The following is a 72,089-nucleotide window of genomic DNA, read 5'->3' on the forward strand; positions in this document are numbered from 1 at the left end:
ATGTAAATCTCTGGCAAAAATTCTAAAGCTACTTGTTGGCCCATTTTTCATCTTTGATAGGTGGAAATATATTTTCCAATGTGAGAAGTAACTCAATCTCGTTGGTTTGAGGATTGGATCCAAATCCAGAAGATACTTTAGTTTTTTATATTGTTTACATTTAGCAAAGCACAATATTCAATTTCTACCAAAAAAAAAATATGGACTTAGAACACTCTCTCAGCAAAGAAACATATAAATACTTGAAAGATTTGTGTAATCGAAAAAGAAAGAAAAATGCCCTATAAAACTCATTTTGCTACATGAAGTCCATACAACTTTAAAATTCGGAGGCTTGGTTTCCCTTAATCATATGCCTAGACTTAAAGATCACAGAGAAAAAATATATTGGAAAAATAAATTTGAGATTTTATTTCAACCATATTATTTACAAAATAATTCATGAAGATTTATGGCTTCAAAACATAGAGTAATGCCATCCTTTTCTAATTCGTGTAAAACAAATGGCCATGTTTTAAGCATGTCTGTCTTTCATAATATTATGCATGTTTTCCTTTCCTATAAAACTCCACCTCATGTATGACAGTGTTTTTAGCTAATGCAATTGCAGTCCTCTACACAAACTGAGACAACTACAAAGTAAAAACTATAAACTCTAACTGAATGGAGAAATTCTTTTCACTTAACATTATTTCACTAGGCTCGAACTGTTGTAGCCTGTGTTTATAAAGAAGGAGAATTCAAATGAAGAAATTCTTTCTTCTTGTTCAAAGATTTACAGTTGGAAAGTAGCTAAGGAATGATCAGTCATCTGGGGCCACTTTGAAAATTATCAATCTTTTTAGTGAAAAGTGGTGCCTTTCAGTATATACCTCTTTTTTTGTTTGTTTGCAAAATACCAACATACCACTTTTATGGCTAATAAAATAGAATTTATAACAACAATACCAGGTCTAATGTGAGCCACAGCAGGAGTATCCAAAGCAATAACCCTTCTTCTTTCTTATACACTTATTTTGTTCAATCCCATCTCAATAAATAAGCCTCATTGAAATTTCACCTTCTTTTAAATATTGCTTCCTACAGTTCATTTCCAGAGAGTTATACAGCTATTTTTCTATTGATTAGAAAAAGTGGGTGTACCTTCTCTACTGCTAACTTTTTATTTGCTTTGTAAGATTGCTCTTATAACCCAATAGGCCAAAGTAGCGTTTAATGCTGATCTGCTAAAAATCTAAATACACTTAAAGCTTGAGTGATATTTAAAATGATTGGGGCGCCTGGGTGGCGCAGTCGGTTAAGCGTCCGACTTCAATCAGGTCACGATCTCGCGGTCCGTGAGTTCGAGCCCCGCGTCAGGCTCTGGGCTGATGGCTCAGAGCCTGGAGCCTGTTTCCGATTCTGTGTCTCCCTCTCTCTCTGCCCCTCCCCCGTGCATGCTCTGTCTCTCTCTATCCCAAAAATAAATAAACGTTGAAAAAAAAATTTTTTTTAAATGAATAATTTGTGAATTCTTTAGCTAGTGGGAAAAATGAGGTGAAGGATAGCATTTCAAATTTATATCAAACTGCCAATGAAAACCAAAAGGCCCTCTCAAAACTTTCCCTTCTTCTGCATGATTAAGGTAAAATAGTTGACCTGTTAGTTCAGTTCTGTTTTTACTTTTAGCATTGTCTTAATTGGTAAATTGCAAAACAATGTTATCATGCAAGACTTCCAGGAGTACATCTGTTTCTAATGTACGGTACATAATTTAATGACGAGACACTTCAATGGTCTACCCACTGCAAATCTCAGTTAAATATGTCTGGAGCAAGACGTCTTTAAATAGTAGGCACTTTGGGGCGCCTGGGTGGCGCAGTCGGTTAAGCGTCCGACTTCAGCCAGGTCACGATCTCGCGGTCCGTGAGTTCGAGCCCCGCGTCAGGCTCTGGGCTGATGGCTCAGAGCCTGGAGCCTGTTTCCGATTCTGTGTCTCCCTCTCTCTCTGCCCCTCCCCCGTTCATGCTCTGTCTCTCTCTGTCCCAAAAATAAATAAACGTTGAAAAAAAAAATTAAAAAAAAAAAAAAAAAAAAAAATAGTAGGCACTTTTTTGGTACATTAATTTTCTCACACTCAGAAGCATAAAATGTAATTCTAACTGTCACTTTGTGTAAAGCTCTGTTTACTTTAAAATGCTATTTACAGCCTAACTGTCTTGTTCAAACTGATTAACTATAGTGGGATTTAAAACTTTTCTAAAACCTATTTATTATGGTTAATGTTTTCAGAATTTTTTTTCTTTCCCTTCAGACCATGGTTGAGGAAATCTATCTAATTGACAATAAAATGCAGGGCTCTCAAGGCAAATCTTGAGAAAGATAAACTAACAGTATTCCAGAAGACATTGAAATTTAAAATGTAAGCCACAAGTTGGTGTCGAGCTGGAACTATAATCATAGAATGTAAACACTCCTTCTCCAAGAGATCAGGAATGGAGAGCCAAAGCCAGAACAACCATCCCCAGACCACAATGTCCCAGTGGTTACCAAGCAGAATCTTCATTTATGATTCAACTTCGCTAACCACATGCTTGCTAAGTAGCTTGGTTTCCAACAAAGCTTTTACAGTGCGTAAGATCTAATTAGCTATGGTTAAATGTGGTTATCCTATTTAGAATTTGTCTGACCAGTATTTCAAAGAGATAACAATGTTAATGATAATCCCATGTTTTACCAGGAGGGTAAGAGGAAAATACCCCACTAAAGAAACACAAGTAGAAGAACTTTTATTAAAATTGTCAAAGTATTATTATCAGCCTCCATTTTTCAGTTATGGAGTGATGGGACCTCGAAACAATCAGCCTTTAATTTAGAATATCAAATAACTCCTTTTAGTTTAGTACTATCTTATTTGAAGTAAAATATGTATATATATTTTCCAGTGAGATCTTATTCTTTTTGCAATAGGTGATCACGGCATAGATGGGCCTTTCCAGCACAATATGGTGTGAAGAGTTTGAAAAGAACTTTAAAATTCAATTAATGACTCTTTACAATTGTGACCTAATTTTACAAGAAAAGTTTTAGAATTTCTAATCCTTGAGTCCTTGAGGATTATTGCAATCAGAGGTTTCTTGAGAAAAATTAAGGAGATGGCAGATGAAATGACTTTAAAAATTCATTTTGTCTTGGGCCCCTGGATGGCCTAGTTGGTTAAGGGTCCAACTTTGGTTCAGGTCATGATCTCACTGTTTGTGAATTGGAGCCCCGCATCAGGCTCTGGGCCGACAGCTCAGAGCCTGGAACACACTTCAGATTCTGTTTCTCCCTCTCGTTCTGTGCCCCTCCCTTGCTCATACTCTGTCTGTCTCTCTCTCTCTCTCTCTCTCTCTCTGTCAAAAATAAATAAACATTAAAAAAATTCATTTTGTCTTTGTTTCTCTAATTCTCTAATAATGGTCTCTAACCATTATTTTGAAGGGCATCATAAAGATATTTGCCATATATTGTTGCTTCCCAAATACTTGCAACAAATAATTTTCCCCAGTCAGATCTTCCCCAACAGCTTAATATTTTCCTATCTCCTCCCCCGACTCCCAACTACTGTGTATGCAGAAAATACAAATTTTTAATACAAAACTGTATTCCTATCTTAGAAACTTAATTTTGCTAAGAAAAGGCATAAGAAAGTTTTCAATGCAATATAGATTTTTCAAATTATCTTCTTATTTGGATAACTGCTATAAAAATGACTATATGATGATGAACACAACTATTGAATTTGGGTTGGCTATTTTTACTTTAAAACTCAATCCAACAGATGGTTGTTGCTTATTTACTATATGAGGGGCACTTTCATAGGTTTTAGGGTAAATAAGCAAATATAAAGTGGGGAGACAGAAAACAAATAATAAGCATAAAAAGAAACTACAGAATAGGCAAGAAAATGATAAGTTCCTTGCACCAAAAAGAAGGAGGAGGAGGAGGAAGAGGAGAAAGAAGTAGGGGATGGGGAAGAAGGAAGGAAGGAAGGAAGCAAGGAAGGAAGGAAGGAAGGAGAGAAGAGGAAAAAAGAAAGAAAAGAGAACAGAGAATGGAAGTCAAGAGTGTAGGTCTGGAAAAGCAGGATGCAGGTTGCAGTATAAAACAGGGAGCAAGCCAGAGGCGCCTGGGTGGTTCGACTGGTTAAGCATTGGACTCTTGATTTTGGCTTAGGTCATGATCTCATTGTTCATGCTCATGGTTTGAGCTCACAGTTCGTGAGATCAAGCCCTGTGTCCAGCTCTGTGCTGACAGCACAGAGCCTGCGTGGGATGCTCTCTCTCAATCTCTCTCTCTCTCCCTCTGCCCCTCCCCCACTCTCTCTCTGAAATAAACATTTAAAAAAAACAGGGAGCAAGCCAGACTTTACTGAGAAAAAGAAATTTTTGAAAAGATTTGAAAGAAATGCTAGTGTTATCCAAACGAATGTATTTAGGGAAAGACCTTTTCAGGTGGAGGGAAAACACAGTAATATACAAAAGAGGGGAGAAGAAAATAGCAATGACAAGGAGGTCAGGGCATTCTGGGGATTGCTGTATAAGTGAAAGACAAGCAGGACAGGAGGACAGGGTGGTTATTATGGGGTTTGCAGGCGTATCCCTGGGGTCATTAAACATATTTAAGATCTCTGACTTTTTCGCTGAGTAAAATGGGGAGCCATTGCTGGTTGTATAGCAGAGGACTGGTATGATATGACTCACATTTTCCAAAGAGCCCTTGGGCTGTTGTGTAGAGAAGAGACTGTTGGCAACCAAGTATGAAGGCAGGGAGCCTAGTGGAGGCAGGGTGTTGCAGTAATTCAGATGAGAAATAATAGTGGCTCAAATAAGAATGGCCATGGAAGTGGTGGGAAGTGGTCATATCCAGGATATACATTAAAGGCAGACCCATCAGAATTTCCTAATGGATTAGATGTGGGCTAAGATGCCATGCAAGGGTTTCAAGCTGAACGACTAGAACGTGGTTGGCATCAATTGAGTTGGAGAAGGCTGTGGGTCATGCAGTCTGGAAGGCATAGGTAATGAGAGCTCATGCTTGAGCGTATTAAATCTGAGATAATCTGTTTGACATTCTAAAACGAAGTTGAGGGAAACAGATAAAGTTTTCTGGAGTTTTGTACAGAGATTGGGCTGAAGGTATATTTGGGTGCTGTCAGCGTGCAGATGGTTATTTAGATCATGTATTTGGATGAGATTTTAAGGGAGAGAGTGTAAGGAAAGTAGACCATCAAGGATTAAGCCCGAGGGCACAGAAATGAGACTCTAAGAGATGACAAGCCAGCAGAGACTGGAAAAGAGTAACTAGTGGAGTGGAAGGAAAAAGCAGACCAGACGGTGTGCTTTTGACTTAGAAGCCAAATGACTTAGAAGCCAACCCAACAAGGAAGATGGAGCGATCCACACTGGCAAATGGTACTGTGAGGCCATACTGTAATACGAGAGGCAAAAACTAACCATTAGTCAAGCAGTGTGAAGGTTATGGGTAATCTCAACATATCACTTTTTGCAGCGGAGCATGGGGACAAAAGCCCAACTTGACTAGATTTAAGATCTAGTTCCGTTTTTCACAAAATGGAAATTGGAGACAGTGTATAGAAACCTATCTTTGGGGCGCCTGGGTGGTGCAGTCGGTTAAGCGTCCGACTTCAACCAGGTCACCATCTCACGGTCCGTGAGTTCGAGCCCCGCGTCGGGCTCTGGGCTGATGGCTCAGAGCCTGGAGCCTGTTTCCGATTCTGTGTCTCCCTCTCTCTCTGCCCCTCGCCCGTTCATGCTCTGTCTCTCTCTGTCCCAAAAATAAATAAACGTTGAAAAAAAAAAAAAAAGAAACCTATCTTCTGAAGAGTTGTACTGTAGAATTTCAGCTGGCAGGAAGTATGGTTAAGAGAAATTCTGCTTAAGATCAGAGGAATAATAGCACACAAAAAAGTTGAGAAGAGAAGGAACGTATTAAAGTAGGAGAGAAGGGGCACCTGGGTGGCTCAGTCAGTTAATCTTCCAACTTAGTTTTGGCTCAGGTCATGATATCATAATTCATGGGTTTGAGCCCCAGAAACACGGGGCATCGGGTTCTGCATGGGATTCTCTCTCCCTCTCTCTGCCCCTCCCTGGCTCTCTGCTTCTCTCTCTCTCAAAATAAATAAATAAACCTAAACAAATAGGAGAAAAAAAAGAGAATTGATGGAGAAGTGTCTCTGAGTAGACATAGGTGGTTGATATGAAGTTCAGAAGTTGAAGGACTGTGTCTAGATAGAAACGCGGGAGGAAGATTGCGCAGATATAGGCTCTGTAGGTGGGGAATATAGTGGCAGATACCAACAGAAATTCTCTTCAGTTTGCTTTCAATATTATAAAGCGGAAAGTGAGCATAGGCAAGGAGGTTTTGAGGCAAAAGGATAAGATATTAAACAGTTTTTGAAGAACTCGAAGAATGAATGAAGTAGGGATGTGTCTTCTGACTGCCTAACCACCTGGTTTGAACATAATTGAAAAAGTGATCACTAGTTTCAGAAAACCTGTCTTCAAGATCAGACAGCCGTAAGAAGCCTACCACTGCTATAGCATTAGAGTCCACATCCTGCTTATTTCTGCTTTATTATAGAACATTTCAAATATACAAGGTAGAGGAAATAGTATAATAAATGCTTATGCACCCATCATCCAGTTCTGATAGTTATCAACCCTTATTTAACTATACTTTCTTCTTTCCTTGAGTATTTTTAAAACCACACACACACACACACACACATATATATGCATATATTAACTATTACACGCTCTTTATAATTTTATTTAATATGTAAACATTTCAGAATGTATCTCCAGATGTCAGGCACTTGTTTTTATAAACATGCCATTATCATACCTTAAATATAATAGCATGATTTTTTATCATTGGATATTCACTCATTGTTCACATTTCTCCAATTTGTTTGCTTGAATTGGGATCCAGTTAAGATTATAACCTTGCAATCAGATGATTTCTTTTTCAAATATCTTCAATTTTGTAGTTTTCCATCCATCTAATTATATCTTTGCAATATTTTTGTTTGTTTATTATTGTTTAAGAACCTGGATTATTCAGCCCATAACGCTTGCCATACTCTGGATTCTCCTAATTGCATAACCATGGTGGATTTAATATGTTCTTCTGTGCCTTTTATTTTTTATGAATTGATAGTTAGACCTAGTGGTGTGATCATATTCAAGTTTGATTGTTTGGGTAATTTATTTTTATAGACCGTATTATATAATCAAACCAGGGGTTACATCGTATCAATTGTCTCTCTCTTGGTTATGTTTTCAGCTATTTAAGATAATTGCTTAGATCCATTAATTTAATAGGAGTTACAAAATCTTGACATTCTACCATTTCTTCATTTATTAGCTGAAATAATCCCATTGAGTAAAATGTCACCTTACAAACTAATTTCTCACTCTTAAGTATAGTTCATATAGAAAAGATTCCCAAAAAAATCTTGATTATTTTCCATTATATGGAAGTTTTCTTTTTTTTTTAAATTTTTTTTTTTCAACGTTTATTTATTTTTGGGACAGAGAGAGACAGAGCATGAACGGGGGAGGGGCAGAGAGAGAGGGAGACACAGAATCGGAAACAGGCTCCAGGCTCTGAGCCATCAGCCCAGAGCCAGACGCGGGGCTCGAACTCACGGACCGTGAGATCGTGACCTGGCTGAAGTCGGACGCTTAACCGACTGAGCCACCCAGGTGCCCCTGGAAGTTTTCAAAATAACCAGATCATCTGCCAATGTTTATTTTAATACTGTTATAAACTCATGGAAGTAAACAAATCTGATGCATTTTACTTCATTGCATTACTTCTAATGATTCTCAAATTTCCCCCTTCTTTGTCTAGAGTCAATTTCACTTTGCTTCAGTCTTTTACACCTATGTCTTTGCTGAATTCTTTCAAGTAATGAAAGAAAAATTTCACAAAATTTTATGCAATTCACTATGTAATGGCCACAAATATGTACACTTTCAAGTTCAGTCTGCACAATTAACATTTGTCTCTTACTCTCTCTGGTCTAGAACAAACTATGGCCAGTGGGCTGATTGCCTGGTTTTATAAATACAGTTTTATTGGGGCACAGCCATGCTAGCTCATTTATGTATTATCTGTGCCTGCAAAGCAGTTTGCAACAAAAACCAACTGTATGGTCAACAAGCAAGCCTTAAATTTTTATTGCCTGACCTTTCACGGAAAAGTTTGTCAATCCATGATCTAGACAATCCACATAATAAATCATGCCCTTATTTTAGTGTCTGCTAATTTCTGTGACGTATATGCCCCCCACCGTGCAAATTCCAGGCCACCAAGAAGGCACTGAAGGCAGAGTGGAGAAGAAATTGCATATTAACACACCATTGTGCATGGTGTGTTATTATACGTATATGTTGTTCCAACTGTTTATATATATACATATTGTGTGTGTGTGTGTATGTGTGTATATATACATATATATAATGTATGTATTCCAATAAATTTTGGAATAAATAACCTGAAAAACATATAGAAGAGCAAAATGTAGTGAAATAGGAATTGATAAATTCCGAGTATATATACCTTTTACTTTTAGGACTATTCAGTTAGTTGTATGTTTATATAATTTAATTTTTAACAACAGCTTTGTTTAACAAACTGCTCACAAGAGCACTGAGAATTTAACAATCAGCTCTAACAAACTGGTATAAGCCAGCTCCAATTCACCACCTCTTATATCCCATGAACGATCTCTATAGGTAAAGCATATGAATTTTTATTTTTGAGCCCCAGGTAGAGACACATCCACCACCCTATTGGGAGTATATTATATTGACTGGCAAGTTAGCTACAAATTCATAGCCTCAAACATTAAACCTTACATAGAAAGATTTAAAAACTCCAATACTTTAGTATGATTACATTTTAAAACTCTAAATATAATCATAAAGGTGCATACCAGAGAATAAAAACAACTTGACTACATCTAAAGGGTCTTTGGGACTTAAGAAGACTTGCTTGAAAGGAGCTCTTGATGAATTTAAGAAAAGCCAATATGTATTTAAACTCTGGAAGACTGTTTTTACCAGCTGGCTACCACATGCACTTCATAGGTTTAATCACAAAGTGGAGGTCACAGGGCCGAAGTGTGATATTCCCACCTTCTACCCAAATGACAAACATTAATGATTTATCAAACAGCTTACACCTTCAGAGGTTGGTCACAGCCTCTCTATCCTTCTCGACATGGAGCTCCAGGCAAATCATTAGTATTTGATTATAACTGAATCTGAGATTAAGCCCTCAGGCCATCTCTCGTGTAATATCTCACAAACTTCTACTTATACATTTTTTTCTCGTTTTCAATATGCTTCAGGGTTTCTAAAGAATAACTCCCGGAATAACTTCGGAAAAATCTTTAGCTTCTCTTGATAGAAATAGAATAATGCTCAGAGTTCACGAATTTCAATATCAGGCAGGAATAGACTGTGAGAACAAGGAGGCAGTGCACTAATATTATGGAAATGCTGAGTATAATTGGAGTTTGCGAGGGGAGATGTCATTCAAGCTTATCATAGGCTTGACTTGTGGTAGGCAACTTTGAGTCTACCCAAATATTCTTCCACTTGTGAAATCTATTAAACCAATGATTTGGGCTGAACGAGAGAATTAGGGAGTTCATATCCTGGCTATATTGTGAGTCATATTCCTCAGACAAAATGGGAGCAACCTTTCCACATTATGGCCTGTGATCCAGGAAAATCAAGGGACAGCACCTTCATCCTGAAGACCTGACAAAGTGGTTTTCTTTGATCAAAAAATGAACCAGACACTAAAATACAGTCATGGAAGAACTTAAGGCAGGGAGATGCTCAAATCCTCCCAGACTCTGGCATTTGGTTCAGCACCTGAAAAGAAATTATTCAAATACAAAGGAATTACCATGTGAATGGTGTTTCTGCACAGTTTCTGCATATGCTGCCTTGCATTTTTATCAAGACGACAAACATACACCAGCGTGAGAAAGCAGGTGCCTGTTCCCCCGTATCTTTTGAACATCAGTATTTCCCAGCAGTTAACTGCATGCGATAATGGCCAGAGCACAGAAACGTTTTGATTTGGATCCAAACTCTTCACCCAGAAGCAGCTTTTTGTTGTATATTTTAAGCTTGGAGCTTTTGATCCAGATTTCATTATATGGCAGATCATTTAAATAAGAAGGCAAGGAGGCTGATTGAGGCGGGGGGAGCTTCGTAAGCTGTTGAAGTCTCAAAGAATATTTCAGCTCAGAGGGATTTCTATTTTGGAGCCAAATTCAGATCCCACCTACTGAGTTAAAGCAATTAATTATTAACCACAGACATATTAAAATTACAAGATAGTGGGTTAACAGCACATTGCAACGAGCCTTCAAATTGTGATTTCCCAGCTTAATGACGATGATAAGATAGGACTGAATGGCAAATTGCTATTGCTTTCAGCTGAAAATGTGAAAGTGCTGTGGCCTGATCACTTGTTACGGAGAACCGCTATTCATTCAGCAGCACTCCTTGCGGAAATAAACCCAGGGTCTGGTGTGGTGGCAGCTGAGATGTTAATTCACAAGACAGCAAGCGGAGAGGAGCTGCTAAGTGGCACAGTGGGTTAATGATGCACTACAGTGCTTCACCATGGGAGACATATGGGTTGCATTCTGGCATTGTTCACAAGTGGAAATTGGTTTACCAATCTTAGCTTGGTCCCTAGTGGACAGTTGTCCGTGTCCTAGACCTCCTCAGATGTTGTCCTAATTTTCTGCACAGGAGAGGCTCAAGTCTGGAAGAGCAGGAGAGTGACTTATAACAGTGCAATTGGCTTGGCAGAATCGGAGGAGGAAATGGGCCCGATATCCTCCCTCTTTTAATCCCAGTTCCTGCCAGTATCTCATTTTCAGAAGCATGAAAATCCACTCAGGGCAGCAGAAGAAAGAAAGGCAATAAACAAGGCCAGTTTCCTTTCCAGTAAAACTACATCCCCAAAGAGCTAAGGGGGGTTAATATTCATTTATTAAAAAGAGGATACTTGTTTGCAACAGGCTGTGCCCTCAGCTTGAGGATCATGGGACTAAAAGCTTTAGATAAGAGTGGAATAGTTTAGCCCAAAACACATGCATTTGCTGGAATAATTGTACAAGATATCACCGTGTAACTATTCTCATTATAATCCTCATGGTCTTAGTATCAAGAGAATGTGCACGGTAATATGTATAATTTTCTAATGTATTTTTGTATTTTAAAAGACAATATTTTTTCACCTTAAGTAAAAGCCTTTTCTTTAAGAAAAAGATATTGACTTAATTTACTCCTCCATGGGAAAAAAATCACCAGGAATAAAAAATTTTAAATTGCAAATAAAATAAAATGATGAGAGAAAAAGAAGTTTAATAAAAATTTTATACATGAGGGCCTCAAAGCGGAAACAGGAGGTAATTATGGAAGTAGAAAATATTAATTCTTTTTCTAATGTAGAAAAATAACAAAAGCTATGGTAATAGAAGCTGAAGCATTAAGATAGGAATGAAATGAAACACAAAACAAGAGTAGGGAGAAAAATCTATGACAAAAAGGAAGATTCACCATCTTCTACAAAAGACTTTTGAAACAAAAAATGAAAAAATACTGAAAATAGTCTTTGTAAATTTCAGACTGTTCAGATATTTTATTTTTTTTTTTTAATTATTTTTTCAACGTTTATTTATTTTTGGGACAGAGAGAGACAGAGCATGAACGGGGGAGGGGCAGAGAGAGAGGGAGACACAGAATCGGAAACAGGCTCCAGGCTCTGAGCCATCAGCCCAGAGCCTGACGCGGGGCTCAAACTCACGGACCGCGAGATCGTGACCTGGCTGAAGTCGGACGCTTAACCGACTGCGCCACCCAGGCGCCCCTGTTCAGATATTTTAAAACAATCATTGTTTTCTGGGATTATTTAACATACTCTTGTCATAATTCTGCCTTCAACCAATCATTCCTCCTCAATCCTTTTTTTTTTTTTTTTTTTTTTTTTTTTTTTTTTTTTACTTTTAACTGGGTTGTGAAGTGGTTTATTGATTCAGTATTTAAAGAATATACTCGGGGCGCCTGGGTGGCTTGGTCTGTTAATCGTCCGACTTCAGCTCAGGTCATGATCTCACGGTCTGTGAGTTCGAGCCCCGCGTCGGGCTCTGTGCTGACCACTCAGAGCCTGGAGCCTGTTTCAGACTCTGTGTCTCCCTCTCTCTCTGCCCCTCCCCTGTTCATGCTCTGTCTCTCTCTGTCTCAAAAATAAATAAATGTTTAAAAAAAAAAAGAATATACTCAGTAGGCAAACACTTGAGACAGAAGAATCAAAAGATGAGAGATTTATAAACATCACATTACAGTAGAAAATGGAAGAAAGTTTCAAACGTAAAATTATTTGAACAAATCGCTTTTTCCAGCAATCATAATCCCAAAAGGTGATAAATGCATCCAGTCCCACATTTTCCTTTCCTTAGAACCTGGGCTCATCCTCTCTGAAAACAGAGTCAGCTTCCTGAAGCAAATCACCTGTTACTTCTAACAAGACCCATTCATAGTGTGTCCCCGCTTCACGCTTTTACTCCTCTACCAACGGTGAGTTTCCAAAATCCTGTTCTCACATCAGTCTTACTCCCCTTTGGGATCTCCTCCCTCATTCAAATCAAACCCATTTTGTTTCCCTCCCTGGAAAGTCTTCATCAACACCTTGGTCCACAAAGTCTCTTCTTTCCATAACACTTAATTTATAAGGTATTCTAGAGCAGCCACAATCCTGCTTTGGAATTTCCTACTTGGCTTTATATACAGTTATGAATTATTTGTGTGTCTTTGTGGAGTCTCCTCAAGTAAACTTTAGGATTAAGAAAAAGATGTTGTATGCACAAAGTAGATTTTCCAGAAACATTTTAAGATAGATTTCTCTTTTGGTTTTACATATTTATTCTTATATACCATGATACCTACCACACTGTCTTGCTTAATAAACATGTGGAATGAACGCTTAATAAACATGTTGGAATGAATGCTTACCATAAAATAATTACAACTTCTTTTACTCTGTTAATAGAAATCATCCTCCCCAATTTTAATAAGATATTTAAGACCTTCATAAAATTTAAATGGAACACAGCAGAATCATTTAATTCTCTACTATTAATCTGATAGTGTCAGATTTTAAAAGTAATGAGACTGCATTTCGATTTTTAAATACTCCATTTCATTCTTGGAAAATTATGATGTAATTCAAGTGCAATTTTGTATTCTTTCAAAATAAATTGTGACAAATTTGAAATTCATTAAAACCCTTCAATTCATTAAAATTCATACTTTCCTATACACAATATAAGAGCAGCTTTTATTGAATTTTAGGCAAAGTAGAATGTCCAGTTAGGAATATTTATGCATCAAGTACTTGGATGGACAATATGGCTTAAATATACCCACAATTAGATTATCTGAAACATTGAGATGTTAAGAACCTGTAGCTCTGTATTGGTGGGATCTTGGTCCATCCACATTTTGCTGGTACCAAATTTTTAATAGAACACAGTCATAAATAGGGCAATTACTTATAGAGGGTTAGTTCTGCTGGAACAAAATGTTTGAATAACTATATATACATCTCTTTGTGTTTTTGTCATCTACTAATGTTGAAAAACTGAATGAAAGCAGGCAAATTACTATGCATCTCCTCACTTTCTCTTACCTAGTTTAGAACCATTCAGTCTACTTCATCTAAAATACAGGAGCATCATCCTTTCAGAAGATGCTCAGATTTTGAGGAAGATACAGTGCTATCCTTGCCTGTCTCAAACTTTCGACTCTTCTTCAACATCCAGTCTTACAAAGTTCAGTTTTGTATGTCCCCACAAGAAACAAGAAAGGAAGAGAGAAAAGGAGACAGAGAGAGAGACAGAGGAAGGAAGGAAGGAAGGAAGGAAGGAAGGAAGGAAGGAAGGAAGGAAAGAAGGAAGAGAAAGAAAAAAGAAAGAGAAAAGAAGAGAAAGAGAGAAAGAAGCAGAAATAACAGATGGAAGAAAGGAATAAACTCAAGGGAAAGGGTGACCACTAGCGATCACACATTCCAGGAGATATATCCACAAGTACAGTGTTATTGCTGGGGATAGTAGACAGTAGACTGGGACCATATAATTCTGTACAGGGGCACGCACATGGTCTGGATGGATCTCTTCAAGAACCTATTGTCACAGACAAAAACAGCAATGACAACGATGAAGTGGGCTATACAATTTCTGCCAAACAAGGAAAAACAAATATTATCTGAAATGATTTCCAACAGCCAAGATTACCAACCAGTGTACTATGGCCCATCTGGATGCTTCAAACAAACTCCAGGTGGCTGAAATGTACTTGTCTCAGCCATCAAGGTAACCCAGCAGAGCCTGAGGTAGGTGGAACCCATGCAACATCCCAATCAGGTCGCCCTGGTATGCCTTCAAATGTCCCTTTTCTACATGTGCTAAGAATGATGCCGGGGGTGGGGGGAAGTAAGTTTAAGAAAATGATTTACCATCCTCAATATAGTATCCAAGTAGACATGAAAAAGAAACAGAAAGTTGGTACATTTTTAATGTCGATATTTGTTTATATTATCCTGAATTCAAATATGGCGTTTCTAGATCAAGGCAGATAACTATTACTTGCAGTAATAAGTGCATCAGTTCCTTCACCCCATTTTCTTTCCCCTTTCTGGGGTAATGTACCCCTTTCTGGAGTAAGCCATTGGGACAGGCTGGCGTGTATGGGTGTCATCCAACAGGAGGGAAGCCCTAAAATTAAGAATTAGGGAGTTACTGTGAAATAAATTCATTGTGGTTGAATTTCAGCTTTTAATCAAGTAGGTTCAAAATGTAAAGTTAGAGACATAAGTGTAGTCAAGATCCTGCAAATGCTTATATGGTAGGTAGGGAATTTGTGTTTTTTTTAATGTTTATTTTTGAGAGAGAGAGAGAGAGAAAGAGAGAGACATAGCACAAGTGGAGGAGGGGCAGAGGGACAGGGAGACAAAGAATCTAAAGCAGTCTCCAGGCTCTGAGCTCTGGCACAGAGCCCAAAGCGGGGCTCGAACTCGTGAACCACAAAATCATGACCTGAGCTGAAGTCGGACGCTTAACTGACTGAGCCACCCAGGCACCCCAAGGAATTTGTATTTTATCTTTAGAGCAAACATGGTTGTTTCTTTTGTTGTTCATTGAAGTATTTTAAGTAGAAGGGTAATCAGTGAACATTTTTCATTTCAGTCCTTCTAAGTCTACCGGTTGGCCTTGGGCATAATATAGGTTTCCAGTATGTCTCAGTTTCTTTATCTGAAAATAAAGATAATATTAATACTTCACTAATAAAGGTGTTGAGAGGATTAAAAGTCTTCAAAAATGCCCAAGACACAGTAAATACTCTATAAATTGCTGTTATTAATATTACAGGATTTTAAACAAAGGGATGGCATGATGGCATTTTAGAGAGCTCTTTCTGACCACATTGGGAGGTGGATTCAGAGGACTGTAAAACTGGACATGGAAGCTGCACAATACCCCAGGGAAGAGATGAACATTACCTGGAATATTATTAGCAAAGCAGGTAGAAACAGAATGTTCAAGCCATATTTAGGGAGAAGAATCAATAGAATAAATATAAGGACTGAGTGGGTGCACCTATATGTCTGTGCTGTATTGAAAAAGTATAATTAACTAAACACAGGATAATATTTTTAATTGTTTATGATTTACTTGATTGTCTCTTCCTCCATTAGACCTATTAGGTGTCTTTTTTTAAATTTATTTTTCCCTATTATATTTCCAGTGCCTAACAGCGCATGAAAAATAGAGACACTTTTCTAAATACATTGAGCACTGTTTGCGTAGGAAGATGATTAGTTCAGGGCATATAAGTGTAAGTTGATTTTGAAGGCAAGATGGTGGTCTGGCAAGCAGATTTACATGAAATTTAAGCTGTTGGAGTGGGCGTGGTTACCAAGGAGATGATTTGCAGTGAGAACAGAGCAGAGTTGGGGACAGAATCCTGACGAAGATGAACACATAAAGGAAAAAGAGACTTGCAAGTATTCGAAGAAAGAATGTCCAGAGAATTGGAAGAAAAACAAGGAAATCTGTAGTGTCGAAAAAAAGCAGAAAATGGTATTTTAAGAAGGAGCAGGAATATGAAACACTCTTTTAAGCAATTTAACAGTAACAAAATATTGTTAAGAGGCCAAGTATAATAAATAAGATATTGGCTAAAGAAGTTCATTTGAAGTAGCTTGAGGTACAAGCTGGATTAGGGCTTTTGAGGAATGATTGGGTGATATTTAAGTGGTGATAGAATTTAATTTTTCAAAAGTAATTAAGCTATTAAAAAAACAGGTAGAAATAGGTAAATATGGAAGTGTCTGTGTCGTTCAGAGATGTTTGAAACCACCCTGAATGTTGTTGACAGGGTAATTCATAGAGTGAGGGAGCCGAGAAGGTCAGGGTTGATATGGTATCACTCAGGTGAGTGAGGGGGACTGTGACAACACGGAACATTCAGATGCATCTTTTATGGAGCCAACTGGGTATGAAAACTCAATGGTATCTCAAAGGATTCATCTGAATGGCAATATGGTAAAATAATAATTCTTCCAACTCCAACGCAACTACTGATGTGGGATCATTCACTACCTTTACATCCACCAAAACTTTATAAACACATACTTTAGAAATGATGTATAATCAGTGATTAAGGCTATATTAACTAAGAAGGGAGGGGTTTTATGCATGTCAAGGGCAATGTAGATGTGTATTTTTTTTATTATTGTGTTTGCCTTTTAGCCATAAACGAGGATATTAGCAAGAGTTGTCTTTTGAAAGAAATAGTTCACTAGAATCTTCCTCATCTCTTCCTTTGTTATTCCATATAACATTACACATAGGCTTTCTTGTGTGAAGTTTAAAAAGAATATGTATGTAAATTATGTAAGTGAATGCTATTCTGTACTAACTAATGGGATGTCACTTTCTATGGAAAGAAGACTAAAAAGTAAATGTTAAAAATGTGAGAATCAAACTCCATACATTGCAAAGCAACAAGTTAGTAATAGAATGAAATATAACTAGACATAGTTATAAACTTAACTAGACTTTAGAGTATCTGGGCACCTTTGTATTTTTTCTTAGCACATTACTGATATAGAGTCAGGGCTTAGTATATGCTTATTAGAGCAGATTAATTGTGGACATTTCAGGTCAAGCCATGATATAAGCAACTGAAAATAATTAGAGCCATCTGATTCATTATCACATATTGTATTTTAATAGCAGATATATTTTTAAAGAACTCTAGATTTTTGCAGGAATCATTTATCAGGAGTGTTCTTTCCTCAAAGAGGTAATTAGGTGAAGAGCTGATGTCACTTTGTAGTACAGAAATGATCCTTGAGGGGCACTTGGGTGGCTCAGTCAGCTGAGCGCCTGACTTCGGCTCAGGTCATGATCTCACGGTCCGTGAGTTCAAGCCCCGCGTCAGGCTCTGTGCTGACAGCTCAGAGCCTGGAGCCTGCTTCAGATTCTGTGTCTCCCTCTCTCTCTCTGCCCCTTCCCCACTCATGCTCTGTCTCTCTCTGTCTCTCAAAGGTGAATAAACATTAAAAATAAAATGAAAAATAATAAAGAAATGATCCTTGAGTGAAGGAAAGGTAGAGAATGAGAGTGGATAGCTTTGCAAAATTGGGGATTATATAAATTCTCACAAATGTTCTGAAATGAATGCCTCTTTATGTTGTGGGAAATTAAGATCTCTTAAATCTTTTTTGATCTCCACATTGGAGATAGGAGAATATATCAGAGACTCTAAGATCCCAAGATTTCAGTTCTCTTTCCATTATACACTATAACAGGGAAGACAGTAAGCTTAAAGCAGATGTAATGAAGATCATCCTTAATACGATTTTAGGGAAAGATAAACTATTGATGGTATGAAGTAATTGGTACATATTGCTTGTACTGGCTACAGAAATGGTGTTATTTAAAATTTGAGTCCTCATTTTGCTTTAGTTTAAAAATTTTTTTTTTCAACGTTTATTTATTTTTGGGACAGAGAGAGACAGAGCATGAACGGGGGAGGGGCAGAGAGAGAGGGAGACACAGAATCGGAAACAGGCTCCAGACTCTGAGCCATCAGCCCAGAGCCTGATGCGGGGCTCGAACTCACGGACCGCGAGATCGTGACCTGGCTGAAGTCGGACGCTTAACCAACTGCGCCACCCAGGCGCCCCTTATTTTGCTTTAGTTTAAAAAAATGCGGCTACTGATGACAGAAGTGCCACAGGCTAGGATGTCCCCATCCAACTTCAGGCTTGCCATCACATTCAAAAGGAGTTCCTTAGCTGAAAGAGATACTGGACCTTCAAAAATCAGTCAGTTAATCAGGTAGTTAAAGAATTAAGAAATATGAGTTCACTTATAGGTATGATTTTCCTACTCTCTGAACCTGTCTCTTCTAATTATGCTTTTTGTAGAAAGACTCACACTTCTATATACAGTGGAGTATTTTTATGCATTTTTTTGTAGCATCAGAGCCCACAATTTTCTGTTGATTTTGCAGATAAAAAGTTACAGATCATTTCTGTTGGATGAATCTCTTTGTTATACCATCTGAAGGGTTCTGAAAAAAAAACAATGTCATATTCATTTGAAGACAGAAAAAGAAACAACATTACTTGATTCAATGTGATAGCTATTTCTAAGGCAGAATTAAAATAGCATAATTTCAGCAATTTACTTTTTTACACTAATACTGCAGTTCATTATTTTATACATTGAGGCACTTTAGAACCTCTCATATGCTTTTAATCTATCACTTACTAGTTGGCAATTACTACTTCATCTTCGGTCTCTATGCTCTTAAGAATTTGAACTCATAAAACAACATTGTTCTTATAATAGTGTAAAAACCACAGGAAAAGAAAAATTCCCTGTCTTTATTGAGCCCCACGTGTGAACATTTTTATATTCATCATACTTATACTTTAACATGTTTTAAAATTAAGGTGGATTTGCATGCTTTTTTGAAAAAGGGGGAGAAGTCAAGAAGTCATTCTTACTGGACTACATGTGGAAAGTAAATTACAAAGGTTTCAAGGAAATTGAGGCAACTGGCCATGTTGAAACAGCTAATATCACCTGGGGCCCATGCCCAGATGGAATAGAGTAATACTACCCAGGCCTGCCTGGGGTGTCCAAGGAGCCAATTCATGTGGGAAGAACCAAGGGACGTGACAAAAAGTGGAAGTGATGTCACTTGGAAAAGCCTCTGGATTGTGGTTAAGTCAAGGTTAAGCTATGAAGAGCCCCTTAGCCACACCATTGGACAGTTCAAACAAAGCTGACAGAAGGGAGGAAAAAGCCCTACGATTATGAGACAATACACAGAGAAATAAGTATCAATGAGTAAAAAACTAGGACAGGTTAAAGAGTACTGAATACTGAACATGTTGAAGTAAGAGCATCAGCGAGAGTCTTCACAAAAGCCAGCTAGTCATCAGTCAAAGTGGAGGTTTTATAAGATGTACCTGATGAACGCTGACTTTCTGCAAAGGGAGTTAAGATTATGTAGGCAGAGCACGCTGCTGAGAAGGGCAAATTTGATTCCTATAATTAACTAATTTTTGTAACATAATCTTTAAAGACTATATTTATTCTTAGTATTATGGAATTTTGCCTAAAAAGTTTGAAAAATTCAACATTCATCCATGTAACAGTCAAGAGATACTTGTTGATTTTCTCTTTGATTGACATTATGTTAAGTCCTAGAAAATATAAAGATGAAATGGACATGATCATGTCTTAATCTTACTAATAAGTGAGAGAAACAGATATTAAACAAATAGCAACACAGGTAACTCTTACATTACAGGTATATTCAATGTTATGAGGAAAAAACAGTTTATTTCCCCGAACTTAGATTATAAACATGATGTCCATTATATGTGACTCTATGCCCATTCTCACATTGTGAGTTTCTTAATTTCCTCAATAAATTCTGTGATTCCAAACAATGATACTACTGGACCAGGGCAACAACCTCTTTTTCGGAAGATGTTATGTTTCAAACAATAAATAGTTTGAAGTTTTAGAAGCATATTAAAAATCAGAAAAAAAAATGTGTGAGAATATCTTTTGCCTTTGGTTTCCCCCATAAGAAAGAAGAAGAATATAAATATATTTCAAGAAAGTAATGACAGTGGAAAGCATATGTTGGCAGTCTTAAACTCAGAGGAAGTTTACAGAATATGGTCTTGACTTTATGGTTTATTATCTTATTTGAAATGAAATATAGAAAGGTCCAACAATAATCAGGCAGCTTGCCATTGAGCCTGTAGCATTTCAAGAACCACAAAGGAAGAATGAATCATTCCCATACACCCTTAAACCACAGTTTCATATCTACCAATGATTTTTATAGCACTTGGGATTTGTTAATAGCTCATTATGATGATTTCAACATTCGAACCTCCTATTTTACAATTGTTGATATTTCATTGCCCCAAAATGATCAGTTAGCCAAGCCAAATCTTGATTCATGTCCTACCACAAAGAATGTCCATTTCCAGTAACTTTTGATGGTTTTCATTATTCTTAGTGATTGATTATTGCATTAACAGGTCAAATTTTTGTCTTTACCTTTCCTGATTTAGTCAACAAAGATACGTATTTAAGCTGGTGAATTTGACAAGAGAGTTATCTTCCAAGATATGGACAACATGGAAAGATCTCAGGGATGTGTTAAATCACACACAAGACTCTGAAGAGCCATGGCTGTCTGTCTGTCTGCTGTCTGAAATTTAGACTGTTAGGAAAATTAAGACCCAACTCTAGTAGGGCTGCATTTCAAATGAAACTTCAACTCATGCTAATGTCTGGCATCAATTTGAAATTCCTTAAATGTAACCACATAATTTCAGTTTTAAAAAGGGTCTGTCACTTTTAATGATCGAAAAGAAACTTTTGATTGCCATAGGGCAATTTAGTGAAAGTCTTACAGCATCTTTTTTTTTTGTTTGTTTTTTTGTTTGTTTTTTTTTTTTTTTGTCTAAAACCAATACTTAGGAAGCAATTAATGATAATCAAGTGTGGATGCTATTAATTACCTATATATCAATTTGTTATCAAAAACTTTTTTAATTACATACTCATCAGAAGGCCTCAGTAAGAGTGGAAAGTCCCAAAAACAAAATTAGATTAAGATGTATCCTTCTAATGTGGAAAAGAAGAAAACAAATATATATGTAGATACATGAAATTGGAATTATTTATTATATGCAGTATCTGGGCCACACATTACTTTTAATAATAATATCATCTTGGATTTATATGGTGATATGTCTCCAGAGAGCCAGAAATTCTCTTTTATATTAAGGAGTAAATAACTACCAATATTAGCAATCATGTTTATAGATAAAGATTTTAATTCACAAAAATATATGATTTATCTGAGGTCACACAGTTCATCAGTATTAAAGTCAGGTAAGAATCCTAAGTTTGCTGATTTATAATCAAATATCTGTTCATTTGATTAAGAGTTCTTAACCTGGGGCCAAGAGCTTCAGGGACCTTTGAACATCTTGAAATTAAATGCAAAATGTCATCTATATGTATGTTTTTCCCCCCTGGCAAGAGGATCAGATTATCAAAAGGGGTCATGACATAAAACATATTAAATACTATCTCATTTGACTAACCCACTTCTTTACTAGATTTCTCTAAAAAGGGATCGCATTCATTTCCATAATAAATTTAAAGTTCAGCCAAAGTTTCTAAACGGTATGCTAGAGTTGGAATACATTAATGTAGCTTAGTAAACAACTTTGCAGAGAACAACTTAGATGACAGGGACTTGAATCCCTAGTTAACTTTTACATGCCTTGACATTTATTCTTAGCGCATCACAGAATTCACATAGGAAAATGTTACACTTAAACAGTTAAATGTACTTTAATTATCACTCCTGATTTGTAACTTTTGGTACGTAATGAAAAATTCATCTTTTGAACTAAAATTGCTCAGAGCAGAAGGCAATATATTTCCCATAAATGTATAACATCAGATCAGCTGGGCTTTACTTACGAGAACAAAACCGAATTTGCTTTCTCTCCCATTTTACCTTTTGGAAATTTTGCACTCACAGAAAAAAATACTCTAATTCAGAACACAATAAAGTATCAAATTCATTTCAGCTAATTTTCAGTGTGGAAGTGTCATAGTCTATATTTTCATTTTTAATGCTAAGAAGTAAAAGTTAGAAGCAATTTAAATATTGATTTTCATATGTACATATAAGCAGTTTGGATTTGGTTCTACATTGAATATATTTATCGTTGCTCCATTAGAAATAAAAAGGTGCGGACTTCACCTGAAATCTTCATATCCCTTCACATGGGGGGCCATACCAATACGGAGCATCCAAACTGAGAGCTTTGACTGCGTCAATTAATTCAACAAAACAGCCTCTTCAGCCATCTCTCCACAGACTTAATCAAATCTTTAGGTTCCTTGTGAATAGTATGAGACCCTTGCTATGTTATTCAAGGAAAGAAAGAAAATCACCAGCACTCAGTTGTACTTGATTTGGCCTAGGAATCACATGTTAGGCCTTTCAGGCTTAGGTATAATCTCAGCACCAAATGATTTACAAGTCAACAGCCTAGAATCCACAGGGTCTCCACATCAGCTTGCATGTCAGAGACAGATGTCTAATATGTTTCTTTTCAAGATATAGGAAGTGTTTTGATGGCTGTCATCATGAGGCTTATCCAGGTTCCCAGGGGAAAGGCAGAGTAGGTCTCTACTAGTATATATACACCTTGTCCAATAAAATGCATCGAAGGTATGAAGCAAGAATTTCTTGTCCAGTGGACCACAGGGTTTGTGTCTCTGTAGCTGCTGACAGGTTAACTTTTATTTCTATCCCCAACTCATGACTAAGGCAAAACATTCCCCAAGGCACACAGGTCTTTGGCACGGACACTAGTTTACAGTTGAAGAGGCATCGGCTTACAGTTGACAGAGAAGAGGTTATTCCCCTCCAACCCAAAAGGGTGTGGATCAGTTTTGTCTCACTGAAGATTTATGAAAATTAAAACAATTTCCTCAGTCTTCTTTTTCTAAGTGGCAGGATGGGGAGGACCAGTTATGAGCCTAACCAGAAAGTTGAATTTCAACACCAAATCAATTCAGAAACGTAAAGATAATCAAGGTTAGGTTTCTTTTTTGAGTCTTATAAGCCACGATAGTTCTGCTGCAAAGCTTTCTCTGCTTTGACAAAGAAAGACATGGGGCCAGCTTTCCATTTCTAGGCATAGTCCCCATTTCAATTGCTGATATCTATCACTGACTGAGTAGCACACAGGCCAATATTTCCTGACTATGAGATCAATGGCTGGACCAGAGACATCAATAGAGAGGATAAAGATTGCTAATTTCTGTGGTCGATGTCAGGAGCAGGGGAAAAATACAAATGGCATAGTGATAAACCAGGTTTATCTGTTGTTTGATCAAGGAATGCCTCACACAAAACAAGGAAGCAGAGAAACCCAGAACAGAGGCAGATAAACTGTTTATCGGGCAGCTGGACTTGTTCTGTTATATCTTTATTTTGGAGATGGCAGAATGGGCTTCTTTGCTTAAAGACCGTCTTCCTGGAGCTAAAAAGAAAAATATGTCTGCTTTTGGGCAGGTGGCTGCAGAAAAGGCGAACTCTCCTTCAATATGGGAATATTTATTTATAAAGCAAGTAGTCCCAGAAGTCCAAATGCTGCTAAACCAATATAAGACACAGATGTGTATCCTGGTACAGATGACTTCACTAGGACACCTAGTCTATTAATGGCAGCATGGATAAATTGTGGCAGGTGTATTTGAACAATTACAGTCAAACTGAATACTTAAGCTACGCGTTTGCTATAATTAGGCTCATCCTTGAAAGGCAATGCAATTTTCGTTCCAATTAATGATCATAATCTCTACTACATTTCTCACCTTTATCCTTGTAAAAACTTCATCAAATGTGTGTATTTACTGTCTCCTAAAGATAGCTAGTGAGTTTGTGACTCCTTGTTTATGTCATTCTTCATTTGTGAAATACCCTTCACCATTTCCCTATTGATCTCAATCCTGCCCATCCCTATTCCAAAGCACGTCTGCCTTCAATTTCTTCCTTGCTCTACACTCTTCTAAGTCCGATGCTGCATTTGGCATTAATATACATCCTACTTAGTTATAAATTTATTAATTTCTTCCTGCGCTGTTATGAGAAGAGCCTGGTATTAGAGTCACATGATTGTGATTCTAGTCTCTAATTTGCTACACAGTATTTTTTTTTTCTATTCAGTAAGTAGTTTCACCTCTCCAAGATTAACCTCTCTTTGCTAGTAAAATGAAAAGAAAAATTCTTTCCTTTCCTAGGAGAACTGTTAAAAGTAACAAATTAAGCTTGAAATGAATGAAATGTCATCATCACCAACAACACTGTGTTGTGGTGTTTTAATTCATTTCCATCTGGATTATCAGCATTTGGGGAATAAGTCTGGACTACCTAACGTCCCCTTGTGCTTTTCAACACACTTACCAAAGCCTATCCTTATACTTATAACAATGTAAACGATCTTTTATGTATGTATCTCTTTGACTAAACTAAAAGCTGCCCAAACTGAACTTACGTCGCATTTACCCTTGAATCTCTAGCACCTAGCACCTGGCAACAAATTTCCTCCCCAAACACGTGATAAACCGAACCAAATTACTGTATATATTTTCATCATTTGGCACAATGCTTTGTGTGTAGTCAGTGTAAGTTGTTTTTTTGTTAAGTGATTCAGCTAGATATCAGTCATTACCTACAGTTTATCTTAGAACTTCTCGTTCAGATCGGTTCATCAATATATGTGACAAATGGCAAAACAACTATTTCTACAACAAAGCACGTACTTGAAAACCATGAGAAAGCCTTTGCCTATGTAAACACAGCACACAATTAAACATAATTATAAAATACCCCACATAGTGTGCAAATTCAAATCATCAATATATAAGAGAACCAATATATAGAGGTAGTTTGAACTCATTGGCAATGCTGAAGTCATTCCAGAAATATAAAAGTTGGGTCAGGGCCTCTCGGTTGAGAATTTACATCCTAGAATAATGCAAAAACAGTCCATTATAGAACATAACCAAAGTTTTTTACATAAACATGGTTAAGGGTGCAAGATTAAAGGGTACAGTCCAACAAATCTGTTGCTGGTAAAATATTATGATATCCAATAGGAACTTAGGGAACACTTTGGCCATTTGAAACTTAAACTTTCCAGATTTCCATCTTTTTTTCTAGTAACCAGTCTCAAATTCTGAGGGAAAATGTACTCCTTTTTATTTACATAAAGGCCATGAACAAATGTCTCCCTATTTACCCTTTCTATGAAACTCTTTCCACTTTAAGAAGGATGTGATCATTTCTTCTTTAACTGGTTCCACAGCTCTAATTTCTCCCTTTACTTACAACTGTACTTCGTTTTTCATGCATGGTCTCCCAATCGAACTAAATGTGAAGTGAGGTAGGATAAGACACGTGACTATTTTGGTGGTCTAAAGGTAGATACAGGTAACAAGAAGAGAGTTCCATTCTCCAGTTCCTTTCTTATCACTCTGGGCACCTTCACAAATCACCCTCACACTTTAGTTTAAAAAGTAAAAAGGAGCAATTTCTGGATTCTCGTGTGGCATTTATGGAGTTTACGCGTTGTCGCTCCCATCCCTACAACAAGAAAAAAGTAGAACAAACCGAAAATCAACTTTTCTTTAGATCCGTCAGAGAAGTGAAATAACAAAGCAAATTCTGCTCCCAAATTTGGAGAGATAGACAGGCAGAAGCAGAGAATCACAGTTTACCAAGGCAGAAACTCAGGAGGAGGAACCTCCAGGACCAGGACCGGAGTAGGCAGCCCTAAACTGTAAAAGACAAGTTGCCAGAGACTCAGTGTGGACTGAGTCAAAGTTTGAGGTGAAGACTCTAGGGGGCCCAGTCTTAGGGAGGCTCCCACACTTTTGTGAGTTGTACTTCCAGGAGCCATGCCAGGCTCTCACGGTGAAGGACAAAGAAAAATCCCCTGGTGCATCTAGAAGGGGGAAGGGGGAAAATAGCTATTCTGAAATGCAGGCAGAGCATTTTATTCTGTTTAACCAGACCTACCCTCAAAAGGAACTATTTCACCACAGCCTAACAGACTAGAGTTTGCCAGAGCTTAACCCACCTTGGGAAAAGGAAATACTCAAATCAGGTCCCCCTAGACTTTAATATGTAAGAAGGCAAATACTCAACCTCAGTCTGATCTAGCCTTCCACGTGGAGGCTCTCCTCCAGCCTTCCATGTGGGATAAGGAAGTACTTACCTCTAGCCCCCTCTAGCCTTCTTGTCTTACTTGAGTGGGGTGTGAGGATTGAGGGATGGGGGACCCTAAGAAGCAGGTGGAAAGATCACAGCCTGGGGAAGTAGGTGCACGAAAAGACTGAGACCAAATAAAAAAACTGTAGAATGCTTCCCTTCCCCCAGCTTCAACAACACATCACTAAAGATCTACTTAACTCAGTTCCTTTTACCCAGCACATCATGTCTGGCTTTCAACAAGAAAACTGTAAGGCATACTAAAAGGCAGAAAGGCAGAACGGAGTCGCCGGAGCCAAGCGCAGACGAGAGGCCCACGGAAGAGGGTAGGAAGGGCGGCGAGGCGGTGCGCGCTCCACGGACTGGCGGGAGGGAGCCGGGGCGGAGGGGCGGCTCGCCTGCCAAGCAGAGCCCCCGAGTCTGGCTTGCAAAAAGCGGAGGGGCCGGACGGACTGTGTTCCGACAGCAAACGCGACTTAGCGTCTGGGAAGTCATAAGTTAACAGCTCTGCTCAGAAAGCGGGAAGGCTGGAGGACAAAGGGAAGGAGAGCTGCTGAGCCCCCGGACGACAGAGCTCAGTTTGGTGGGGAACAAAGGCGCTCGCCAGCGCCATCTTCCCCGCCCATCCCCCAGCCAAAATCCCAAAGAGAACCAGTTCCTGCCAGGGAACTTGCTCGCTCCGCGCAAACACCCAACTCTGCGCTTCTGCGGAGCCAAACCTCCGGCAGCGGATCTGACTCCCTCCTGCTGCCACAGGGCCCCTCCTGAAGTGGATCACCTAAGGAGAAGCAAGCTAAGCCTGCCCCTCCTGCCCCTGTGCACCTTGCCTACCCACCCCAGCTAAGACGCCAGATCCCCAGCATCACAAGCCTGGCAGTGTGCAAGTAGCCCAGACAGGCCACCCCACCCCACAGTGAATCCCGCCCTGGGAGAGGGGAAGAGAAGGCACGCACCAGTCTGACTGTGGCCCCAGCGGTGGGCTGGGGGCAGACATCAGGTCTGACTGCGGCTCCGCCCACCAACTCCAGTTATACACCACAGCACAGGGGAAGTGCCCTGCAGGTCCTCACCACGCCAGGGACTATCCAAAATGACCAAGCGGAAGAATTCCCCTCAGAAGAATCTCCAGGAAATAACAACAGCTAATGAGCTGATCAAAAAGGATTTAAATAATATAACAGAAAGTGAATTTAGAATAATAGTCATCAAATTAATCGCTGGGCTTGAAAACAGTATAGCTGACAGCAGAGAATCTCTTGCTACAGAGATCAAGGGACTAAGGAACAGTCACGAGGAGCTGAAAAACGCTTTAAACGAAATGCATAACAAAATGGAAACCACCACGGCTCGGATTGAAGAGGCAGAGGAGAGAATAGGTGAACTAGAAGATAAAGTTATGGAAAAAGAGGAAGCTGAGAAAAAGAGGGATAAAAAAATCCAGGAATATGAGGGGAAAATTAGAGAACTAAGTGATACACTAAAAAGAAATAATATACGCATCATTGGTATCCCAGAGGAGGAAGAGAGAGGGAAAGGTGCTGAAGGGGTACTTGAAGAAATAATAGCTGAGAACTTCCCTGAAGTGGGGAAGGAAAAAGGCATTGAAATCCAAGAGGCACAGAGAACTCCCTTCAGACGTAACTTGAATCGATCTTCTGCACGACATATCATAGTGAAACTGGCAAAATACAAGGATAAAGAGAAAATTCTGAAAGCAGCAAGGGGTAAACGTGCCCTCACATATAAAGGGAGACCTATAAGACTTGTGACTGATCTCTCTTTTGAAACTAGGCAGGCCAGAAAGAATTGGCACGAGATTTTCAGTGTGCTAGACAGAAAAAATATGCAGCCGAGAATCCTTTATCCAGCAAGTCTGTCATTTAGAATAGAAGGAGAGATAAAGGTCTTCCCAAACAAACAAAAACTGAAGGAATTTGTCACCACTAAACCAGCCCTACAAGAGATCCTAAGGGGGACCCTGTGAGACAAAGTACCAGAGACATCACTACAAGCATAAAACATACAGACATCACAATGACTCTAAACCCACATCTTTCTATAATAACACTGAATGTAAATGGATTAAATGCGCCAACCAAAAGACATAGGGTATCAGAATGGATAAAAAAACAAGACCCATCTATTTGCTGTCTACAAGAGACTCATTTTAGACCTGAGGACACCTTTAGATTGAGAGTGAGGGGATGGAGAACTATTTATCATGCTACTGGAAGCCAAAAGAAAGCTGGAGTAGCCATACTTCTATCAGACGAACTAGACTTTAAATTAAAGGCTGTAACAAGAGATGAAGAAGGACATTATATAATAGTGACAGGGTCTATCCATCAGGAAGAGCTAACAATTATAAATGTCTATGCGCCGAATACCGGAGCGCCCAAATATATAAAACAATTACTCATAAACACAAGCAACCTTATTGATAAGAATGTGGTAATTGCAGGGGACTTTAACACCCCACTTACAGAAATGGATAGATCATCTAGACACACGATCAATAAAGAAACAAGGGCCCTGAATGAGACATTGGATCAGATGGACTTGACAGATATATTTAGAACTCTGCATCCCAAAGCAACAGAATATACTTTCTTCTCGAGTGCACATGGAACATTCTCCAAGATAGATCATATACTGGGTCACAAAACAACCCTTCATAAGTTTACAAGAATTGAAATCATACCATGCATACTTTCAGACCATAATGCTATGAAGCTTGAAATCAACCACAGAAAAAAGTCTGGAAAACCTCCAAAAGCATGGAGGTTAAAGAACACCCTACTAACGAATGAGTGGGTCAGCCAGGCAATTAGAGAAGAAATTAAAAAATATATGGAAACAAACGAAAATGAAAATACAACAATCCAAACGCTTTGGGACGCAGCGAAGGCAGTCCTGAGAGGAAAATACATTGCAATCCAGGCCTATCTCAAGAAACAAGAAAAATCCCAAATACAAAATCTAACAGCACACTTAAAGGAAATAGAAGCAGAACAGCAAAGGCAGCCTAAACCCAGCAGAAGAAGAGAAATAATAAAGATCAGAGCAGAAATAAACAATATAGAATCTAAAAAAACTGTAGAGCAGATCAATGAAACCAAGAGTTGGTTTTTTGAAAAAATAAACAAAATTGACAAACCTCTAGCCAGGCTTCTCAAAAAGAAAAGGGAGATGACCCAAATAGATAAAATCATGAATGAAAATGGAATGATTACAACCAATCCCTCAGAGATACAAACAATTATCAGGGAATACTATGAAAAATTATATGCCAACAAATTGGACAACCTGGAAGAAATGGACAAATTCCTGAACACCCACACTCTTCCAAAACTCAATCAGGAGGAAATAGAAAGCTTGAACAGACCCATAACCAGCGAAGAAATTGAATCGGTTATCAAAAATCTCCCAACAAATAAGAGTCCAGGACCAGATGGCTTCCCAGGAGAGTTCTACCAGACGTTTAAAGCAGAGATAATACCTATCCTTCTCAAGCTATTCCAAGAAATAGAAAGGGAAGGAAAACTTCCAGACTCATTCTATGAAGCCAGTATTACTTTGATTCCTAAAGCAGACAGAGACCCAGTAAAAAAAGAGAACTACAGGCCAATATCCCTGATGAATATGGATGCAAAAATTCTCAATAAGATACTAGCAAATCGAATTCAACGGCATATAAAAAGAATTATTCACCATGATCAAGTGGGATTCATTCCTGGGATGCAGGGCTGGTTCAACATTCGCAAATCAATCAACGTGATACATCACATTAACAAAAAAAAAGAGAAGAACCATATGATCCTGTCAATCGATGCAGAAAAGGCCTTTGACAAAATCCAGCACCCTTTCTTAATAAAAACTCTTGAGAAAGTCGGGATAGAAGGAACATACTTAAAGATCATAAAAGCCATTTATGAAAAGCCCACAGCTAACATCATCCTCAACGGGGAAAAACTGAGAGCTTTTTCCCTGAGATCAGGAACACGACAGGGATGCCCACTCTCACCGCTGTTGTTTAACATAGTGCTGGAAGTTCTAGCATCAGCAATCAGACAACAAAAGGAAATCAAAGGCGTCAAAATTGGCAAAGATGAAGTCAAGCTTTCGCTCTTTGCAGATGACATGATATTATACATGGAAAATCCGATAGACTCCACCAAAAGTCTGCTAGAACTGATACATGAATTCAGCAAAGTTGCAGGATACAAAATCAATGTACAGAAATCAGTTGCATTCTTATACACTAACAATGAAGCAACAGAAAGACAAGTAAAGAAACTGATCCCATTCACAATTGCACCAAGAAGCATAAAATACCTAGGAATAAATCTAACCAAAGATGTAAAGGATCTGTATGCTGAAAACTATAGAAAGCTTATGAAGGTAATTGAAGAAGATTTAAAGAAATGGAAAGACATTCCCTGCTCATGGATTGGAAGAATAAATATTGTCAAAATGTCAATACTACCCAAAGCTATCTACACATTCAATGCAATCCCAATCAAAATTGCACCAGCATTCTTCTCGAAACTAGAACAAGCAATCCTAAAATTCATATGGAACCACAAAAGGCCCCGAATAGCCAAAGTAATTTTGAAGAAGAAGACCAAAGCAGGAGGCATCACAATCCCAGACTTTAGCCTCTACTACAAAGCTGTCATCATCAAGACAGCATGGTATTGGCACAAAAACAGACACATAGACCAATGGAATAGAATAGAAACCCCAGAACTAGACCCACAAACGTATGGCCAACTCATCTTTGACAAAGCAGGAAAGAACATCCAATGGAAAAAAGACAGTCTCTTTAACAAATGGTGCTGGGAGAACTGGACAGCAACATGCAGAAGGTTGAAACTAGACCACTTTCTCACACCATTCACAAAAATAAACTCAAAATGGATAAAGGACCTGAATGTGAGACAGGAAACCATCAAAACCTTAGAGGAGAAAGCAGGAAAAGACCTCTCTGACCTCAGCCGTAGCAATCTCTTCCTCGACACATCCCCAAAGGCAAGGGAATTAAAAGCAAAAGTGAATTACTGGGACCTTATGAAGATCAAAAGCTTCTGCACAGCAAAGGAAACAACCAACAAAACTAAAAGGCAACCAACGGAATGGGAAAAGATATTTGCAAATGACATATCGGACAAAGGGCTAGTATCCAAAATCTATAAAGAGCTCACCAAACTCCATACCCGAAAAGCAAATAACCCAGTGAAGAAATGGGCAGAAAACATGAATAGACACTTCTCTAAAGAAGACATCCGGATGGCCAACAGGCACATGAAAAGATGTTCAGCGTCGCTCCTTATCAGGGAAATACAAATCAAAACCACACTCAGGTATCACCTCACGCCAGTCAGAGTGGCCAAAATGAACAAATCAGGAGACTATAGATGCTGGAGAGGATGTGGAGAAACGGGAACCCTCTTGCACTGTTGGTGGGAATGCAAATTGGTGCAGCCGCTCTGGAAAGCAGTGTGGAGGTTCCTCAGAAAATTAAAAATAGACCTACCCTATGACCCAGCAATAGCACTGCTAGGAATTTATCCAAGGGACACAGGAGTACTGATGCATAGGGGCACTTGTACCCCAATGTTCATAGCAGCACTCTCAACAATAGCCAAATTATGGAAAGAGCCTAAATGTCCATCAACTGATGAATGGATAAAGAAATTGTGGTTTATATACACAATGGAGTACTACGTGGCAATGAGAAAAAGTGAAATATGGCCTTTTGTAGCAACGTGGATGGAACTGGAGAGTGTGATGCTAAGTGAAATAAGCCATACAGAGAAAGACAGATACCATATGGTTTCACTCTTATGTGGATCCTGAGAAACTTAAGAGAAACCCATGGGGGAGGGGAACAAAAAAAAAAAAAAAAGAGGTTAGAGTGGGAGAGAGCCAAAGCATAAGAGACTGTTGAGAACTGAGAACAAACTAAGGGTTGATGGGGGGTGGGAGGGAGGAGAGGGTGGGTGATGGGTACTGAGGAGGGCACCTTTTGGGATGAGCACTGGGTGTTGTATGGAAACCAATTTGACAATAAATTTCATATATAAATAAAAAAAAATAAAATAAAATTACATACATAAATTAAAAAAAAATAAAAATAAAAAAAAAAATAAAAGGCAGAAAGCACAGTTTGAAGAGACAGAGCAAACATCAGAAGTAGACTCCGATGTGACAGGGATGTTAGGAATTATCAGGCTGGGATAATATAACTATGAATAATATGCTAAGGACTCTTATGGAAAAAGTAGACAACATGCAAGAACAAATGAGTAATTTGAGCAGAGAAATAGGGAGCCTAAAAATCAAAAAGCAATACTAGAAATAAAAAACACTGTAACACAAAGAATGCTTTTGATGGGCTCATTGGGAGACTGGACAGGTTGAGGAAAGGATCAGTGAGCTTAAGAATAAGTCAATAGAGGGGAGCCTGGGTGACTCAGTCTGTTAAGCATCTGACTTCGGCTCAGGTGGTGATCTCACAGTTAGTGGGTTTGAGCCCCATGTCGGGCTCTGTGCTGACAGCTCAGAGCCTGGAGCCTGCTTCCGATTCTGTGTCTCCCTCTCTCTCTGTCCCTCCCCCACTTGCACTCTGTCTCTCCCTCTCAAAAATAAACATTAAAAAATTAAAAACAAAAAAATAAGTCAATAGAGATTCTTCAAAAGCACAGAGAAAAAAAGGCTAAAAAACAGAACAGAATATCCAAGGGTTATCTAGGATAATTATAAAAAAAGATGATATATGTGTAACAGGAATACACTGAAAGGAGAAGAGAGAAAAAAACTAGAAGATAAAACGTAATAATGACTGAGAATTTCCCAAAATTAATGTCAGACATCAAAACACACATACTGGAAGCCCAGAAAGCACTATGCAGGAATATGGCAAAAATCTAGGCATGTCATATTCAAACTAAAGAAATGAAAAAATACTGAAAGAAATCAGAGGAAAATAAACCAATAGTAAAGAAATACAAGAATTACATCAGACTTCTCTTCAGAAACCATGCAAACAAGAAAAGAGTGGGGTGAATTATTTATAGTGTTGAGTAAACACACACACACACACACACACACACCCCAAAGTAGAATTCTGTGTTCAGAAACATTATCTATCAAAATAAAGGAGAAATACTTTCTCAGACAAATAAAGAATTGAGGGAATTTGTCACTGGTAGATCTGCCTAGAAGAAATATCAAAAAAAGTTCTTCACAGAGGAAGGAAATAAAACCTGTCTCTACATTAAAAAAAAAGGCATAACATTAAAAAGAGGAATATGTGAAGGTAAAATAAAAACTTTTATTTTTCTTATTCTTAATTGCTATAGAAGGTAAGTTTGTTTAAAAAAATAATAGCAACAATGTATTCAGTAATTACAGCTTATGCATAAATGTAATAACTAACAGCGATGTTATAAGGGACAGGAGAGAGGAATTAGAAATACTTTGTTACCAGACACTTATACTACCCATGCAGTGGTATAATGTTATTTGAAAATGGAATTGGATTCCCTGTAAATGTATACAGCAAACTTTATGGCAACCACAAAAAAAAATACATAAATAAAAAGAGAGGTATAATTGATATGCCGAAAAAGGAAAGTGGAATCATATAAAATGCTCAATTATTCAAAATTCAAAAAAATAAAATAATTAAAATCACCACGACAAAAACATAGACAAAAACAGAAGCAAAGAACAAAGGCAATGAAGAGAAAACAGCAACAAGTATGATAAACATAAATCCAATATTCACTTCAAATGTCAATGGCTAAACACATCAATTAAGAGACAGAGACTGGACACATACACAAATGAGACACAATTCTATGTTGTTTATTTAAACTTACTTTAAATATAAAACACATACAGATTCAAAGAAAGAGACAGAGAAAGATATATCATGTTTGTCAACATTAATCAAAAGAAATCTAAAATTTTTGACCAAGAAAATTATCAAGAAAATTATCGAGGATCAAGGATCTGACATATACTCCTTCATTCAACAACAGAATACACATTCTTCCAAGCTTATATGGAAGATTCACCCATATAGACCACACTCTGGGCTATGAAATAAATCTTCACAAATGTGAAAGCATAGAAGTTATGCAATACCTGCTCTCAGACCACAATGGAATTAAACTAGAAATAAAGAATAAAACAGTAGTAAAATCCCCAAATACTTGGATGTTAAACAACATACTTCTATATGACACATGGGTTAAAGGAGAAATCTCAAGAGAAAAAAAAAATTGAACTACATGAGAATTAAGATACAACTTGTCAAAATTTGCAGAATGAAGCATATGCAGTGTTTAAGAAAAATTTATAGCATTGAATACATATTCTAGAAAAGAAGAAAGATACAAAATTAATAATCTAAGCTTTCACTTTAAGAAACTAAGAAGAGTGGGGCACCTGGGTAGTTTGGTTGGTTAAGCATCCAACTTCAGCTCAGGTCAGATCTCGAGGCTGGAGTTTGAGCCCCACTTGGGACTCTGTACTGACAGCTCAGAGCCTGGATCCTGCTTCGGATTCTGTGTCTCCCTCTCTGTATCCCCCTCCCCTGCTCATGCTCTGTCACTCTCTCTCTAAATAAATAAATAAACATTAAAAAAAATTAAATAGAAACTAAGAAGAACAAGTTAAATCTAAAGTGAGCAGAAGCAAGGAAATAAAAATTACATCAGAAATCAATAAAATTGAAAAAGGAAGTTAATAGAGAAAAAAATAACAAAGCCAAAAGCTGGTTGTTGGAAAAGAATAATAAAATTGAAAAACATCTAGAAAAAAAGAGAGAAGAGAGAAGATACCAATAATCACTTTCTAAAACCCAAACATCACATGTACAATAAACAGATAACAAAGTAATATTATGAACAACTTACTGTTCACTAATTTGATGATTTAGATAAAATGGATTAGTTTTTTTAAAGGCACAATCTATAAAACTTCACACAAAGAGAAATAGATCATATGAATAGGCTGGTATTTATTACAGAAATTGAATAAATTATTAATAACCAAAAACAGAAAACACCAGGCCCAGACCAGTTCATCAGTAAATTCTACCAAACATTTAAGAAAGAAACTTGACCAATTCTCTGCAATCTCTTTGAGAAAACAGAAACTGAGGGAATATTTCTTAACTCCCCCAAGAGGCCAGCGACATCCTAATACCAAAATTAGACAAATATGACAAGAATGGGAAACAACAGACTGGTATCTCTCATGAACACAGATGCAAAAATCCTCAATAAAATCATAATACATCAACCCAACAACATATAAAAAGAACTATACGCCATGACTAAGTGGGATTTATTCCAGGTATGCAAGACTTATTTAACTTTTGATAATCAATATAATCCATCACATCAACAGGCTGAAGAAGAAATGATGATATCAAGGAATTTGATGGGGGCGCCTGGGTGGCTCAGTTGGTTAAGCATCTGACTTCGGCTCAGGTCATGCAGTTCATGGGTTCAAGCCCTGCACTGGGCTCTGTGCTGACAGCTCAGAGCCTGCTTTGGATTCTATGTCTCCCTCTCTCTCTGCCTCTCCCCCACTTGTACTCTTTCTCTCCCTCTCTCTGTCTCAAAAAATAAAATAAAATAAAATAAAATACTTAAAAAAATTAATAAATGTGATAAAACATTTGGCAATATCTAAAACTCACTCTTGATAAAAACTTTCAGGAAACCAGTAATAGAGTAGATCTTCCTCACCTTGAGAGAGAACATCTATATAAAAAATCTATAGCTAACAACATACTCAATGGTGATAAACTAGATTTCCCTCTCAGATCAGGAACATGACAAGGATGCCCCATCTCACTCCTCCTCTTCAACATATTCTTGACCTCTTAGGCAAAGCAATAAGAAAAGAAAAGAAAAGAAAAGAAAAGAAAAGAAAAGAAAAGAAAAGAAAAGAAAAGAAAAGAAAAGAAAAGAAAAGGAAAGCAAAGGTATACCATTTGGGAAGGACAAAATTAAACTGTCTTTATCTGCAGATGATGTGATTGTCTATACAGAAAATAACAAAGAATCAATGCAAGAGCTCCTGGAATTAATATGTGACTATAATAAGGTTTTAAGATACAAAGTTAACACACAAAATCGATTGTTTTTCTGTATACAAGCAATGAACTATTGGATTTTGCAATTAAAAACACTTTTGCATTAGCACCTCTGAAAATGAAATACTTAAATATAAATCTTACAAAATATGTACAAGCTTGATATGAGGAAAACTAGGAAACTCTGATGAAAGAAATCAAAAGAAGTAGAGAGATATTCCATGTGCATGGATATAAAGACTCAATACTGATCAAATGTCAGGTCTTCCCAACTTGGTCTATTGATTCAATGCAATCAATACTGGAATCATACTCTGTATAATTTCAATTTCTATAGATTGAGCTATTTTTATGGTTAAGAATATAGTCTGTCTTGCTTAATGTTCCATGTATACTTCAAATGAATGTGTATTTTGCTGGTCTTGTGTTCTGGAAATGTCAGTTTGGTCAGCTTGGTTGACAGTCTGTTAACGTTGATAGTTACATTATATGTTAAGGTCTTCCACATTCTCACTGCTTTTTTTTTTCTACTTCATTGATTAGTAAAGAGAGGGATTTTAAAGTCTCTAACTAGAATTTACAATTATTTTTAAACAGTGGATTTATCTGTTTTTCTTTTCAGTTTTATCAAGTTTTGCTTTGTGAAGAAGTCCTCTTCTTAGGTACAAACTCATTTACTATTGTCATGTTTTTAGTATCAATTATATGACTACTTTTCAGAATTTAATACTTTTCTTCATTCCTGGTAGTATTCTTTGTTATGAATTGTAGTTTGTACTATATTAATATAACCACTACATCTTTCTTTTGATTAATCTTTGCATAGTACATCTTTTATCACATACTTTTAACATGTGTATATTTTTATATTTGAAGTAGTTCTCTTTTAGGCATCCCATAGCTGGGTCTTACACTTTATCCAATTTGACAAGCTCTGTCTTTTTTAACTGTGTAAATTAAATAATTTATATTTATTGATACAGTTCGATGTACACCTACCACTTTTTCATTGTTTTCTATTGGTTCTAGCTGCCCTTTGTTTCTTTCATATCTCTTCTTCGATCTTCTTTTTTAATTAAGCACTTTTTATTATCCCACTTTATGTCTACTCTTGGCTCATTATTTATAGTTATTTAAATCAATAGTTGCTATATGGTTTACAATATACATCATCTGCAGTCTTTCCTCACATCTAGTAAAAAAAATACATCCTTAAAATTCCCAGTTGACCAACTACCATTTCTGATTTAATGTTTTCATATTTTTCTAGAGTGGAGTCATTTCCATTATATCTATTAAGTAGCAAAAACAATAATTAATTTACTAATATTTATTAAACATCTATTATGTGTCAGATAGTTTGCTAACTTACATGGAGCATGCCATTTTATATATATAACTCTACAAGGTAAATATTATTGTTATCTCCATTTGATAGCTCACAGAATTGAGGCATAAAGTGACTTACCCAAAATTATACATCCTTGTGATATTTGAAGTCAGTCAGTCTAACCCAGAGTTTGTGATCTCAATCAATACAATACAGTTGCGGACACATAGTCAATTTATTAATTGTAAAAACTAATAGTATTTTTGGTTTGTTTTCTAAAATTCCCTATGGGGAAAAAATTGTCACAAATGGCAACTTGTTCATTTCCTTCTTACTAACTAACTAATATTTTTGTCTCATATCTTACCACATTTGCCAGTACTCTCAGAAAAATAAAAACAGAGGGCACCTGGTTGGCTCAGTTGGTTAAGTGTCTGACTTCAGCTCAGGTCATGATTTCATGGTTCACGGGTTTGAGCCCCACATCAGGCTCTGTGCTGATAGCTCAGAGTCTGGAACCTGCTTCAGATTCTGTGTGTGTGTGTGTGTGTGTGTGTGTCTGCCCCTCCTCCACTCATACTTTGTCTCTCTCTGTCTCTCAAAAATGAATAAAAGTTTTTACCCAAGGGATACAAGAGTGCTGACGCATAGGGGCCCTTGTACCCCAATGTTTATAGCAGCACTTTCAATAATAGCCAACTTATGGAAAGAGCCTAAATGTCCATCGACTAACAAATGGATAAAAAAGATGTGGTTTATATATACAGTGGAATACTATTTGGCATGAGAAAGAGTGAAATATGGCCTTTTGTAGCAACGTGGATGGAACTGGAGGGTATTAAGCTAAGTGAAATAAGTCAGGCAGAGAAAGATCGATACCATATGATTTTACTCGTATGTGGATCCTGAGAAATTTAATGGAGGACCATGGGGTAAGGGAAGTGGGGGAAAAAGTTACAGAGAGGGAGGGAGGCAAACCATAAGAGACTCTTAAATACTAAGAACAAACTGAGGGTTGATGGGGGGTGGGGGAGAGAGGAAAGTGGGGGGTGGGCATTGAGGAGGGCACCTGTTGGGATGAGCACTGGGTGTTGTATGGAAACCAATTTGACAATAAATTATATTTAATATAAAAAATGAATAAAATGTAAAAAAAAGGAAAATGGTATTAAAAAGAAATGTGTCTTTTATTCTTGGTATTAAAGTGAATGTTTTTATGTTCTTCAGTTTATTAAGATTTTTAATGGTGACAAATGAGTATAAGTTATTGAATGTTTGATAAACTTTTCTTATTTCTCCCTTTTTCTGTTTTATAAATCTATTACAATCACATTATTAAGTATACTGACAAAAATTTCTAAAGAGAAGGAAAATTATTAGGAACAAGTAAAATAAACATTCTCTAACTGAATGCAAAAAAATATATTCACCTATCAATATAATGGCATGTAACTTGAGCATTCTTTCCAGTAGAGAATTCAATCAATAATAACATTCAATAAATTTTTACTAACTACCTAAATGGGCTAGAGAATTTGCACAGTTCATAATGACTAACATTATCTTCCATATGTCAAGTGCCGAAAAGACAGAATTTTACCCAATGTTCAAATGGTGGCATTATATTGCTGCAATCTGTTCTATAATCAAATCCAAAAGTTGATTTGATAATTTTAGTGAAGTAGAGCTGAGTCCAGAACATAATCTACATAATCTCATGAAACAGATTTTAAATTCTTGTTTGTAATGCAGCCATTGTATGTGACACCTAATACATCAGAAAGGTTAAATGGCAGATTCTTAGAATATTAGTATCTGCAGGTTGCCAGGAGCTCTATGGGTTAGGGATGCTTGGGTGGAACTTCTTACATAGTAAAGGAATATCCATGATCTTTGTCATATTGCTGCCTTCTTCTTCTTCTTTTTTGAGAGAGAGAGAGACAGAGACAGAGACAGAGGGCAAGGGAGGAGCAGAGGGAGAGGGAGAGAGACAATCCCAAGCAAGCTCTATGCCCAGCTGGAGCCTGATGTGGGGCTCGATCTCACAACCCTGGGATTGTGAAATCAAGAGTCGGACATTCAACCGACTGAACCAACCAGGTGCCTCTCCATGATCTTGTCTTCTAAATATTTATTCCCATGAGGAAGTCTTTTATATAGCACCAATAAGAACGAGTGGATGTGAGAATACACTTAGATTAAAAACTAAAATAATAACATTTCATTAATTTCTTCTTCCTCCAACTGACTCAGGGAAGATCAAAAGAATTGGGCATGTTGAACACATATGATTACACAGACATTCTATAACTGTATCACATGTTCATCTCTCTATCAAGACTGATGGCTCCCTGAAGGTGACACAGATATCTATATCTGTATCTACACACACATACATGCACGCACACACACACACACACACACACACACACACACACAGATATACTTCTAAGTACACATATGTGTATTTTTTATTTGAATAATTAGATGGTTGAAAATCAATGGTGGAACCCCAGATATACAACAGAGCTACACAGATAGATCCCAAAACAAATTTCTGAGCAAATTTTCCAGTTATCCTCTAACTGGATATCCTGTAACTGGGCTGCATTATCCTTATACTGTAGCTACCAGCCACAAGTGGCCATTTAAATTATACTTCAGTTAGTTAAAATTAAATAAAATGTAAGGGGCACCTGAATGGCTCAGTCAGTTGGGCATCTGACTCCCATTTAGGCTCAGGTCATGATCTCACGGTTCATGAATGCCAGCCCTGCATCGGGCTCTGGGCTGACAGTGCAGCACCTGCTTGGGATTCTCTCTCCTTCTCTCTCTGCCCCTGGCCTGCTTGTTCTGGCTCTCTCTCTCAAAATAAATAAACTTTAATAAATACATACATACATAAATAAATAAGTAAAATTTAAAATTCATTTCCTTACCCACACTAGCCACATTTCAAGTGCTCAACAGCAGACGTAACTAGTAGCCAACGTACTGGGCAGTACAGATACAGAATGCTTCTATCTTCACAGAAAGCTTTATCGGATGGCACTGCCCTAAGGATAACAGATAGTCCTCCTTCAGCACTCAGTGAGAAGAAATCCTACAAAAGTGTTACAACATTTCAAATTCTTCTTCACACAGATTTGACCATGAAGACTCAAGTCTTAACATAGAGGGCTTTCAGCCACAGAACAATTGATTTTTCACAATATTAGCTGGAGAGTGTTAAAGCAATAATGCCCCTGGGCCACTTCTGAATTATGACCACCAAAGGAATGTTTAATGATGCTAAAGTGGAAAATTCATGGTGCTGCAAAAATGGACGATCATTTTTTTTGCTTGCATCTCAAATAGGCAGCAACTCTTCATAGGAAAAGGAGTTCAAAGCTCTATACAATCGCCAAAGCAAAGGTAACACATATTAGGCAGAAGTAATGCAGTTGTTGGGGTGCCTGTGTGGCTTAGTCTGTTAGGCATCAGACTCTTGATTTCAGGGCAGGTTATGATCTCATGGTTCGTGAGTTCAAGCCCTGCATCGAGCTCTGTGCTGACAGCACAGAGCCTGCTTGGGACTCTCTCTCTCTCTCTCTCTTTCTCTCTGCCTCTCCCCTGCTTGAGTATTCTCTCTCTAAATAAATTAACTTGAAAGGAAGGAAGGAAGGAAGGAAGGAAGGAAGGAAGGAAGGAAGGAAGGAAGGAAGGAAGGAAGGAAGGAAGGAAGAAAAAACAGTTGTTAAAGACAACAAGAGTTGAAACATTACTCAACAATAGCCTGCACATAGAGCTTACTGGAGAAAAGCAAAACCATGCATAAACATAAACTAATTGAGACTCCTTAGTTGAAAACAAGACTTTTAGCAAGTACATAAGCAATACACACATATATATGTACATACATATATACATACACACATGTGATTTAGTAATAGAGCCCTAAAGAAAGACATGGCCACAAAAAAGCAGTTTGCATCTCTTGGAACAAACAGTACATAGGATACAATAAAAATATCCAACAGTATTTTTTAACCTGTGTGGCTTCAGGTTATCATCTTTTCCTTAATGAGCAAAATCAGCAAGTTGATATTAAACACAAATATATATATATATGATTTTGTGTACTGGGTTCTGTCATTTTCAAAATACCTCTTTTTTTTAATCTTCAAACACTTCTTCATTGAAGAACATTTAGTTATTATTCTAAAAAAAGACTGGATTGAATACAATCTATCTGTTGATAAGAATCAAAATTCTTCTTTCTAGAGGAGAAAAAGCCAACACCTTTCCTCCCTTTATAGAATTCCGGTGAGATTTATTTCTGTGTGTTTGTGCATGTACATGTGTGTATGCACTACAATCACATAGATTTCCCTACATATTGTGAAGACACCACCCATTTTTGCTTTGGTTGAAGTAGGAAGGAGGACAAACTTTCAGGAAGTGACTATAAATATACCGAGGGTTTTTTTAGCAGCAATGAGAATTACCATTATATATAGGTTCTATCTCAAGATGTAAATCATTAAAAAGTATGTCAGACGATGTCATCCCTTATTATACTCATGAAAATGTTGAGATCCCCTTGCTTACTTCTTGCATGTGATCATGCCACAGTAGAATACAGGTGAGAGAGAACAAAAACATCAAAGAAGGCAAGCCAAATTCACCTCCATTAGCCGAAGAACCATTTGAAATAAGTTTTTTTTTTGAATTATGTATGATGATAGCAACATCAATTCCAAAAGAATGGTAACTTAAAGATATAAGTAGAGTAAGAGTTAAATGTTAGGTTTATGAATTTGTAAAATATTTCACTCACACACAACTTTCCGACAGTATAGTGTCATTCAATGTCCTTTCAGATGGGTGAGATTTAATAGCAGTGCCAATTTTATTCCTTCTCGTTCACTACCCTCTGCAGCTGTATTCTTGGCACTGAAGTTCCTTCTTCTGAGGTTGGACAGTATGATTTAAAGCATGGCTCTCTCCTTATTCCCTGTATTAATTAGTCTGCCTGGCTCAAGAAAGTTGCTTGCCAAGGAACATTTTAATTGGGCGTGAGTTTCTGTTAACTAACTAAGTCGATGTTGGTGGCCCTAAAGTTTGGTGCTGATATATACAGATGACCCAATATCACGGAACCTAGGTCTGGCTGGAAATTTTAGTTTCCTTCAATGGCTGTTGAATGAACATATTTCTCTATAATGAGAAGCATTATATATTATCGTAGAGTTGTTAAAGTCTATACCCAGTGTCCACATAAACCTCCCAGTACTTATGAAAACCTACACAGTGATCCTAGATCCCAGACTCTTGGCTACATTAGGGTTTTACAGAGTATAGTTACCTGCTCGGACAGGGTGTTGGGTTTTTTTTAAACACTGAGCTATTGCACCAGAAGCTTACCAAAGTGAATGGGCCTTTATACGAAGGAATATAATTTATTAATAGTAGCAGCAACACTTTCAAAGCATCTATATACATATATTGTATTAGGTGTCATGAATGTAGGGTATTTGATGTGCAATAATTACAATTAAAAAATTGTGGCAATTCACACCCTAAGAAAATATACTGTATGTACTGTTAAGGAAATGCAAATTTTTGTCTACACTCAGCTATACTTGATTCCCTTTTTGAGGTCCTTTTGCATTTAAAACGTCAAAAACAGACTGCAACCTGGAATGTTTGAAAATGGTGGAGAAAATGCATTGACTTTGAAGCTAAATAGAACTAGGTTTCAATTATGGCTCTGTCACTTAGTGACTGCATGACACTGAGGAAGTGTTGCAACTTTGCTGAGCCCTTTACCTTATATATAAAATACTGTTGTAAAATTCTACATCACATAGTTTGTAAAGACAAAGGAGGCCCTATGTACATCATAACTGAAACAGATTGTGGCTTTGAGCAAACATGCAGCATATGGTTGCCCTGTTATTCTTTTAAAGTTACAATGAACACATACACACAACATACACACATCCTTCTCCAAAAGGTCTAGACACACTACTGAAGTCTTCTGGACACAGCAGCTGGCCACGCTTGTACTGAGTGGTACACACAAAGTGTATTTAACAAATATTTGCAAAGATCTGCTTGCCAACCTAAATATGGATCTCCCTTTTGAAGTCAAAAAGGACTCTTCAGGTGAGCAAGATTAAAAATTACATATTTCGTGATTATTTTCTACAAGCCTCCCATTTCTGTGCTTACATTTCATGTAAACAACAGGATCCACAGTATGTGGTAATATATCCTTTTAATGTGGCCTTATCACAGTTACCTAAATCTAGCAAATTCATTATTTTGTAAAGGATACAAAATACACATGCAAGCATGCGCGCGCGCGCGCACACACACACACACACACACACACACACACACACACACACATATTCGTGGATCAAACTTCCCAATGGTTTTATCGTTAATTTATGGTAGAGAATTTTGTCCTGCTTTTCTCATTTCTCATTATATACATAAGAGGGCTTGCAAAACAAGGACTATCTCATTCTTTTAAATGCGTTGAAATTACTATCTGTATTCCTTTGCATTTTTTTTTACATTAGATAAATCCTCGCACATCAGAACTCAGTACAGAGGAATCCTCCTATAATGCATCTGGAATCGTATCACATCACAGAATGAATTCAACCTAAGCACAAAGCTCATTTTTCTCTGAACCATCTCCTTTGCAAGCAGAATGGGACCATCGAATGAGATAAGGAATGTTAGTTCGTTATCACTCATGTAACAAATCTCTTAATAATACAGAATAGCACGTTGGTTATTTCTAGTGCCAATATTAGGACGGTAATGAGAAAAGAAAAGCATTATATATTCATTCTCCTGACAGGTATTACAATAAGATTGGGGACAGACAGAAAAATTAATCAATTCCACTTGGCCAAAAGGGAAAAAGAAATGGTAAGAACGGGTTTGGAAAGAGGAACATAAAAAAAAAAAAAATCCACTGTGCTGGAACAAGTTCAATTCCTGTCCACTTCTGAAGCCTCTTACCAGGCTCTTCTTGGAATCTATTTAAATTCCTGCTGCTTACTCTCAGGGTCTTCTATTGATTGGCACCTCGTTGAAAAGAACCTCTGCTAGTTACCCTTCCCGAGCCAGCCCTGTAGCAGGACCACAGGGCACAGATTCCCTCTACCTCCTGGACCAACTCTTGTACCAGCAGCCCCAGAATGGAAGCAGAGGAAACAGCAGCGTGTGGTGGTGGGAAGGGAAGGATTCTTAAGTGTGGATCCAAAGCCCTGGTGTCAAGAAGCTTACTAACCATCGTCGCAGGGACTTCATCACATGATGTTTCTAGTTACAATGGGAGAAGATATCTTGGTGAATCTGATTACCTTTAGTGGAGACTAGATTTTATCCTTCACTGTAATGGTGCAGTTATCAAAGAATTAAAAAGTAAAGCTATAGGCTTATGTTTATGTTTACGCTTCAAAAACTGAGCTAGTGGCTTATTTGGGTGGGTTTTAGGAATTCTGAGAGTATTACATTATCCAGACCAACAGAAAGTCTTTCTTTGTGTTTTTAAACTATTCTTCTGAATTTTACAATGTTTAATGTATGTTCCTCTGTTTTTTTAAGTTTACTTATTTATTTTGGTAGTGTGTGTGTGTGCATGGGGGGAGGGGCAGAGAGAGGGAGACAGAGAATCTCAAGCAGTCTGCGTGGAGCCAGCAGCAGGGCTTGAACTCCAAAACCATGAGATCACGACTGAGCTGAAAACAAGAGTCATAGGCTTAACTGATTGAGCCACCCAGGCACTCCTTTGTTCCTCTATGTTTAGCATAATTTTTGCTTTTTGTCATTTTTAACTGGCCTTTGTAAATTCAGGGATAGTGGAAGAGTAACATAATTAAAAAATAATTCTGTGAATATAGCCCAGGACTCTCAGAACTGTTCAAAATTAAACTTATTAAAAAAAATTAATGACATCACCAAAAAAGAGAGAAAGAGAGAAGAAAGAGAAAGAAAGAAAGAAAGAAAGAAAGAAAGAAAGAAAGAAAGAGAGAAAAAAGAAAGAAAGAAAGAAAGAAAGAAAGAAAGAAAGAAAGAAAGAAAGAAAGATAGATAGATGTATGGCACATTTCAGCTTGAGAACGCAAGGTCTTTATTTTGGCCAGAAACAAAAACAGAAAAAGAATGGAGAGATTTTATTCAAAACCTGCATTTGTCTGGATTGTTTTTTTTTTTTTTTTTATTGCTATTGTCCACTAAGAGTAAGTTGCTTTTGTGATACCAACTGCCATCAAATCTCCCAGTGCAACTCTGGGTGGTGGTGGTATTTCCTTCTCTTTTGATGCAGACGGTGCTGGGTTGAGAAGATACTGACAGGGAAGACCACAGGAACTGGAGATTATGAAAGGGAGGCCCCAGGGAACTTGTCAGAAATGCTACTGAATCAGAGGCTCTGGGGTAGATCCCAGCAGCCAAGTTGGGCAAGCCCTCTGGCTGATTCTGATGCCTGCCACAGTTTGCGAACCACTGATCTAAACCACTCTCAAACATTCACGACGAGAATCGGGAAAGAGGGAAAATCACGAGTCCCTCACAGCCATGTCAGCTGCACTTCTGAATTCTTGTCTAAATACAGATTGTGACATCATAGAATGACTGCACCATTACTGAGTTTTGTTATTTTTGAAAGAAACCTGAGCCTATCAAAGGAAACAAAAACACGTTAAGTTTGATCATTCAGTAATTGTAATTCACACAGTCTGATGTAAAAATACATAATATTGATAAATGGGTATTGCATGAAAAAAATACACTTAGCAGGTTAATTTTTTTTAATGCTTATAAATTGGGATTCTTCTACCTCGAAGCAAGATATAAAGCTATACAATTGAGTTAGAATTAGTTTTAAAATATGTCTGATGTGGGGGTGCCTGGGTGGCTCAGTAGGTTAAGCGTCCGACTTCGGCTCAGGTCACGATCTCATGGTCCGTGAGTTTGAGCCCCGCGTCAGGCTCTGTGCTGACAGCTCAGAGCCTGGAGCCTGCTTCAGATTCTGTGTCTCCCTCTCTCTCTGACCCTCCCCCATTCATGCTCTGTCTCTCTCTGTCTCAAAAATAAATAAACATTAAAAAAAATTAAAAAAAATATGTCTGATGTGTTTAAAATAACATGTCACTATGAGGTCTCGTGACATGCCATCAAAATAGCACATACCACTTCTGTAGTAACCTTGCATACAATTGTCAAGGAGCGAATGAACCGGGCATCCTATCTTTGCACTTTATTCCATAGGAAGGACTCCCTGCTTTCTGGGATAACTGGAAGCATACTGCAGGGCTCAATAAAAGCAATTGTGGACCTGGAGCTTCTCGTGGTTAAAGTGACGATGCTTTCAGAAGTAAGTATCAAAGAGTTCACCTCAAAGTCCACTTCAAAGCCCAGTCACAGTACGTCCCCAAATGCTTAAATAAATAGGGGATGTTGTGGTCCATTGGAACACGGTAAATTCAAAGAGCCATTAGTCTGGGATCTGTACCAAAAAGGGCATAGATAGCATTGTGTCCATGAGTTTCCACTAGTGTTTACAGGAAAAGGTTACATATGTATAAGTTTCAAGTATTTACTTTTCAAATTGGATAAAACCCAAATGACAGTTATAATCAACACCTGAGTTATTCAGCACAAAATGTAGAGAGGTCTAGAGAAGATACATTTAGAATAACTGTCTCAGTCCCTTCAGGCTACTACAACACAATGTCATGCACAGTGGCTTACAAACAACAGAAGACTATTTGTCATGGTTCTGGAAGCTGGGAAGTTCAAGATCATGGCACTGGCAGATTCAGTGCCTGCTGACAGCCTTCCTCCTCAGAGATGGCATGTTCTCCCACGGTGTCCTTACATGGTAGAGGGAGCAAGGGAGCCTCCATTGGACTCTTTCACAAAGGCACTAATTCCATTCGCTAGGGCTCTGTCCTCATGGCCTACTCACCCTCCAAAGACCACGTTTCTAATACCATCATCTTCAAGGTTAGGATTTCATCACAGAAATTTTGGCGGGGGTGGGGGGGGAGGGGACACAACCATTCAGACCATAGCAATTATGCTTTAGGAAATCTATTGTTTGTGTCATTTTCAGGTGTAACAGTGTTAAAGAATTGATAAGAGTGATAGTATATTGCATTAAAATAGAGAAGATAGGTTAGATAATACGTATATTACATATATCTTATGATTCATTACATAAAAGATAAAACTATGTAGTTCTGTATGCTTGGGATTATTTTGTTTGTTATATTTTACTGGGGAATGGAACACTATCAACTCGATATAACTAGACTAAACATGACAGGGAGGGGAGGAACATGTTTTAGGCTGAAAGGTACTGGGTCACACAGGTGTGACACAGAGGAAGAAAAAATATTGGCACACTTGTAACCATTAGAGAGAATGAGAGACTGCAGGGGAGTTTTAAAACATGTACAGAACACAAGACTGAAGCCATATGGGAAAGCATTTGTGGATAAAAGCGTGCAAAATCAACAAGTTCTCAGTTATATTCCTCACCAGTTACATCTTCACCATAAACATATCGTCTGCCTTACAACTGCTCTCTTCATTGCGCTCACGTTCCTTTTCAATAGCGGCAAGATTTGACCCCAGGAGTATAAGATAAGGGGATGAGAGACTCAACCGAGTCATTAGTTTAGGTACAGGTGGATATGAAGTCCTTTCTCTCAGGACATTTTCTGAGAAAGAATGCATTCATTAAAATTGAACAGCAAGTAATTTCAGAGCCCCATCTTCACTCAGAAGACTACTCATTTATGAATGGTTTACCAGAACTGCTTTAATTTGCATTACCCTGCTCTATTTCCAGTGGATTGAGAAAATGATGGACATAGTCCAGCAGAGTTTTCCCAAACAATTTTTTTACGAATTTTCTAGATGTGTTAAGATGATTGGGAAAAAAGAAAAGTGTAGACTCCTATCTTCTGGGGAAACTAGTAATCGAATGACCAGCAAGACTTGGCAGTCCGAACAGGATGCTTTTCTTTGAAGTTCTATTTGGCAAAGCTTCAAAACTGGTGAGTGGCTAATAGAGAGGTCTACTCTCCTTTACCGAAATCTTGGGGCCAGATGTACTTGAGAATTCAGATAATTTTTCAGATATAAGAAAGTTTATAGCACATTTGCTTTATAGCATATAACTATTCACAGATGGGTCTGAGGGAGCAGTCTGTAATCAAACAGATTAACATTTCTGCAAGGATATATGTGTGTGTGTGTGTGTGTGTGTGTGTGTGTGTGTGTGTGTGTGTGTGTGTATAAAGTCACACTAAGTTGTATAAATATAGACTCTTCATGTGACCTCAAGGTAGGTGTTGCCTCCAAATGAGGTGTCTCAAACTTCTGAAAAAAGATTCAATTTTTAGAGATTTTTGGACTTTGGAAAACAGCTAAGGAATATTCAACCTGAAGAACAAAAAATGATTGTTATTTACTACAAGTACTATTACCACTGTTCATGTCACTACTACCACTGTTTATTATATGACAAATGCTTTCAAAATCCTCACCATAATCTTTTAGATGCATCATAAAACCTCATTTTAAGAAATTAAGAGTCAGATACCCGGTAAGGAGCTGAGTCGAGATGTTATTCTATGAATGTCCAATTCAAAAATCTGTGGGGGCACCTGAGTGGCTCAGTCGGTTAAGGCACCTGAATCTTGATTTCAGCTTAGGTCATGATCTCATGGTTTGTGGGATGGAGCAAGCCCTCGTTTGGCTCAGCCTGCACTCACAGAGCATGCTTGGGAATCTGTTTCTGCCGCGCTCTCTCTCTCTCTCAAAATAAATAAACTTAAATATATATCATATATATATATATATATATATATATATATATATATATGAGACATATATGATATATATATGTATACATATGATATATATATCACTTCCACTATCTATCTTCCCCTTTTCATTGAACACATATTTATTGAATGCCTACTATGTGTCAGGCATTTCTCCTGACACTGGAGAGACAATAGGGAACAAAACAAATGTTCTATGGTCAGGGAGGCTATATTGTAATGAGGGTGACAGAATTAGACACATAAAAATAGATTTTAAACAACTGCAAAGTAGTGATAAAAATCATGTAGGATAAGGAAATAATTAGTAATGATGAGGAGACATGGACATATTTGCTATAGGGTCCCAAGTAAAGGCCTCCGAAAGCCTGTGAGCTAAGACATGAATGAGCAAAGAAGTGTGGTAACTGGGGAAGAGCATTCCAGGCCGAAGGAAGAGGAAATGCAAATGGTCTGAGGTGTAGGGCAGCCAGATAAAATACCAGTACGTTCCATGTGATGCCCGTGTGTTCCTGTGTGTTGTCAGTGTTCCCCATGTACCATGTAGAACATATTTCTACTGAAAAGTTATTTGCTATTTATCTGAAGTGCAAACTTAAAGGGTTGTCCTGTACTTTTAATTTTTCCATCTGGCAACGTCACTGAAGTGAAAATGTGTTTATCCTATTACAGGGATAGCAAAGAGGCTGAGCAAAGAGGTCAAAGCAGCTAGAACAGAGTGACCTGGAAGAAAGAAGTTGAGAAAGATACCAGCTGGTATGGAAGTCACCAGCCACATGTGGCCAGTGAGCACTTCAAACGTGGTAGGTCAGCACTGAGATGGGCTTTCAGTCTAAAATGCACCTGAATGCGAAAGACTTGGTATGAAGTTAAAGAAGAAATACCTCAGTAATAATTCACACTGATTACATGATGAATTGATAATATCTAGGATATACTGGGTTAAAGTACTTTATTGAAATTAACATCACTTTCTTCGTTTTATTATTTAATGTTTCTACTACAAACTTCAAAATGACATATCATTATTGGACAGTGCTAATGAGAAAGCGAATGGCTAGGCAAGGAAGGAGACCATGCTGAACCTTAAAGACCATGGTAAGGACTTTGGAATTTACTTGAGTGGGATGGAAAGGCATTGGGGGGTTTTAAGCAGAGAGTGATATGATCTGACATATATTTTTTTAATGTTTATTATTTTTGAGAGAGAGAGAAAGAGAACAGGTAGGGGAGGGACAAAGAAAGAAGGAGACAGAGGATCTGAAGTGGGCTCTGCCCTGACAGCCTGATGTGGGGCTTGAACTCACGACATGTAAGATCATAAGCCGAAGTTGGGACTCTCAACCGACTGAGCCACCGAGATGCCCCGATCGGACGTATTTTAAAAGAATTACTGGAATTGCAGTCTTCAGTCCCCTCCAACAACCCCTTAACTAAGGTGTCTTAAATACAAATGCTTCTTCTTAGGCATTGCCTACTGTTACAATCTGCAGAAATCAACTTTACTCTCACCTTGCCTCCCAGGTCCCAGCTAAGTCATCACATATTGATTGCAGTCTACCAGCCCAGTGGACATTTGGCCTGGGTTCTAAATCCTGCTTTTCAGAGTCACTGATTCAAAAATATTCTTGGAGAAACTACGTGGGCCAGGCACTACTCTAGATGCTAGAGATAAAGTAGAAAAGGAAAAAAGCAATGAAAATTACGTCTCATGGGGTTTATATTTTAATGGAGACAGTCTGTAAACAAAATAAAAATGAAATAAAAAATGAACAAATATTTACAGTATGTTAGATTTAAAGTGGTATAGTAAAAAGTTAAAACAATGGTTAGGGAGTTCCAGAGTGAGTTATTTTCAGTTTAAATAGAGTAATGAGTTGGAAGGCGGCACATGAAGGAAGGGAGGGAGGCACCCACATGGATACGGGGAGAAAGAGAGTTTCAGGCCTAGAAAGCAACTAGCACCGAGGCTCTGAGACTGGATTGTGCTTGGTGTGTTGGAAAAACAGCAGGGGGGACAGGCTGTCTAGGTGGTGAGCAGGTGGGACAGTAAGAAACACAGTATGCTGTGACAAAACCACCTACTTCACGGTTCCCTCTTGGATGGCAAAGTCTATTTAAGAAGGTTTAGTACAATTTGAATCAGGACAGAACTTTCGAGACACATATGTTCCCAATGAACATAGCCTTCATGATTGATCTTTGCAGCTCCAGAATGCCCCTCGGATGCACCACCACAGGGAGGTCAGATGTTTCTATCATCACTGTCCGTGTCAGAACTTTTATTTTATTATTTAAGTTTTCTTGTATTTATTTTGAGAGGGGGAGAGAGAGATTGTGTGTGAGAGCAAGGCAGGGCAGAGAGGGAGAGAGAGAGAATCCCAAGCAGGCTCTGCACCATCAGAGCAGAGCCCCATGTGGGGCTTGAACTCACCAACCAAGAGATCATGACCTAAGCTGAAGTCGGATGCTAAATCAACTGAGCCACCCAGGTGCCCCCATATCAGAACTTTCAAAATGAGTGCACTGTGAGCTTTCCTGACCCTCTGGGAAGATGGGCAAGAAGCAAGCAGGGGGCATGACTTTTCAGAGAAAGTTCCATTTGAGAGGCAAAATGAGACTGTGATTTTTGTTGAGGGAAGCAGATTGGAAACACAAAGGGAATTTCAAAAAAAATTGCATTCATCAAACAAGAATAGGCTAATAGGAAAAAAGAACCAATTAGAGAATTGAGAAATTATACATGCCATTGTCACAATAAGAAGTTTGTTAAATAGACTGATTAGGATAGGACATTGCATGGTATGTTTTAGATGCCAGTAAGTGGTAACCAAAAAAGAATAATAGAGCAGGATAAGTGGGATCAGGAGGGCCATGTGTGGGAGGGAAGGGGCAGGAGGGAACAGCTAGACAAAGGCCCTCATGCAGGAACAGGATAAGGAGGCCAATGTGGCTGTAATTTTGCCCTGTACCTAATATTTCACAATCAAAAAGGTTATAGGGAAGCAGAGGACCTCTGTGGGACCCCTGGGTAATCAAGGACCCCTTAATGTGCATCTGTGTGCAACAGGAGGATGGAACAAGGAATAAGGAGACATTATGCAAAAGAAGAACCATTTAAAAGGGACAGAAGACTGTTTGGGGGAAGAAATATGAAAGCAAAGAAGGTATGTGAACTGTCCCAGTACACGCTGGCCCAATGACCCATCCGATACCCACTAAGTGTCACTGTGGCCTGCTCTCAGGAATTCCCAAGCTAACCCTGCAGAAGGATATGCATGCTGGTGGAGAAAGTGAGACTCCACTGGTGTAGAATCATGGAGATAACTGAAATCAGCATGTTGCAGATGTGTTCTGGGGACATGTCCCTTTATATGTTTTGTGATAAAATGATCCATTTTATCAGTATTTTCCATTCGGAAAACACTGCCAACTATACTCCTATCTTAGAAATTCCTAATTCAGGGGCACCTGGGTGGTTCAGTCGGGTAAGCAATTGACTCTTGATTTCAGCTTAGGTCATGCTCTCATGTTTCGTGAGATTGAGCCCCACATCAGGCTCCACGCTGTTAACCAGGGATTCTCTCTTACTCTCCCTCTCTCTCTCCGCCCCTCCTGTTCAAGCTCTCTCTCTCTCTCTCTCTCTTCCTTTCTCTGCCCCTCCCTTGCTCTTGTGCTCTCTCTCTCTCTCAAAAATAAACTTAAAAAAAAATCCTAATTCACATTGGCACATTAAATGTTTTGAAATGTCCCCAAGTAAGAAACCTGTAGAACCTTGTTTAATCCACCATTTCCCAAATTTATTTGGAAAATAAACTCTTGTATTCATGTAACACATGTTCATATGTATCAGAATTAAGGATACGTAGTCTGTGTGAGAGAACAGCCTTTGGGTGGACTTGCCGGGTGAAAGGGCGGGCCTACGCCAGCCGACTCCATCTTGTTCTGTGTCCTGTGTCCTTCACCTTGACCACTCCTCCTCCCCTTGAGTAACCCCCCCTCACCTGCCTAACAGGACTCGGACCCTTCCCCAGGATCCTTCCCCAGCCAATCGGCTGAGGCCACAGACATTACCTCACCAACTGCCCCCAGGCCCCAATAAAACCTTTGTCCTTTTGAAACTCGCTCTCTTTCCCTGGTATCTCACCGCTGCGTCGGTGCAGGTAGGGGATTGAGCTCGAGCTAGCTCGAATAAAGGCTCTTTGCTTTTGCATCGGACTCGGCTCCCTAGTGGTCTTTGGGGATCACAAATTCTGGGCATAACACCGGGCACAGGGACAGGCACAGGGACAGGAGAAGCACCCGTGTGCACTTTCCAGGCACCCCTTCACCCAGCACACTTGGGGTTTTCATAAAGTGTTAGCCCCACCGAAAATAATCTTGAACAAGAGCCCATCCAAACATAGTGACCCTACCCCAGCCCCATGTATTCCCTTCACCCACTTCTTAACTCTCTTTGCCCTGATGGAGAGGAGAGTGATTAGTGATGTCTCCATCTCTCTCTCTCTCTCTCTCTCTCTCTCAATCCATCCTTGAAAATATTTACTTTCTCTTTTTTTTTTCTCCTCTCACTGCCTGATTCTCCTCTATTAACCATTACCAAAAATTACCAAAAATGTAAATAAAATAAACCAGGCTATGACATCATCAGGGACTACCACCAAAGGAAAAATGTAAAATCAATTCTGTGGCAGGTGAGGTCACTGGCTTCACAAAACACAGAGGCCTCACAGAGAAGCTTGAAGAGCTGGTCAAACTAGAACAGACAGAGAACAGGAGTGGGGCTTCAGGATGCCCCAGAGAAAACAGGCCATCAGTACCCAATCCTTTTGCTGTTTCCCTGTTAGTAACGATTTCCCCCCATGACTTTAAGTAACAGATTATGTATTTAATATGCACACATATGTTTTCCACAAACATGTTCATATCTGTCTATTCCATTGCAGATACCCTTTCTACATTAAATGTTCCAACAACAGTAGCATTCTCAGGTTGAGACGTTTAGTTTAGCTGAAGAAATGTCAAAACAGAGAAGAGAGAGTTGTCTATTTCTTCTTAAGGCTTCTGAGTCAACAGGGAGATTGTTTTTATGAGTAGAAAAAAAAAAAGCCACGTTAAAAAAAAATAAAAGAACCTAGCACGGGCTTTTGATGTGTTGTGTCCTGCCACTACCTGGCCTGTGATAGTGACAAATTCTTTTAACCTCTGGGGTTTTGGTTTCCTCTTATGGGAAAAGGAAGCGATGATCTAAACCAGAGGTCGGCAAACAGCAAACAATTTGCCAAATCCAGCCACCGCCTGTTTTTATAAATAACATTTTACTGGAACGGAGCCACGCCCACTCGTTTATGTATTGCCTATGGCTGGTTTCATTCCACAATGACAGAATTGACTAGAACTGAGTAGTTGTGACAGAGACTGCATGGTCTGTAAAGCCTAAAATATTTAGTCTCTGGCCCTGTAATACAGAAAAAAGTTTGCTCAGTAAGTTTCTGCCAGCTCTGACATCCTGTGATACAGCTTATTACCCCACAAGAGGCTTAATTGTTGTCATTGGAATACAGGTGTTAGGAGAGGAGTAAATGGCCTGAGCAAAGCCACCCCAATTTAAATATTTCATGCACCTTTAGCTGACTGCATTTGCCACCCACAGCATTTTGACAATGAACCACACACCAAATTGCTGTAGCCAGTGCCAAGGAAACACATTTGGAAAACAAAGCTTGCTTTCTGGTCCATGCCTTATGAAAATGTATGATGTGAATCGCTCTCAAATAAGGTGTGTGTTGTGCTGTGTCTCCAGCTTTGAATCCCAGAAACCACAACATTCTTCAACTCAGCCTCCTCCACAGAAGAGGGAGAGTTTGCCTTGCCAACCAGATGAACAAACTCTGACATTTTATTTATTTTGCTTTCTGGAAACACTCACTCAAAGGGAAAAGGGTCCCCCAAATTTTCTGCAGCTGCTGTCTGGATCTTTACTTTTTATTTTTTATTTTTTAAATATACCCTAGGAAGCTGCCTGGGTGGCCGTGGAGAACAGTTGAATCAGCCTGAATTTCACATATTGGGTGCTTTGCACAGTTTACAGTGATCGGATTATCCACAGGGTCCTGGCCAGGTCTGGCAGCCCATTCACAGTTGCCTACTGCCTAGGATTTGCGACACCAATGGGATTTTCTGGGATGATGTTCTCCCCTTAACATTGAACTCAATACAATGAAAGACAAGCTACTATTCCAGGTTTGACATCAGAGAAGAATTCATTTAGAAAAATGTCAAAAACATAAAAACTCAATCACCAAACGATCACAGACCCTGAGCCTCAGAATCACAGAGAGATTCTAAATTGCCTAAGAGATCATTTTCCCATCATGTACATGTGCTTGAGGTGTGCATGTTCTGTTAAACAAGATACCAATTTCGCCGAAGTGCCAATTTTGGCTAATTAATAATTACACATAAAATGAAAAAAAAAAAAAGAAAAAAAGAATGACAAGAAAAGTCAGTTAACACTGGGATTTCACGGCAGTTGAATAGAATATGTTACTGATGGATGCTGAGAGATGTTGATGAGTTCTTTGTGACCCAAAGTTGCCCCATTCATTCTCTTGTTTCATAGAGGACACTGGACACTGGAACAGACCCTTGCAGGGATTGAAACAGGGCTATTCACGTATATACCACATCCCTACCCATTTTCTATATTGGGGTAAGAATCTTGGGAGGAAAAAGAAGCATTTTGATAAGAACATAGTTTGGAAGTTTAGGGCAACTTAGCTGACTGGATCATGCCTCTCACCCCAAGAGACTGAACACTTTGTACATCTGTGACCAGGGAGCCAGTCCCCGCCATTCAGTCCCTAAGAGGAAAAGGAGAGAAGCAATGTGAGGGGGGAAGTCAAGAAAACAGATCCCACACCATCTCCAAACTCTACTTCCCCCATCAACGTCCCCAGACTCTGAAGCGGCCCTTGCAGTGAGGAGGGGAGCAGGGCAGGGCAGGGCCTCACATTTTCTGCAAGCTGGTGCCTCACCTCCGATGCAGGTGATTGGAAACTGACATCCACTGAGTGCCAACTCCACACCAAGTACTCTGAATACTCTAAATACTGAATATTATTTCATGTAATTATTATAATGCTGCAAAGTTGGCATTTCTATGTGATGATTATCCCTGTTTCATGGGTGAGGGGATTTAGATTCAAATGAAGGAAACTGTCTAAAGTAATAGATTTAGTAGTGGCAAAGAAGAGATTTGGACCTAACTCAGTTTGGCTCCAAAATGTTTGCTAGTCCCACTACATTCCTCTGTGGGTAGAAGCCCTCTTCCTTCGGAGCCAGGCTTTCAAGAGAAAACCCTTCCCTTTCTCTGTTTTCCCGGAGGATGAGAGAACTCTCTAATGTGGAGTGGACAGGACCTGGTGTCATCTCCAGAAGTATCTTGGCTTTTGCCTCCAAACCCCCCTAACTCTGACTTAGAAGCTGTTGTGGCCTTGCTGGCCGTGCCCTGGAACCACTCAGTGGATCAAGACCAGTGACAGTTTTAGCAGTTTATGGCATGCCAGTCTATAGTGATTCCTTGGAAGTCTTGCCATGTAGTCTTGCCAACTGCTATGTAGATGTGTATGTGTGGTTCTGTGATACAGGTGACGGCTCTGCGGGAGTGTTCCTTTGCCCAGGGTGCAGCTACGAGGCCCTGGCCACCCTAAAGAATAAAGAGGGTTCATCTCTTTATTTTCACTCTCCTGTCTCCCTGTAAGGCTATGGTTAACACTCCACTGCTCCCAGGGACGAGCTGTCTCTCCTGCCTCTATCATCGCATGGAGATGATGCTACAGCGGTCAGAAATCTCAGCAAGGCGGACACACAGGAGACAAGGGGAGTCTGTGAGTGAAAAGTTCAAGTTCTGTAGTCTTCAGAGAATTATTATTTCAAAGAATATGACACATGCACACACATGTGTATATGTGTATACATGTAGGCAAAGAAAGCAAGAGGAAGGAATTTATGATCCTTCAGGAGGCCATTTTGATAACAAACTAATTATGATTCACATAACTTGGTTCTTCTAAAGTGCTTGAGTTGAAAGTAATTTCTTTGCAACGGCAGGTGAGAAATCTGCCCCCCCAACCCACCACCTTGTCTAAACTTGGATTCTCTTTAGAAAATTTTATATAGAATGTACAAAGTACTTGATCTAAAGTGGTTCATCACGAATATCAAATGTGTGAGACTTGATTAATCAGATATGATAAAGACTAAGGCTTATCCGAGGAAGGGTTTGTCCACAGCCACTATTTCTCCATTCCAAAATTGGTGTCTTAAAGGACTCTCTGATCACCTCAAGCTAGAAAAAATAAATTTTGCAGACATAAATACAAGGATACCTGTGAAAATGGTGAAGCAGTTGTCTCTGTACATAGAAACTGAGGGGGCAAGTAGGGTTGGAGGGGGATTCACCTACACACTTCTGTGTCTATTGGATTTCGAATCAGGTGCTTTGCTTATTCAAGTTAATTGAAATGAAATTTTAAAATTAATATTCAGTGTCACTATTTTTATTTACGATCTCTTTAAAAGGAAGCCATTTGTCTTATATTTATTCTCCTCATGTACTTGCTATGACCTTCAAGATCTTCAGAGCATCTCATTATTCGTTTCTTATCTCTGTCCACTTCCACTCACCGGCATGCTGCACCTGGAATGTTCTTCAGCACTTTTTACATGTTTATGCCATATGTCTATATCTGGATCGTGGGTCTCCAAGGGAGATTGCCAAGGAAGGTTGTATGAGTGTTGGTCTGCCTCTTACCAATTGTATACCCTTGTCCAAGTTACTAAAACCCTGTATAGGCTCAGTGGCCTCCTTTGTGAAAAGAAGACAATATAGTAATAAAATACTTTGTTGCATTATCAAAATGTTAAATAATAATATCTTGTTGATCTGTCAAAACATCAAAAATTTCCAGTGCTCCATACATAGTATTGACTCGGTAAATAATAATTAATATACCTTTGTGTTTAGAACAATATATAATTCTCACACTTTACATTCTTAAATTTTACTATATCGTGTTAATGTAAAAAAAAAAAGTCTGTGAATGAAGCAAATAGGAAATATGGAGAAGCATACAGACGGTGATAAGAATTGGAATAGATGGGCAAATGGCAGGTGTCATCTAGAAATCATATTTCTTCTACTGCCTCTCTCAACTCCAGACAAAGTGGGAACCATGCATAAAAACTACAGACGACTGGGGCGCCTGGGTGGCGCAGTCGGTTAAGCGTCCGACTTCAACCAGGTCACGATCTCACGGTCCGTGAGTTCGAGCCCCGCGTCAGGCTCTGGGCTGATGGCTCAGAGACTGGAGCCTGTTTCCGATTCTGTGTCTCCCTCTCTCTCTGCCCCTCCCCCGTTCATGCTCTGTCTCTCTCTGTCCCAAAAATAAATAAAAAACGTTGAAAAAAAAATTAAAAAAAAAAAAAAAACTACAGACGACTGGAGTGCCTGGGTGGCTCAGTTGGTTGAGCACCTGACTTCAGCTCAGGTCACGATCTCACGGTTCATGAGTTTGAGCCCTGCGTTGGGCTCACTGCTGTCAGCATGGAGCCTGCTTTAGATCCTCTGTCCCCCTCTCTCTCTGATCCTTCCCCACTCACATTCTGTCTCAAAAATAAGTAAACGTAAAAAACAAAACAAAACAACAACAACAACAAAAACTACAGAAGACCATCTCCTTCCACCTTGTTTTTTCCTGGGTGGCTTTCTTGGTAAGTTGCCAAGCAGAATATGAATCCAGGTTCTGTCATTTAAGATGCACTTTTCACCCTGGGTTTTCCTCACAGTCCTTCGGTTTTGATCTTTGGATTCCAGTATTCCTAATTACTTGGAAGTGATTCCCAGCCCTAGCAGAGCCCAGCCTCCATCATTAGCCACTTGCCTGTCTGGCAAGACTTGATCCAGAGAGGAAGTGAGTGGAAAGGCGTTCATGGTTGGGGTCAGTAAACTTTATTGGCTATCCAACGCATGCTGAGTAGTGTCCTCAGGCGATGTGGGGTACACGCCTATGTCCCAGACATAAAAGAAATAATATGTTTGGCTCCATTCCCCTGGAGTCTTGTGCAAAGTGAAAATGAAACACAGAAAGGCAGACTCTAGGTTATACATGGATGCACTCGGTCTTGTGCAAGGTTGGGTTGAAACATACAATCTGGGCTCTGCTTCCTTCTCTCTTTCTCCTGTCCTCAGCAAATGCTTGACCCATCATTTCTAATTAAAATGTATTTTCTGGCAGGAAGATCATCTGGCACACATATTTTAACCAATTTTAAACAAATAAATAAATGGGTCTGTCCCCAAACTCCTGTGTGGACCAGACTGTGGGTGGTCATTCCGAGGTTAGACTCCAGGGCAGGAAACACCCCGGTCACACTTTTCAAAGTACCAGGCAGCCAAGTAACTAATTACACTCAGAAATTCTTTTAATCCCAGGTGGCAGGACCATTCAGCATCACCACATATAGACTATATTCCACACAGATTGGGAAGAGTGTAAAATGGCCATATGTCAGGAACAAAAGAGAATTTAACCATATGCCTGCAACGCAGCATAATTTTGCCTTTTGTCACAGATCCTGACCCTTATATTATATCCAGTTTATAGTCTTAGTGGTAACATTAAATGCAATCAAGACAACGCAAATATGTCACATCCCCCTATAGGAAGCAAAGGGACACCTTCTCTTGTTCCTGACACTTGGCTGTTAAACCCAGCAGTAAAATGTTCACATGTAAACCGTGAAGGAAGAACACCTGGAATCTGGGAGAAAGGCATCATTCGTCACTTTTGTCTTTAAATATGCAGAAATATTTTTCCTATCATCTTATGCCTTTTTATAGGCTGTTAATGATGGGAGAACCTGATCAAATGCAGGCGGACTTTCACACTTAGAATGGATGAGAGGAAGGCAGCAAATGCTCAACACGTGTTGCCCACCACTAGCCAGGGAACAGCTTTGCATTACATTGTATAAACTTTCAGACTGACACAGACTTGGGAGCGCATTCACGTTCCCACAAGCACGCCTTAACTCTACACACCCCTCCTCCCGATCAAGAACAGTGAATGGCTCGACTAATTCCTCTACTCCTGCCGTTTGTTTCCTTTTTGCTGGAAACTGGGAATTCATAAGGTCATCATATACAATTTGCAGATATTCAAAGTCCAGATTCCTATTAAGGAATGCAGGAGGCTTCTAGTTCTGACATGGTCTTCCACGAAGGATGCTTTGAGCGCGCTGGGTTTGACACCGTTTTAGCCAGTCAGGTGTCTGCGCAGTTCCCAACGGAGCACCCAGACATCAAACTCACATTGGTGCTGCAAAATATTTTAAATTTTAAAGGGCGAACCCATCCGTTCAACACTACACAGACCATTATTATTAAGCAGTTTAGACCTAACTGGTTAAAACACAGAATAGATAGGTATTTCTTATGGGTTAGGAGGGCCAAAAAAAAAAAAAAAAAAATTACTTTGAAAGCAAAGGAGTCCAGAATCCAGAAAGTTTGGGAATCTCTAACATATTCCCATTTATATGAACCCCAAATTCAAGAACATGAACTTCTACACGGCATCTGACACATTCTATATCCGGGAAAGCATACTATGGAGACCAGAGGAACCCCCACTTATGTAATACTTAAAGGGAAAAGCAAACTTGCAGAGCAGTGTCTCAACCGTCTTTTGGTTTCCACTCGATGCTAATGGCTGTTTCCAAAATCCTAAAGACTTCCCCTGGAGGGAATCAATAAACAATTCCCAGCAAGGATGAAACAGGGACCCGAGCTTTGTGCTGTATGCTGTGCAGCAGAGGGGGCTTTGAAAACAGAAGTGAGATGGCATCTGTTGCTTCTCATTCCATCTGTGTTCTCTAATGTAACTCTAGAGGACCTTGAGCAGTCCCTTTGAAACCACTTGGTCGTGTGCAAGAACACAGATGCCAACATTTTATCAAGGATGATACTCAGTGCAGCCTTTCAGAAGAAATGAGAAGGCTGGTATGAGCTATTAAGCTCTGCAGGAAACTGTGATCTGTTTAAAGAAGCAAGAGATATTTAGGGTCCAGAAACGTATGGAAGTAAATTTGACCCAAGGTATTGCACGCAGTGACTGAAAGATAAAATACTATGGCCATAATCCTATAAGGAATCGGAGACTGAATTAGGACATTACGAAGTACAAAAACATTGTCAGTTGGGCCATAAAGCCTTGGCAGGGGAAACAAACCTAAAGGCAGAGGCGAGCAAATCTCTTGATTCTACTATGCTGGAGCCATCTGGAGTCAGAAGATTAATCTCTTTTGTTTGACAATGACTACTTAATGATCCATTCATTTCTTTAAAGTCAGCTCTACAACATTTTTGGAAGAAAAAACAAATTGTAACTCACTTCAATCCCAATTGCACGCTTATAGCTCTCTCCTAAAGAAAATAACTGATTAATAACATTGCAACATCCAAACTAAAAGGGAGAGTAATGCCAGAAATTGCCCATGGATCATGAATCTCTTCCTTTGGGTTTTTCTCTACTGAGCATCAAACTGTGCCTCAGGCTATGACTCTCTTTGCTCCTAGGACAATTTCTCTCTAGAAACCTCATTCAGTCTCATGGCTTTGAAGGCCAGCCATCAGCTGCTAAATCACAAATTTATTTCTCCAACCCAGACCCCGTCCCGGAACTCCAGATTCATATATCCAATCACCTATTTACTGTTTCTACCTGGATATCTAATAGATGTTTCAAACTTAACATGTAAAAACAGACATCTTGGTTTTCAGATCCCAAACCTATCCTCTACCAGTCATTATAAACGGCACTGCCATCCACCCAAGTGCCTCAGCCAGAAACTACTGATTCCTCTCATTCTCCTACGCCCTATTGCCAATCAACCTGCTTTGATTCTACTGCCAAAGGCTGTAATAATTTCTCTGCATCTCTCCATTTCATTTGCCAGCCACTGTCTCTTGCCTTGAAACTCGTCTCTCTCTTCCATTCCTGTCCTCCTCCATCCAATTTTCCACACATAGTCTTTAAAACATAATTAAGATTACTTCATCTGCCTATGGAAACCCTCCACTGGTTTTCAAATGCACTGGATTACAGTTTGAACCCCTTAGTCACATCTGAGGTTCCTACATGATCTATCCCTACCAAACTTAACAAAATTCAGCTGTTCCTAATCTCCCCTTCAATCTCTCCATTCATGCCATACTTCTCTCTTTTCTTTGAAGATACCAAGCTCATTCCCACCTTAAGGTTTTGTAGGACCTGTATTATCTTCCTGGAATCTTCTGTTCTTCACACGCCTGCCTTTTTACCATGCAGGTCTCATTTAATTAATTAATTAATTTATTTATTTATTTATTTATTTATTGCAGGGAAAGTACGAGGGGGGAAGAGAAAATCCTGAGCAGTCCAGTCCATGTCCAGTGTGGAGTCTGTTGTGGGGCTTGATTTCACGACTGCGAGATCATGATCTGAGCCAAAACCAAAAACCGGGTGCTTAACCGAATGAGCCACCCAGGCACCCCAATTCAGGTCTCATTTTAAATGACACCTGTTTGGAGATACATTTTGTGTCCGGTTCCACATGTCTTCCAGTTACTTCCTATTATCTGGCCAGAGCAATAAGCAATATGCAAAAAATTGCATATCTATCTGTTTCCTTACTTGTGTGCATTTCTTATCTCTTCCCTCACTGAGATATAAGTTCCAGCAGTTTAGGGAGCTGTCTCCCCATTCAACACTGGATGACCAAGTGCGTACTCAGCACACGTCACGTGCTCGGTATGTGTTCACTAAAAGTTATTGAACTAAAATTGGGTACCTCAGGCTATCTCTTCTGTACTGCTAGTTATATACATAGATATACATATACGTGTTCTGTGATGGTCATTTGTGGACATCACTAAAGCTCACTTCTCTTCAGACTTAACAAAGAAGAAAAAAATAAACAATGGAGGATGAGAAAAGGAAATAGGAAATAGTGCTGCAATTCTCATCCTATAATTAAATTGATGGCTAGATTATGATATGAAAGAATACCTCCTTTGTATATCTGGAAAATGAATGACAGACATACTCCATTAAAAATGTGTGTTCCTTGAGTTAGGGAACAGTTTCCACATCCTTACAGAAATTTCTCTAAACTAATTTCACAGGCCTTGATATAATATACAGAACTGGTTGTTTATTTTTATGTGTATTTTAAAAGATCAGCATAATCACCTTAAATGAATTTAAATAGCTTCAATTATGTTCCCATCCTCAGCGGGGGGTAAATAGTAGCACAGGGTTGTGTTAAGTCAAATTAAACTCCTGCATTTCTCAGAGATTTTAAGGATGCCTATTGGCATGTTTATCCTTCTACTTAAATACAGTGTTATTTAATTTTTTCAGAAAAACAATCTTAACATTTATTTACTTTTGAGACACAAAGAAAGGCAGAGCATGAGTTTGGAGGGCAGGGGCAGAGAAAGGGAGACACAGAATCTGAAGCAGGCTCCAGGCTCTGAGCTGTCAGCATAGAGCCCGACACGGGGCTCAAACCCACAAACTGTGAAATCATGACCTGAGCCAAAGTCAGACGCTTAACTGACTGAGCCATCCAGGCGTGCCTACTGTTATTTGATTTTTTACAAATTATAGCAGAGCTATTACTAGAGTATGTACCTAAGTTAATATACATACTACATTATAATTTGATGAAACTTTCTTTAGGATGAGCAAGACATTTCCTTCTTGTGAGAATCTCTCATCCTGTGAGAACACGCTGCTTACATGCCATGCTTTCTCTAGGTGTCTTTTCTGTCTGCAACGCAAGTTCTGTTCTGTAGGTGAAGAAGGAAGTGATGTTAATTTTCCCAAAAATAGATGTGAGAAAGTGAAAACCCAAGAATTGAAGGGAAGAGCATTTTTTACCACTAGAAAAATAAAATCAGTACCTCATGCAGACTTCTGAGTGTTGTAATCCACCTCTTTAACCATAGCAAGTTTTCCAACTTTTAAGTATCCTTTCAAACAAGGGGGAAATAAGATGTTTAAGCATATTATGGAGAGCTTTCAACAGTAGCTGAGATGTAGACTTATTTAACTTTTACTAATTAAAGGAAAATTTGATATGATGAGGATAGTTAGGAGCCTTAAATTGGAGGTTGTAGGGGGTGTCTGGGTGGTTCAGTCGGTTAAGCCTCTGACTTTGGCTCAGGCCATGATCTCACAGTTCGTGGGTTCAAGCCCCACATCGGGCTCTGGGCTGACAGCATAGAGCCTGGAGCCTGCTTTGGATTCTGTGTCTCCCTCACTCTCTGCCCCTCCCCCACTCCTCTCTCTCTCTCTCTCTCTCTCTCTCTCTCTCTCCCTTTTTAAGAAAGAAATAAACATTAAAAAAATTTTAAAAACATGTCAGAAGTCTAAAAATTAAATCAAGTTACATAAATTTAAGAGACCCATTTTTATTTTGTTATATCACTTAAGCTTAGCATTGTATGTATATCATGGTTCTTATTTTATACACACACACACCCCATACAGTTTTATATAAATAATTATCTATAGTTATAAATTTCCAGAAATTTTGAGAGATCCTTCCCTCAAAAGGTCATTTGAATGCCATGTAATTTGCCACCACATCCAGTCACTTTCCCCCCAGAACCTTCATCTCATACTTCAGCTTCCAGCAGCATTCACAAGCCCCAAATTTCATACAGCTGCAAACACTATTAGGACTAAGTATCATGGGTGACATCACCAAGATGGTGGCATAGGACACCCCAGCCTCTGTTTCCCTATAAGATCAACAATTTGACAGTTATCCATGAATAAAAACAGCTCCAGGAGAGGTCAGAACTCCACATAGAAAACTACAGTAACACAGTTGAACAGCAACAATAAAACTTGAGAATAAACAACCTAACATTACAACTCAAGGAGAAAGAAGAACTATCCCAAAGTTAAAGGAGAAAGGAAATAACAAAAATCAGAGCAGAAATAAATGAAATGGGGACCAGAAAAACAACAGAAAAAAAATCAACAAAGAGATGCTTTTTAAAAAAACAAAATTGATATAGGGCACCTGGGTGGCTCAGTCAGTTAAGCATTTGACTTTAGCTCAGGTCGTGATCTCACAGTTCGTGGGTTCGAGCCCCAGTTGGGCTCTCTGCTGTCAGCATGGAGCCCGCTTCGGATCCTCTGTCCCCCTCTCCGCCCCTTCTCTGCTTATGCTCCCTCTCTCTCAAAAATAAACATTTTTTTAATTGACAAACTTTTACCTAGATTAACTTTAAAAAGGAGAGAGAAGACTTAATACATATAATCAAATCAAATATGACTGATATCAGAGAAATATCAGTTCTGAAGAAACTACTATGAGCAATTATACACTAGCAAATTGAATAACCTAGTAGATATAGATATATTCTTGGAAACGTACAAACTACCAAGACTAAAACATGAGTAAGTAGAAAATATAAAGAGACTAATAATGAGAAGGGAGATTGAATCAGTAATCAAACCTCACCAACAAAGTAACCCCAGGACCAGATGGTTTCACTGGCGAAATCTACCAAACATTTAAAGTAGAATTAACTCCAATCCTTCTCAAACTTTTCCAAAAAAACTGAATAGGAGGGAATACTCCTATTCAAACTCATTTTACAAGAACAGCATTACCTTGATACAAATGCCAGATAAAGATACCAAAAGAAAATAAAACTATAGGCCAATACCACTGACAAACATATGTGCAAAAACTCCCAACAACATATTAGCAAACCAAGTTAAACAGCACATTTAAAAAAATTATACCCTGTGACCAAGTGGGATTTATTCCTGGAGTGCAAAGATGGTCCAACATATGCAAATCAATAAATGTGATATTCCACATGAATGAAATGAAACATAAAAATCATATGGTCATCTCAACAGATGCAGAATAAGCATTTGATAAAATCCAACATACTTTCATGATAAACATACTCAACACAATAAAGGCCATATATGACAAGCCCACGGCTAACATCACGCTCAACAGTGAAAGATTGAAAAATTTTCCTCTAAGATCAGAACCTAACGAGGATGGAAAACAATATGGAGTTTCTTCAAAAAATTAAAAAGAGAACTACCACATGATCCAGTAATACCACTTATGGATATATCCCAAGGAAATAAAAACAGGATTTCAATGCGATTTCTGCAATCCCATGCCCGCTGTGGCTTTATTCACAATAGTCAAGAAATGAAAACAAGGGATGAATAGATAAAGAAGATGTGGTGTATCTATACAATAGGGTATTATTCAGTCATGAGAAAGAAGGAAATCCTGCCATCCACAACAACATAGATGGAATTTCGGGTATTATGCTAAGTGAAATAAATCAGACAGAGAAAGACACAACTGAACTCACAGAAACAGAAAGCAGAATAGTGGTTACAGGGGTGATGGGCAAAAAGTACAAACTTCCACTTATAGGATGAATAAGTTCTGGGATGTAATGTACAGCACAGTGATTATCGTTAACAATACTGCATCACATACTTGAAAGTTGCTAAGCGAGCAGTTATTAAATGTTCCCCCCATGCCCCCCCCAACACACACAAGAAAATAAAATAGTAATGTGACATGAGGAAGGTGTTAGCTAACACTATGATGGTAGGCATTTTTCAATATATACGTATATGAAATCAACATGCTGTACATCTTAAACTTATTCAATGTTACATATCAATTATATCCCAATAAAGCTGGGAAAAAAACTAATAATCAGTTCTACTTACCAATTCGCTTAATATGCCTCCAACAACTGTCGCTTTTATGAACTCATTGAGAAAGAGTTTTTCAGAAAATTCTCATGTACCTTTATACTAATTTACTTGGGCTGTCATAATAAAGTATCACAGACTGAATGGCTGAAACAACAGAAATCTCTTTTCTCACATTTCAGAGGCTAGAAGTCTGAGATCAAGATCTTGGCAAGGCTGGTTTGTTCTGAGGCCTCTCTGCTTGGTATGCAGATGGCCATCTTCTCCTCATGTCTTCACATGGCCCTTCCTTCTGTGTAATTGCCTGTTATGTATTCCTCTTCTTATATGAAAGCCAATCATATTGGGGTAGGGCCTTTCCTAATAAACTTTACTGTAACTTAATTACCTATGTAAATATCCTATCTCTAAATGCAGTCCAAGGGGTTAGAACTTCATTATCTGAATGCTTGAGGAACACACAATTCAGCCCATAACAATGTTCAGTGAATTTTTTCAAAATATAACTAGAAACAGAAGTCAACAAAATAATCAAGTTTCAAATTAATAAAGAACAGATAATAAAAATATACTTTAAAATATCGGTGAAATACACTAAATTCAGAATCGTTTTCAACCTTTTTTAAAGTTTATTTATTTTGAGAGAGAGAGAGAGAGAGAGAGAGCACACACAAGTAGGGGAGGGGCAGAGAGAGAGAGAAGGAGAGACAAAATCCCAAGCAGGCTCCACACTGTCAGTGCAGGCCCTGACGTGGGGCTCAACCTCACAAACCGTGAGATCATGACCTGAGCCAAAATCGAGAGTCAGACACTTAACTGACTGAGACACCCAAGTGCCCCAAATTTAGAGTAGTTTTATTTGAAGAACATTAGAGCCTGGGTTCTCTACCACCTTGCTGCCTATCATACACATCTGAAGGGAGTTATGTACTTCTAACATTCATTCATTAAATGATATGCCCAAATCACATGGCTAATTGACGAGGAAACCAAAATTAGATAAAGACTATATGATTTACTTTTACAAACAACAACATAAAAATATTTTGCCAATATTGAGTTGATCACATCCAGAATACTCTGGATTTGAAATGGTAATATATAAGAATAATTTTAAAGGATTTATTTCCTTAAATGCAATTTGGCACATAAAGGCAGTTAAATACAGAATATAATGAGCTAAAGAATATTGAGGTATACATGTTAATATGTAATTGAAGACTCATTTAAAAAATTAACGGGGTGCCTGGGTGGCTCAGTCGGGTAAGCGTCCGACTTCGGCTCAGGTCATGATCTCACGGTCTGTGAGTTCGAGCCCCGCGTCGGGGCTCTGTGCTGACAGCTCAGAGCCTGGAACCTGCTTCAGATTCTGTGTCTCCCTCTCTCTCTGACCCTCCCCCGTTCATGCTCTGTCTCTCTCTGTCTCAAAAATAAATAAACATTAAAAAAAATGAAAAAATTAACATGTCTTGAACATAAGGGAAGGGAAACAAAAATAATATAAAAACAGGGAGGGGAACAAAACATAAGAGATTCTAAAATATGGAGAACAAAAAGAGGGTTACTGGAAGGGCTGTGGGAGGGGGTATGGGCTAAATGGGGAAGGGGCATTAAGGAATCTACTCCTGCAATCATTGTTGCACTATATGCTAACTAATTTGGATGTAAATTTAAAAAAAAATAAATTAAATTAAAAAATAAATAAAATTAACATGTCTTCAAAATTTTTACAAAGAATGTATTTCAAGTGCATAACTAAAAGCTTATGAAGTTTTTAGTTTTGTTTATGATAAAGGAACAACATTTGATAATTCCTAGATTCCCAGAAAAAAAGAGCTTATACCAATTAGCTTCAAGGGTCTCAGGCAATCATAAATTCCTCCTTGCTTTCTTTTTACTAGGTATTTGCTGCCTAAATAAGTGATTTTCCAGCCAACTGAAGCCTATTCCTTTAAGTATTTCATTTTATAATTTCACTAATTGGGATGTAAAAAATTACAAAAATGCTCTAATACTTTCCTTCTTTCTTCACTCTTAAGGAAAGAACATAGATTCCCCATTTTTTGAGTTTTTACAGCTAGGCATTTCCTATATACTTCCAGCATCTTGACCAATCTCTTACTCTTCCCTGTGGGTTTGGAATGGGTTATCTGTTTATAGGTGTCAATGCTTTCCTATTGAATTGAGCTAATATTTGAAAAGTACTTAAGAATGAGAAATTTGGCTTTTTCTGTCCTCTCGACTACAAAATAGGGGAAAGTGGTGGTTCTGGGTAACTATATCTGCTACTTCCCATAGGTAGGCTGTAACCATGTATAAATCGAGTAGCAGTTCGAAAAGTATCAACCCCACATACCTCTCAGACTTTCCCTGTCCTCCAATATAGCTATTATCAGCCATATAAGTGATATTTACATTTCCACCTATTTAACTACTTTGCCAATCTCTCAATTGTTTCTAACTCCAGGCAAGGTAGAGGAGTATTAGTGGTTTGACCCTATCAAAACCCATCACCCACTTCCTTGGCCAGGAATATTAAGAAACAAACAAGTATGAGAAGCCGGGGAGACAAAATAATGCTCACTGTTTGAGTCTTGTCATGTGATGAAGCTAGGCTACATGGCTTTATACCTTGGGCTTTTGCAAGTAGAAACAATGACAGTTTTTGATCTTGGCATCTGGAGTAGTTCATACTGTGCCATGCAGCCAGTCGTTAAGAAGGTGTGGTTAACCATTTAACTGGCATGGTTTGAAAGGACAGCTTAGGATTGGTTTTGCAAGCACTGGTAATATAACTTTTACTTTCATGGAATGCTGTGGCTTATCATGACTTTGTCCACATCAATGGCTGTTTGTGGGCAGAAAAAAGGCTACTCTGCTGTAGAACTAGGCTCTTGAGGAAGCATACACTGCTAATGGGCATATATCATTATAGGGGGAAAAAAGTGTAATCTAAAGACCTTAAACATTTTTTAAGTGTTAAAATTTTTTGTGCACCTTACGATGTTTCTCAGCCATTTCTGCAGGGTGGAAGACCAGGAGCTTTAATCTGGAGACAGTTGAGTGCTCTGGTCTTTAGAAGGCACCAGCGATATTGCAGTTTTAATGATCAGATTTCTGGTTTCATTTGCAAACACCTCTAGTTTCAATTCTGAAATATAAAGAGCTTTGAAGTTGTCACTTCCATCTTCACAACAAGAGAAAAAGCTCAACAAGCTGAAAAGTGATGACTTTTCTTGGACCCATTAGAAAATAGGAGATAGAAGTTGCAGGGCCAAGCGTCACAGTGAAATCTGGAGAGATGGGCAAGATGTACAGATAGTCCCAGCCAAGATCCACTTACCCAGAGTAAAAGCTGCTAAAGCCATAAACTGGTGAGAACACTGAAATGGTAGTTTTCACGAATTGCTGGGGGCTGAGTGTAGACTGGCACGAGAATGAGAACATTCTGGTGTGGTCTCAGGGGAGCTCTCATACTGTTGTGGGTTTTGCCTCCAGGAACCTCACCAGATTCTCACAGTGAAGGGCCATAAAAAGAATCCCCCTCCCGCCCAGGTCTTACAACAGAGGGGGAAAGTAACACCACAAGCATACTACAGAGGAAAAGAAAAAGAAAAGGCCCACTGTATTAACTATGTCTTTATTTTCTATATTCTGATGCTTGGAACCTTGATGATCCTAGAGGGGCCGTCAATTCCTAGAGATAGTAAATAGCTCTCCCGAGAGAACACTTTGCAAATGGAAACCAACCAATCCAGAACGCACACTCAAACCACCTCCTTCATTGGGCTCTCATAATTCTTGGCCAGTACCTACCTGCCCTTATCACCCCAGAGCCCTGTGCAAGACAAGGAGGGACAGTCCCATAGCCCATGAAAGCTATTAAAACCAGTCAATCCTGAGACTGTTTGTCATGCTTCAACCATTCCTTCCCAGAGGAACCACAATAAAGACTCTTGCCCACAGTTTCTCCTTCCCCCTCTGCATCATGACAGACCCTGGTGATTCCCCATGTGGCCCAACATGTTGTGGCAAGTCCCTTGCTTTGAAATCTGTGAGTAATAAACTGCCTCTTTGATGGCAATCTCCAGGTTTGTTAGTCTAACTATACCTTAATTTTTTTATTAATATACTGTATTTCAGGACACTAATTCTATACAGAAAGACTTTATTAGAGCCTTATCTGACCCACCTGAAAAAGCAATCACCTGACTCCAGTTCTGTTTAGCCGTCCTGTCCCACATAATGGAGGGGTGAGAGGGGTGCATAAACTAGGAAACATTTGTGAAGCACATGCCTTGGAAACAATTATTTTTTTTTATTTTTTAGGTTTACTATTTATTTTGAGACAGAGACAGAGAGCACAAGAGGGGGAGGGGCAGAGAGAGAGAATCCCAAGCATTGACGTGGAGCTCAAACTCACAAACCACAAGTTCATGACCTGAGCCAAAACCAAGAGTCAGA

The sequence above is a fragment of the Puma concolor genome, chromosome D4, assembly GCF_028749965.1.
Source record: "Puma concolor isolate L17-30 chromosome D4, mPumCon1.1.hap2, whole genome shotgun sequence".
In the NCBI taxonomy this organism is placed as follows: domain Eukaryota; kingdom Metazoa; phylum Chordata; class Mammalia; order Carnivora; family Felidae; genus Puma; species Puma concolor.